At 44.1% G+C, this 60,948-nt stretch overlaps 1 protein-coding gene across 1 annotated transcript; it reads left to right on the plus strand.

Moving 5' to 3' along the window:
* Nucleotides 1-46,569: 46,569 nt before the first annotated feature.
* On the plus strand, nt 46,570-60,587 carry MPHOSPH6 (M-phase phosphoprotein 6). The gene is made up of 5 exons (XM_065416545.1): nt 46,570-46,823; nt 54,288-54,400; nt 55,902-55,992; nt 58,900-58,997; nt 59,645-60,587. The coding sequence occupies exons 1-5, from the start codon at nt 46,773-46,775 to the stop codon at nt 59,778-59,780; spliced, it is 489 nt and encodes a 162-aa protein (XP_065272617.1). The 5' UTR covers nt 46,570-46,772; the 3' UTR covers nt 59,781-60,587.
* The last annotated feature ends 361 nt before the right edge of the window (nt 60,588-60,948 follow it).

The raw sequence follows: 60,948 nt of genomic DNA on the forward strand, positions 1-60,948 counted from the left end.
AATTCAGCAAAGCACTTAACTGCATGCTTAAATTTAAGCATACAGCTAAGTCCCATTAAAGCTAATTGGACTTAATCACAGTTTAAAAGTTAAGGTGTTTCCGTACTTTCTTGAATAGGGATGCACTTAATTGTGCTTACGTGCTTTTGTCAATTGGGGCCCCAGAGCACAGGATGGGCACGCATACATTTTTGAAATCTGAATGAATGAATAAATATGATATCTCAAGGACTAGCAGATTCTTTCTAGACATTTCTTTCTTGTGTCCACATTGTCCTTCCCTCTATTTTAACAAGAGAAGGCGAATTATGTCTCATTTTCCCTCTGTCACACCCTTGATCTGGGTCACGCCCACTATCCATGTGCTGGGGAAAACACTCTTAGACCAAAATCTGCTTTGGGTTATACTAACATGTACTAGTGCAAGCAACTGACATGGTGACATTCAAAACCAGAGAGGATGCTGCTAAGAAGCTTTAGATTTTAAACACCAAATAGCAAGAAAACTGGTAGTATATCACATGTGCATGAAACCACAGTGAAAACACGTTCATGCAAGACAAGCATGCTTGAACTTAGACTGGACCAACCTTTCAGCATAATGGCAGATACCTTAATTAAAGCCGAAGCAGTAGCTTTAGGCTGATCCTCTTATTCAACCTAAAGATGTCACCAGCCGTTGACTATGCTGAAAGTGGTCATGGAAAGTAGCAGCCTTTTCACCTTTAATTAATACTGCCACTCTGAAAACTCTAAAGATCATTCATAGAATGGATGATAACTTTTAAAAACCTTGTAAGGTTTTTCCTACTGACTGCAGATTTTTCATATTAAAATAAATGTTCAAATACCTTTGAGATTGCGATAAACCAGTAAGAGTTGGTCAGTTCAGTGCTAAATCTGAAACTCCCTTTTTCTTGTCCCACTGTGCGCAAGCATTACATAGGGAATAACCTCATTCACAGATCTGAAATCCATAGTTCACCTAGTATACAAGCAGACAAGGAGAATATTAGCTTTAGCGCCAAATGCCCTTCTTTTTTGTGAATTTCTACCATAACCTCAAGGCTATTAGAGTCAAATTTTGTTATCAGAGTCAAATTCTGCTCTCAGAAACATCAATGAATGTTCATTGTATTGAACAAGTTTGGATTGCTTTTGCTGAGAATGAAATTTGGACTATTATGTTTAGTGCACTCACACAAAAAAAACCCCATATGGGCTTGTTTCAGTGTGTTTTATGGTGCCCATGACTGAGTGATGTGCAACCAACCATAGCAATATGAACCATCACTTCTATAGGGCCTAATATGGAATCAGACCTTGGCCCCATTGAAGTCAACAGCAAAACTCCCATTGACTTCAGTGGCCCATAGAAAAAAGCACAGAAGTAGGCTAAATAAATGCACACAAACACATTCAGAAACAATTTTGCGTAAGTTCTGTCAAACCCGTCCTTGAATCTATGACCAAGCTGTATTGTAAGAGGCTGCCGGGAGTGTAGCTACCCAAATCATTGCAGAAAGTCAAAAAACCATTTACAAGGTATGCTGGTAAGGAAGCTTCATATTGTGTCCTCCAACGTGCATAATGCCAGGTGCAGGCTAAGGGTGCCATGAAGAACGTAAGTACGGAGCAAACTGTTCTGAGCTGCTTACTACCTACAATCAAGCCAACATGTGTGAGATCACACACACACATCACCTTTTGTGCTTGTCCAGCCTCTGATATGTTGTTGTTATGAACCATCTATGTGCCCTGGCTACCAAGCACAACTTACTGCTGCCCAGGGTGGCCTTAACTTGCAACGTATTTCTTATAGAAAGTTACATAGCCCTTCAATGTTTTTATGTGAAGAAAACTGGGGTTTCCCTTCCTTACCCACATCCCCATCGCCTGCACATCCATTTCTACTATTCGCGGTTCTATCAGGGATGCTTTGTGTTGCATCTCTTTGGGGACTTTGATACGGTGCTGCATCAGCCATCTAGCCATTCTTTCGCAGAGCTTGGGTTTTCCAAGCAGCAGTAACTGATGTTGCTGTGCATTGATATATTGCATGCTAGTTGTGGTGCACTATGGTGGTATAAAGTCAAGTCAAGGAGCCTGACACACGTGCTAGCCACAAGATTTTATGACCCTTAGTACTTCTATGTGACCTCAAGTTATACTGAACTGTGTCTATGATGCTCACAGAACCTGAGCATTTGGGTAGCATTGGAGTTAAGTCTCCTCTGAATTGCTCCACTTTCTAAATCAATTCATCATGACTTGAGATTTGTAATTATTTTTATTACATGTAAACTGGCAGAGCAAAACCACACCGCTATATTCTTCTCACCCCCCACACACTCACAGGTACTCCATCACCAAGCACACAAAGGAAATCCTGATCAGCCTGAGCTCATGATGCAGCGATTCAACTCTGAACGTTACATTCCAGTTCTCCCCTCACTCCCACACTGGCAGCATTTTGCTTTTTTCTGGCAGCTCAGCCTGATGTGGGCTTGCTCTTTGTTGCAAACTATCACACGTGAGGGAGGAAACTCTGAGGGGTTCTGAAGGGCATCTAGGGAGATCTTGTTTGTCAGAGTTAGTCTGCTAGCAGATCTCAGAAGTACCAACTTCATTGTCAGACTGAATCAGTGTAATCTAACATCTTTTGTGTTAAGCCATCTTGCTCAGCTAAAATTGACTAAATATTGTTCTTAGACATCAAGAAATTGCAAAGATTTTCTGTTAGTCACATACTTGTTTATTGCTTAAAAGCTCCAGATTTTCCATTCAGTTCCAAAACAACCCTCTACTGTAAATATGCATCCATCATTATCACATGGCATTGATTTTGGTCCAAGCTTCTAGCTTGCCTTCCAATCCACCCATTACAAATGCTCTTTGTTGCTCAATGGTATTGGCACCATTTTCTACAGTTAAACTGACCAAAGCTTAACAGCCACATTGGCTGATACAGCCAATCTGCAAAAGTCAGTTCAAAATCAGTAAGACAATTTATTTCAGTGGACGCTAAACAGTTGTTTTGAAATTACCCCAGATTAGATCAACTGTACTTTCCACTCTATTAATATACAGTAATACTCTGGCACTTCTTTCTGTATGACTGAATTTCAGTCTGCCTATATGTTGTATATTAATGTGCACCTGTTCTTTTATTTTTATCAACAGCCTGTTTTGCAGGAGTTTTTAAAGATAAAAATACAAAAGCAGCACAAAGAGCAATATAAGAGAGTAATTCTTTGTGATCTGCTCGTATTCATTAATTAATCCAGGGATCGGCAACCTTCGGCACACGGCTCGCCAGGGTAAGCCCCCTGGTGGGCCAGGCCGGTTTGTTTACCTGCCCCGTCCGCAGGTTCAGCCGATCGTGGCTCCCACTGGCCGCGGTTCGCCGCTCCAGGCCACTGGGGGATGTGAGAAGCCGCAGCCAGCACATCCCTTGGCCCGCGCCGCTTCCCACCGCCCCCATTGGCCTGGAGCCGCATGCCAAAGGTTGTCGATCCCTGAATTAATCAAACAGCTTTGTTTGTAAAGACAATTCTGCAGGAAACTTCTGGACAGTGTGGATGAAATTTAATTGTGTGCAGAGGGCCAGCAAAAGGCCTATTAGACCACATAGGTCCCACATAAAGCTGAAGCTTTCAAGTGGGATGCAAGTGGCCCACCACCCACATTGTGCTGGCTCTCTGCACAGGGGTGAATTTCACGGAGTGAGATTGCTCAGATACTGTGGTGATGAGCACTAAGAGCCTGTATAGTACAGAATTATGATCACAAAAAAAATAATATTGCCTCACTGAGATAATGACTTAAAGTCCAGGACAGTCTAGTGAGGAAAAGATTCACAAGCTCTGAAAAGGGTAAATGCATGGACTTTGCTACTTTGGCCCCCTTCTAGTTGTGATCTTAGACAAAACACGTGCATGAAATAGAAATGCTAGTTGAAATCAGTGGAAGTTTTTTAATAGGAGCCATATCACACCCTAGTACATTTGCACCAGACTTGAAAAGCAAGGACCTCAAAGGAAAGATGAGAAAAGAATAGGATTGCCAACTTTCTAATCCCACAAAACCGAACACCCTAGCCCCGTCCCTTCCCCAAGGCCTTGCCCCCCTGCTCACTACATTCTCCCTCCCTCGGTGGCTCAATCTCCCCCACCCTGATTCACTTTCACTGGGCAGGGGCAGGGGGTTGGGGTGCAGGAGGGCTCTTACTGGGGGTGGGGGCTCTGGAGTGGGGCCATAAATGAGGGGTTCAGGGTGTGGGGTGGGATGGGATGGGGCTTCAGGCTGGGACAGGGGGTTGGTGAGGGCTCTGGGGGTGCAAGCTGTGGGGTGGGTCTGGAGATGAGGGGTTGGGGTGTGGGAGGGGGCTCTGGGCTGGGGCAGGGGTTGGGGTGTGGGACGGGTTGAAGGGTACAGAGAAGGGCTACTAGGATGATCCGAGGAATGGAAAACCTGTTTTATGAAAGGAGACTCAAAGAGCTTGGCTTGTTTAGCCTAACCAAAAGAAGGCTGAGGGGAGATATGATTGCTCTCTATACATATATCAGAGGGATAAATATCAGGGAGGGAGAGGAATTATTCAAGCTCAGTACCAATGTGGACACAAGAACAAATAGATATAAACTGGACATTAGGAAGTTTAGACTTGAAATTAGACGAAGGTTTCTAACCATCCAAGGAGTGAAGTTCTGGAACAGCCTTCCAAGGGGAGTAGTGGGGGCAAAAGACATATCTGGCTTCAAGACTAAGCTTGATAAGTTTATAGAGGGGATGGTATGATGGGATAGCCTGATTTTGGCAATTAATTGATCTTTGATTATTAGCAGGAAAATATGCCCAATGGTCTGTGATGGGATGTTAGATGGGGTGGGATTTGAGTTACTACAGAGAATTCTTTCCTGGGTGCTGCCTGGTGAGTCTTGCCCACATGCTCAGGGTTTAACTGATCGCCATATTTGGGGTCAGGAAGGAATTTTCCTCCAGGGCAGATTGGCAGAGGCCCTGAAGGTTTTTCGCCTTCCTCTGCAGCGTAGGGCACGGGTCACTTGCTGGAGGATTCTCTGCACCTTGAGGTCTTTAAACCAGTATTTGAAGACTTCAATAACTCAGGCATAGGTTAGGGATTTGTTACAGGAGTGGGTGGGTGAGATTCTGTGGCCTGCGTTGTGCAGGAGGTCAGACTAGATGATCATAATGGTCCCTTCTGACCTTAAAGTCTATGAGTCTATGAGACTCCATCTGTGGGTGCAGGCTCTGGGATGGAGCCAGCGTTGAGGAGTTTGGGGTGCAGGAGGGGGCTCTGGTTTTGGGGGTGCTCAGGGCTGGGGCAGGGGGTTGGGGCTCGAGGTTGGGGCACAGGCTTACCTCTGGCAGCTCCTTGTCAGAGGTGCAGCGAGGGGAGCTAAGGCAGGCTTCTTGCCTGTCATGGCACTGCGGACCGCGCTGTGCCCCAGAAGTGATCTGCAGGTCCTGCTCCTAGGCAGAGGCATGGCAGGTGGCTCTGCGCGCTGCTCTCGCCCGCAGGCACCGCCCGTACAGATCCCATTGGCTGGGAACCAGTGTGGAGCCGGTGCTCAGGGCAGGGGGCAGCACGCAGAGCCCCGCCCCCCCTCTGCCTAGGAGCCAGACCTGCTGGCCGCTTCCAGGGCACAGCATGGAGCCAGGATGGATAGAGATTAGCCTGCCTTAGCTCCACAGCACCTCCAGCCAGACTTTTAACGGCCTGGTCGGTGGTGCTGACCGGAGCCGCCAGGGTCCCTTTTCAACCGGATGTTCTGGTTGAAAACCAGACACCTGGTCACCCTAGAAGAGAAGCCCCCTCAGAGTGGTCAAGGCAGTGGTGGCTCATGCTGCTTCTGTTGCCAAGCACCAAAACATATGGGGTTGCAGACAGGGTTTTATTCCTTCAGATAAGAGCTAGTGCTGTATGTGGCGGGCCCCATGGCCTCTGTGTTAGTCTGCCACCTGCTTCTTGAGTTTGAATTTAGGGGGTGGGGATCATGTCTCATAGCACTCACACACAATAGCACACTAAAGGCAAATCACACAGGGAGATGTTAAGGCCAGAGTATCTGCTTGTGATGTGGTATACTGGGCCCACTGAGACCCTCAACTTAAGGTCCTATCACACCTCGCCCCAGAAAAGGAGCAGTGAAGGTGGGTCCTCCAGGCCTGCCTAGAAAGGCTGCAGGGAATCAGCAAATCAGAGCCCAGAAGGCTTGGTTAAAAGGAGCTGCAGGGCCTGAGCAGCTCAGTTCCTGGCTTGGACCAGAGGAGTAAGGAAGGGTGCTCCTTGCTGGAAGATGGGTTCTGGTGGCATTGGCATTTGCTGAGGAAAGAGAGGAGTTGAGAACTTCAGCCTGGAGATAAGGGTGAAGCAGAAGGGGCTATGTGTAGGGCCCTACCAGATTCACAGTCCATTTTGGTCAATTTCACAATCATAAGATTTTTAAAATAGTAAATTTCATGCTTTCAGATATTTAAATCTGAAATTTCATGGTGTTGTAACTGACGGGGTCCTGACCCAAAAGAGGATTGTAGGCTGGGGTCGCAGTATTACCACCCTAATTTCTGCACTGCCTTCAGAGCTGGGCCCTTGGCCAGCAGCCACCACTCTCCGGCCACCCAGCTCTGAAGGCAGTTCAGAAGTAAGGGTGGCATAGTATGGTATTGCCTCCCTTACTTCTGCACTGCTGCTGGTGGGGTGCTGCCTTCAGAGCTGGGCACCTAGCCAGAAGCCACCGCTCTCCAGCCTCCCAGCTCTCAAGGTAGTGTAGAAGTAAGGGTGGCAATACCGCGACCCCCCTTACAATAACCTTACGCCCCCCCTCCTCCCCAAAGCCCCGTTTTGGGTCGGGACCCCCAGTTTGAGAAACGCTGGTCTCCCCTGCGAAATCTGTATAGTATAGGGCAGGGGTCGGCAACGTTTGGCACGCGGCTTGCCAGGGGAAGCACCCTGGCGGGCCGGGCCAGTTTATTTACCTGCTGACGCGGCAGGTTCGGCTGATCGCGGCCCCCACTGGCCGCGGTTTGCCGTCCTGGGCCAATGGGGGCGGCGAGAAGCGGCGCGGGCGAGGGATGTGCTGGCCGCGGCTTCCCGCCGCCCCCATTGGCCCAGGACGGCGAACCGCGGCCAGTGGAGGCCGTGATCGGCCGAACCTGCCGCGTCAGCAGGTAAATAAACTGGCCTGGCCCACCAGGGTGCTTACCCTGGCGAGCCGCGTGCCAAACGTTGCCGACTCCTGGTATAGGGTAAAAGTATACAAAAGACCAGATTTCACGGGGGAGACCAGATTTCATGGTCCGTTGTTGAGCCTTTGTTATCCCGGAAGGGGTTCCTTCATGTGCTTGACTGTGTGTGACTTTGCCGGAGGTCTGAGCCACTGAAAACCCGCCTTAGGAGGGCAACAGCTGACAGGAGGTGCTCACGAGTGTTAAGCACGCCCCGTCACAAGGCTTTAGCAGTGAATGTCCTTGTGACTGAGAGTTTCTACTATAATCTTAACGTTATCAGAACTCTGGGTCAAACTCTGCTCTCAGGAACACCAGAGCAACCTCCTTGTCTTGACTAGGCTGGCACTGTTTTTGCAACAAAAGCCAGCTCATGTCCACAGCTGAATCCGCACCTCCCGTGTCTTCTAGACCCACTCTTTTCCAGTGGTGCCCTCTTGCCACACAGAGATCCAAAGATCTCAGAGTTTGCTAATAACATGAATGCATGATCTGTAGTGTAACTTAAAAAAGCTGGAGCATATAGATATGCATTTTGCCTACAGTAACTCTGCTATCTATTGACAGGTACGGCAGGCAGCGTTGCTCAGCCACTCTGCAAAGTTCAAATACAAGTTCTTGGCCATGATAATTCACAGAGATAAAGGGAAATCAAATAGAGCAGCTTTAGGAAATTATAACTGCATCTCCATTGTTTGACTTCCATAACCTCTATTTCCAGCCATCAAATTCTTAAATGAGGGAAGCTTCGTTTTGTTATTTTAACAGTCTGACTTTTAGATCATTGAGTATGGAGGGACTATTTGGTTCTTAGACCATAATGGCGAGATTATGATTGCCCATTTCTTGCAGACCCATATATTACATAATCAATTGGATATGCTCAAGCACCTTTTTAACCAGCACTTTGATCATAACTACGTGAGTTCTTTATGCTACATTTTCTTTTAAAAATTCAACTTGCTATGAGTAAATAGAAATGATAACATCATTTGCACAATAATTAATATACGGGTGGCATGAGTTGTTCATGAGTGATTAACAGAAAGTAATGTCTTTTCCTATGTGGTTAAATGGCTCGTGAAATGGCATGTGGATGAATTGAGAGTCGCAAACGTAGAGGGATGTGAGCAATTTCCTAAATGCAATATTGATTTTAAAGATTAACAATATTTTCAAAGCTTGTGTATGTCAAAGAGTTTTAGCCGGATGCCCAATTATCTAGCTATGTAACTAGAATAAAGACTTAAATAAAAATCTGAGTTGAAATAAATGTCCTGTTTGTTACTCTCTACTCCTATTTGAAGCTCTGGGAATCCTGCAATTCTCAGCACCTGTTGATAGTCAACGTGCAAATAAAACCCATGTTGGATTAGTGGATTTTATTCCTCCCTTAGGACCTGAACATTTTTTCTTTGCTTTAATGTTCAGACCAAAACGCTTACCGCATAATAACAGGAACTTGAGTAAGATACAAAGTGCATAATTGGGGAAAAAAATGCTAACTGCTTCCCAAGTAGCAGCTCGGACAAAAGAGAATCTGGCTAAAATTTAAGATTTATGGATTGTATCATATCTTGAACAGGCCCTGGGTGCATCTGAAATGTCAGAAAGTCAAAGAGCTTGTACATAATACTAAAAACACTACTGGGAAAATACTAAATGTCCAAGGAAAAAAATTGATTAGATAAATCAGTAATTGATTAGTAACTAGACTGTGAGAGTTTGTTTGAGCAAAGACTGTGCCTTCTTCTTTGTTTTGTATGGTGCTGAGCACGCTAACAATATTCAAATGCAACCCAATTCTTACTCCACGAGTCATCAGAGAAATCTGCTGGGGACTATTCATGTAGTAAGGTATTACTCAATATGAGTAGATTCATGGATTTCAAGGCCAGAAGGGACCATTGTGATCACCTAGTCTGACCTCCTGAGAAACACAGGCCATAGAACTTCCCCAAAATAATTCCTAGAGCAGATCATTTAGAATAATATCCAATAATTTCAAAATTGTCAGTGATATAGTGTCTACCACAACCCTTGGAAATTGTTCCAATGGTTAATTATTCTCACCATTAAAAAATGTACGTCTTATTTCAGTCTGAATTTGTCTAGCTTCAGCTTGCAACCATTGGATCGTGTTATACATTTCTCTGCTAAATTATTAAATATGTGTTCCCCATGTACATACGTATAGACTTCCAGTCATCTTTATAGTCATCCCTTAAACTTCTCTTTGTTTAGATAAATAGACTCAAGAGCTCAATCACCGTAAATGGACTCCTCTAATCATTCTAGTGTCTCTTCTCTGAGCCTTCTCCAGTTTAGCATCATCCTTCTTGAACTGCGGACACCAGAACTGGACATAGTATTCCAGCAGTGATTGCACTACTGCTAAGTATAGAAGTAAAATAACCTCTCTGCTGCTACTCAAAATTTTCCTGTTTATGTAGTCCAGAATCGCATTAGCTTTTTTGGCCACACCGTCACATTGGGAGCTCATGTTCAGGTGAGTATCCAACATGACCCCCAAATCTTTTTCAGAGTCACTGCTTCCCAGAATTGAGTCCCCCATCCTGTAAGTATTCCTTTTTTTCTAGATGTGTACATTTACATTTAGCCAAATTAAAATGCATACTGTTTGCTTGCACCCAGTTTACCAAGCAATCCAGATCGTGTTGAATCAGTGACCTGTCCTCATCATTATTTACCATTCCCCCAATTTTTGTGTCATCTGAAAACTTCATCAGGGATGATTTTATGATTTCTTCCAGGTCATTGATAAAAATGTTAAATAGCATAGGGCCAAGATCCAATTCCTGCAGCACCCCACTGGAACAAACCCACTCAGTGAAGATTCCCCATTTACAATTACATTTTGAGACCTATCAGTTAGCCAGCTTTTAATCCATTTAGTGTGTGCCATTTTAATTTTGTCAGTCTAGTTTTTTATTCAAAATGCTATGTAGTACCAAGTCAAATGCCTTACAGAAGTCTAACTGTATAAAGTTAATACTATTAACTTTATCAACCAAACTTGTAATCTCATCAAACAAAAATTAAGTTAATTTGACAAGATCTATTTTCCATACACCCATATTGATTTGCATTAATTACCTTACCCTCCTTTAATTCTATATTAATGGAGTCCTGCATCAGCTGCTGTATTATCTTGCCCGGGACAGATGTCAGGCTGACAGGCCTATGATTACCAGGGTCATCCTGTTTACCCTTTTTAAAAATTGGTGAGAAACGTTAGCTTCTTGCAGTCTTCTGGAACTTCGCCAGTGCTCCAAGACTTATTGAAAATCAGCATTAATGGTACAGCAAGCTCCTCAGCCAGCTCTTTTAAAACTCTTGGATGCAATTTATCTGGACCTGCTGATTTTAAAATATCTAACTTTAGTAGCTTCTGTTTAACATCCTCCAGGGATACTGTGGTAGAAAAAGTGGAAGAATCAAGCCCATGATTAATAACCAATCTATGTATAAGCATACATCTATTGCCATCTTCCCTATCTCCGTGAGATCAGTATTACCCTCACTCCCTCATATTAAACTGCTTCCAGAGTTGGATCAGTCTCAATGGCTATCTTACAACAGGAGTGTAATTGTGCTATTGTCTCATTGACTATGGAGCGACTATTTGGTTCTTATACTGGGGGAAAGCATGTGTGAAGAGATGGCTGTTGCATCGCACTCTGTAGATGGCTAGACTGGAGCTCATCCTGATGTCCAGTGGTGGGGAATTCCAAAACAGATGTTCCTTTATCCTCAGAGTAATGTATTATAGGAATGCATTGCAGGTTTATACAAAGTATACAATAGAGGCATACATGGAAAAGTGCATATTATTGCAAATAGACTCTTGGCTCTGCCGCATTGAGGAGCTAAGGAATAGATAGCTATGTGTTCTCAATCAAATGACTGAAAAGATTGGTCTCTTCACACTAGGGCCTCCTTTCTGTGGGTCTTGCTGCTGATTAAATGTCATTCAGACTTTTCCCCCTTTCATGATTTTTTTTCAGTGTGGGAGTGTTCACTGATTTTTCCACCTGATAGTTAAAAGCCAAAATCTACTATCCGTGCTCTCCTGGAGTGGCAGCTTACCCCACAAGTACTGAGAACACTGCGGTTGCTCGCAGAGAAAGACACCACTCACAACGAAGGAGGCAGATGGGGAACCTAAATAAATTATGGGCTCATTAAAATCAAAAGTAGAGTGAGCTATCTGTAAGTGTCTTCTGCCACCATATTGTGCCGCACGCCTGCTCCTCCCTCCATGAGCTACAGGGATCAGATGAGAAGGAAGTTTATCTTCTCCAGTTTTGTGTCTTCTAAGTGAGCACCTAGTTGGATTGTGAAGTTGTTTATAGTAGAAGGTTGTAAAAGTTGACCTCACCGGCTATCTATATTTAATCTTTCCCAAGAAAACCCCATTTGTGTGGGCAGCCTGCTGCCGCCTCCTCTCTTCTTTTTGTATAAATCAGCATCAGTGGTATCTCTTCATGCTAGAAAAGCTGTGAAGCAGCCTCTTTCCCAGTAGCTATTGTTGTATGGCTCAGTCAGTAGCAGCTATCACAACATACAGCCTGCAATGCTTCTCTCCTTTGGAGCTCATGTCACCACCTCTGAGATGTGCTCTTCTAATTTGTGTGGTGAACTCCAGTTGATGGCGCCGAGTCGATTCCTACCTCTAAGAATTCTAGACTTTCATGCAAGTGAGAATTCCGGCTGCTTCTGAGGCTGATTTTTAGGATGCACATATAAAATAACAGCACTTTGCATTTCTAAAGCTCCTTCCAACTTAGGATTTCAAAGGCCTTCTTGAACATTTATGAATTCAGCCTTGCTGGCCAGGGGGGAAGTGTTGTTATCCCCATTTTACAGATAAGGAAACCAAAGCACGAAGAGGTTACAGGACTTGTAGATGACATCGGAAGTCCGTAGCAGAGCTCAAACAAAACTCAGGTCCCCTGTGTCTCAGCCCTGTGACTTACTCAACCCAAAGGAAAATTGTTCCTCTAAACATGGCCCTTCCCTGGCCTTTCTCCCCAAAGCTGCAAGTTAAGTTTCTCTGATGACTTTCTTTCACTTCTCCACACAAGCACTGGATGTCTTCAAAGCTCTGCACAAACAACAGTTAATCCTTGCAGCACTTCACTAGTCGAGGTAAGTGACTTCTTCCAATTGTGCAAATGGAGAAACTAAGACAAGTGCCTAATTCTGCACACAGAGGAGATCCTCCCATGTGCATTTCTTCCCCCTTCCACTGAAAAGAGGGGCTGAGCTGTCTCTATGGCTTTACCTCCACCCAGGGCCTGAGAGGAAATCCCAGGCTCCAGACCATGCAGCAGTCTCTCCATGTGTTCCATGGTCTATGCTGAGGGGGAGGGGTGAAGACTTCCTAGGCTGGGGGGAGGCATGGAAAGGGCCTGGGGTGAAAACAAGGAGCATGCACATGATTGCCCAGCCCCATGCTCCATGGAACTCAGAAAAGATAATACCGTCCGAGAACGTATTATCTTTTCTATATAGCTCTCCTTTGGGAGCCCTGGTTCCCAGGGACCTGGTCGAGGAAGGGCTGCAGGAGCTTGAGCCATTACAGAGGAACATGGGCTGTGTGAGAATGAGCCTGACCTTCCTGTTCCCCCATGACCACAAGGATCTATCGAGCTTGGGGACGGCCCATGGTATTTTCTGCAGGGGTTACAGCCTCCTCCCTGAAGCGGGAACAATAGGAGAGATCTCCACATGACTATCTTTGTGGAGATTTCCTCTCAGAGCCCCCTCCTGTGGGTTTTCCCAGGGTGGGGGAGAGGGAGGATGAGATCTGGGGAGGGGACTGAATGACTTGCCCTAAGCCACACAGCTAATCAGTTAAAACAAACTGTGATGAGTGAGACAGTCTAAAGCCCCTGCAGTCATTAACTGAGCTCCGGTTTTGGACAAATACCATTACGTATCATAGAGAAGGGAGGGGAAGGTGAGAAAAAAAACTCATTTTCATAATGTGTCTGAAAGAGGTTTAGCCAAATGTTTGCATGTCTGGCTATAACAAATTTCACCCCCTCAAAGGCAGCAGCCAAATTCTGGGCCAGGGTGTCTATGACTCAATAGAATTTCCATTCTGACAGTAAAAATAAGCTGATATGCTCACCTGCCAGCACAGTTTGCCATTTCAAAAACCACTGATGACCTGCATATTTGCTGATCCCATCTTCATCGTAAAACCTGGGGCAGAAAATTGCTATTCATTGGAAAGCCAGTGTTTGTTTGATATGTCGTATAGTGCACCATGAAATATTACAGGATGTAATGTATCAGAGGGGTAGCTGTGTTAGTCTGGATCTGTAAAAAGCAACAGAGAGTCCTGTGGCACATGCGTCTGACGAAGTGGGTATTCACCCACGAAAGCTTATGCTCCAATACATCTGTTAGTCTTAAAGGTGCCACAGGACTCTCTGTTGCTTTTTACAGGATGTAATGTTTCATCTCAGGTCTGTTCTCGGTCTAGTCATAGAGAGGCTGCTGTATTTGCATCCACACAATTTTTGGTGGAATGGAAAAAGGCCAGTATGCAAGTTACTTGTAGCCCATAAATGGCAACTCTTAAAGGTGAGGGCATCTTTACAGCTATCTCATCATTTATCTAGAGGGGTGCTTCATCCCATGGGAGAGCAGGTCGTCATAGCAGTGGCCTGTAGTCCCTCAGGTTTTCTGCCAGTGGAGGGAAACTTTAATTCCATAAGAGGCAGGCTGGCAACCCTTGCTCTGATATGCCAAATCAGCACATTTCCAGCTGACTAGACCCCATACCACTCCCAGCAAGTGACACCCATATCTTGGCAAAGGCAAGTTTGCAACTGCTTTCTGCTGCCACCACCCGTCTCCTGGCCAATGTTCTGCTATCATGGAACTACTGAGTGTTTAGCCCAGGGGTCGGCAACGTTCGGCACGCGACTCGCCAGGGTAAGCACCCTAGCGGGCCGGGTCAGTTTATTTACCTGCTGACGTGGCAGGTTCGGCCGATCGTGGCCCCCACTCGCCGTGGTTCGCCGTCCCGGGCCAATGGGGGCGGCGGGAAGCGGCGCGGGCCGAGGGATGTGCTGGCCGCGGCTTCTCGCTGCCCCCATTGGCCCGGGACGGCGAACCGCGGCCAGTGGGGGCCACGATCGGCCGAACCTGCCGCGTCAGCAGGTAAATAAACTGGCCTCGCCCACTAGGGTGCTTACCCTGGCGAGCCGCGTGCCGAACGTTGCCGACCCCTGGTTTAGCCCTTCATGTTCATAAATACTATTGCATCTCTTTGATGCTAGTTCAAAGCAAAGAGCATTCAGGGATGCATTTATAAAATCAGCACAGCTGCATTCTTGGCCTGTTTTTAAAGAGCAGGAAATGTTGTACATCCCTACATTTTTGGAGTTCCACAGAGTTTAGCCATGTAGCTTCCCTTAAGGATAATTTGCACTTCTTCAGATTAAGGGTCTCAAAGCTTTCCCTGATTTAAGCCTCTCAGCCTTTAGTCTGAAATACTATAATCCCGCATTTTACATATGGGGAAACTAAAGCCCAGAGTTATTACAGAACTTGCCAAATGTCACACAGTGACTCAGCGGCAGGGCTTGGAATTAAATCCAGGAATCCTAACGTCCTATCCCTTGTTTTAACCACTAGGCCACAATGTTTCCTGATCAAGTCAATGGGAGTTCTAAGACAAATCCCTGTCATGCTCTTTGAAAATGAGAGGGATTAATTAAATCTAGCCAAACATTTCTGTCCTATGGACATACACAAAGTGAACACTACACTCTTTTAGTACTGGTGCCATATGAAGAGAAGTAGAAATATTTTTCTCACAGAAAAAGATGCATCTGATAGAAAGCCAGCAAAAGTTATGATAAAATGTATTGCTGGGGGAAAGAAGAACTTGAAGAGACTGGCTTTCAGTTGCAAGCGGTGGTTCATTCTCTGGGGTGGAGAGGAGACTCTAAAGTCTTTTGACGGCTGTGACGCTTCTCAGGGGTACCCAGTGTTGTGAGGCACTTCACCAACACCTGACCTTAGCAGGAAGAAGTCTTGTCTTCTACAGCATAGTGGTTCCTGTTGTGGATCAGCTCCCTGAAACCTCTGGCAACACGAGCTACCTTTCAGGCCTCTGCAGGCCTCACTCTCTGTACAGGTTAGTGATAGGCACACACCATCTCCCTAGTCCTCCAGTCGTTCCCTGTAGTATCCAGCCCTCATTCACTGAACACTCACAGAATTACCAGGCCAGCTGTTCCCAGAGGACCAGTACACCACAGTTTACTAATTACAGTTTAGAACACAGCTCTGCTGAACACACAGCATTTAGATATATTTATAGTGAAAACAAGAATGAGTTTATTATCAAAGAACAGAAATTTAAGTGATTGTGAATGAGAATATTGGAAACCAAAGGTTATGATTTTGTTTTATATGTAACATGCTTTCTAGAGACTAAATTTAACTAACAAGTTCTCCTCCTATCTAAAGAAGCTGATCTCACCCAGGGCCGGCTCCAGGTTTTTTGCCGCCCCAAGCAACAACAAAAAAAAAAAAAACCCGACTGCCGCCCCTTGAAAAGAGCCGCCCCCAAAGGGCCGGAATGCTGCCCCTTGAGAAGTGCCGCCCCAAGCACATGCTTGGAACGCTGGTGCCTAGAGCCGGCCCTGATCTCATTCGAAGTTCTCCCCAGAATTTTCAAGCAAGCCTGGCTGAGATCCCTTTTTCATGAAGCAGACTTGCTGTCCATTTACTTCCTGTGTGAAGGATGCCAGGGGTGTCTCTTTGCACCCTTACATATACCGGCACAGACCTTTGATTTGCACCTCAAGACACAGTTGTGCACCACCAGATTGGTTAGAAGAGTCAGCAGACCAGCTTCTCAGCCCAGCAGCAGCAGTTCAACAGCTCAACGCATTTGCTCACGGCTGCAATAGCTCCTATGCCAGCCTTGTTTCAGCCTTAGAGCCAGCCTCACTCCAGGTAACCCAGCTGTGACCCTTCAGCTCTAATTCCTGATGCCTAACTTTGGCTCTACCCCTTGGCTCTGGCATCTAGCCTCTAACTCTGGCTCAGACCCTGGGCTCCGTTTCTTGGCTACTGACTCCTGCTCCAACCACTGCCCATGTCCCAGTCACTGACATTACCTTAGCAACTGCCTGGTTAGCCTTCTTTGCTTTGCCCGTTTGTGTGCATTTTTGATTGTTTCATTGTCATGACCTACTTCCTCAAACTCTTTAATTAATTCATCCTTTCTTTTTAGCTTCTCTTGTATCTCAGGCTAGGTCTACACTGCAGCGGGGGTCCGACCTAAGATACGCAACTTCAGCTACGTGAATACCGTAGCTGAAGTTGCGTATTTTAGGTCGGCTTACCTGGCGGTGAGGACGCGGGAAAGTCGACCGCTGCCGCGCTGCCGCCTCTTGCCGAGGTGGATTTCCGGAGTCGACGGCAGAGCGATCAGGGATCGATTTTACCGCGTCTTCACTAGACGCGGTAAGTCGATCCCCGATAGACCGATTGCTACCCGCCGGATCGGCGGGTAGTGAAGACAAAGCCTCAGACTTCCACCTCCAGCTTGTGCTCTGACCCCCCCCCCCCCCCCCGCATCTTACCACTCGCTTTGCCACATGGTACCTTCACTGCCTTCATGAAACAGTGTTCTTCCTCCATTGACTTCATTGCCAAAGCACAAAAGTCGTCCTTTACTTTTTGGTAGAACTCTTCCTTACATAACTACCAATGCTATTTCCTCCTCAATTCCATCTTCTTTCCTGTTTTCTTAGTTTGTAGTCTAATTTTAGCTATTAATACCTTGTGTTGTTCTGTCATACATTCATTTGGTAGAATTTATGTCATTCACCGTTTTCATATCTTCTTATCAATATTATCCACCTGAGCGTTACTTTTTCTACTGTAGTTTGTCACTGTAGTCATCAGGAGAGAGAGGAATAGATAGGCATAGGGAATAAAGATATCAAGCTAGGATGAAACTGGCAGCTATATATAGACCATAGGCTACCCACTTCTCAAAATAAAGTCCTTAAGGTGGGTTTATTTTCATGAGACAGAAGAAATGACAACCAAAGCGGGTTAAAATTTTCCAAATGTCAAAGTTTTAGTTTTTCATCAAAACGTCACATTTTGATTTTTAAAAAATCTGGATGATTTCAGGTATAGAGCTGGTTGACATTTTTCAAGTTTTAATGAAGAATGTTGAAATTTAGCATTTCAATTAGAACAAAAAATGGGGGGGGGGGATCAATTTTTTTTCATGCAAATTTTCTACCAGCTCTAGTTGCAACTTACATAGAGGTTTATCGTGTGAAAGGAGGAGACGGGCAGGTAATTTGATTTGGTGACTAAAGATTGTGAATGAAATGGTGGTCCCATTGAAATCAATGGCAAAACTCCCATATAATGGGGTCAGAATTTCACCCTGTGTGAGCTGGAGTCAAATACTAGCACAAGGGCTACAAACTTCCACTGAGAGGATATACATTGAAGAGAAATTTCTTGAAATGGAGAATAGCTTGTGTATGGAACAAACTGACCTGTTCAGAAATAGAGAAAATCATTTAAAACAAATCATTTTTTAAAGGAATTTAGCAAATATTTGGAAGGAAAGTATATTGTAAGGTGAATCTGACTCCAGGAAGGAACCGAGTATGATTTTTTGGCATCTTTCCAAATTATGATGATGATATTATTTTGCATATCTATAAAGCCTTTCATTTGAGGATTTCATAACGCTTAATTATGACTCACAATACCACTTTGATGTTATTAAGTATAGTTTAATAAATATGTAAACTGAGATATAATGAGATTAAATGATCTAAGATCATAAAGTAAATCAGTAGTAGAGTCAAAATTAATCCCTGAGGCTCATCACTAAATCCCACTGCTTTCTTAACTCCTAAATTGTGGTACTTATCATTAATAGTGGTAGTAGCAGTAGTAGTAGAATAATAGCATTATGTAGCATGTAAAGACCCAAGATCACAACTCTACTGCGCTAGGCACTGTACAGATACAGAATCATAGAAATGTAGGGCTGGAAGGGACTTCAAGAAGTTATTAAGTCCAGCCCCCTGCATGGAGGCAGGACCAAGTAAACCTAGACCATCCCTGACAGGTGTCTGTCCAACCTGTTCTTAAAAACTTCCAATGATGGGTATTCCACAACCTCCTTCAGAAGCCTATTCCAGAGCTTAACCACCCTTATAGCTAGAAACTTTTTCCTAATATCTACCCTAAATCTCCCTTGCTGCAGACTAAGCCCATTACTTCTTGTCCTGCTTCAGTGAACATGGAAAACAATTAATCATAGTCCTCTTTATAACATCCCTTAACATATTTAAAAAGTGTTATCAGATCCCCCGCCAACCCCAGTCTTCTTTTCTCAAAACTAAATGTGCCCAGTTTTTTAACCTTTCCTCCTAGGTCAGGTTTTCTAAATCTTTTCTCACTTTTGTTGCTCCCCTCTGGATTCCCTTCAATTTGTCCACTTCTTTCCTGAAGTGCAGTGCCCAAAACTGGACACAGTACTCCAGCTCAGGCCTCACCAGTACCAAGTAGACGGGGACAATTGTGGTATGTGAAGCGGCCCAATATGTGGTAAGAGACAGTCCCTGCCCCATACAATCTAAATAGATAAGGCAGACAAAGGGCAGGAGAAAGCAAGTATTATCCCCATTTTACAGAAGAAGAACTGAGGCACTGAGAGAATTAAGAGGCTTGTCCACAGTTAGTTTGTGGCAGAGTGATGAATTGACCTCTGATTTCCTGAGTTACAGTTTAGTGCCTTAAGCACAAGGCCATCCTTCTTTCCTTATGCTGCTTTTAGTTTAAAGAGTACAGAACAGCGATTATCTTTTTCCCCCCCCAAAGGACGAGTCTGATACTACATTAAAATCAGATTTTGTATGGATGAGCTACAGCCTTGTGCAAAGTGATCCTCACAGCATACTTGTCACTCTTTAATTGTGCTTCTTTTTTCTAACTTGTTACAAGAGTGCATGAAAATAGATGTATGACAGTAAAAGTCTACTAAGTAAATGGACATTGTGCTAAATGAGTTATTTCTTTGCTGCTATTATCTCTAAGTCATCATAGATTATTCAGACTGTGGGCTTTTAGAATCATAAGTGGCTAAGATCATTTTTCAGCTCATCATCCCATTATCTGTAATGAGAAAATACTTCCAAATGTGAAGATTACTCTTCCAAAAGATCCCTAGTGAATGATCCCACAGACATTAACAATATTTTTTTAACTCCTGTCTTGCTGCACGAAAGGGACATAGAGAAACTAAACTTCCCAAAATTCTGAGTCCTAAAAAAGATTTTGAAACATTCAGTGGCTCTACATTTAATATCCTTCTCCTATGGCAGGAAACTACCTTCACTTCTGCACTTCAATCTCTAAAATCATTCTCTGTTTTGCCATCTCATTAGCTGCATTTCTGCAGTATGTAAACTCTGTTCCTAGTGCTGAACCCAGCTTCCTGAATGGAACACAATAAAGCAGGGGTCGGCAACGTTTGGCACGCGGCTCGCCAGGGTAAGCACCCTAGCGGGCCGGGCCAGTTTATTTACCTGCTGACGCGGCAGGTTCGGCCGATCGCAGCCCCCACTGGCCGCGGTTCACCGTCCCAGGCCAATGGGGGTGGCGGGAAGCCGCAGCCAGCACATCCCTCGGCCCGCGCCACTTCCCGCCGCCCTCATTGGCCCGGGACGGCGAAACGCGGAGAGTGGGGGCCGCGATCGGCCAAACCTGCCACGTCAGCAGGTAAATAAACTGGCCTGGCCCGCTAGGGTGCTTACCCTGGCGAGCTGCGTGCCGAACGTTGCCGACCCCTGCAATAAAGCCTTTTAAAACTCCATTTCGTTATTTTTAGTTGGCCCTGTTTTACCCTGATTTTCATTTCCATTTCATCAAGGCCCAGTTTTATTGTTTCTCCAGCAGCCAAGAATTTCTTCTTGCATGCTCCATACAATGACAGTACATAAAAAGTGTCACTGATTGTTATCATGTGTGTTTCCTCTTCCGTCCTTTCCTTTTTCACAGTGTCAGTGGCTGATTTCCTCATTGGATATTTCTATACTGCAGCTGGGAGCATGCTTCCCAGCACAGGTAAACAGACATGCTAGCGTAGCCTGCAGCAGCACGGGCAGCAGCTCAGGTTAGCCACCTAAGGACAAACCCATGGCTAGCCCAAGCCATTGATCACGCTACCCCTGGCTTCACTGTCATGCTAGCTCTAGCAGAACTAGCATGTTGTCTGTCTACCCACGCTGGGAAGCACAGTCTCATCTGTAATGTAGACACACACCCATCCTGTGGGTAGAATTATTTGATTTACTTATTGGGCTGCACATTTTGAACATGGAATCCATCTAATGTACAGTTTCACGGGGCATTTTTCACAGAATGCAAGCCTTAAAACTCCACTTCTTACAGGGGATTCCTGCCTTGCACTCCACTGAATGACATAGAGTTCCTGTAAAACATACAGTCCCTTCCTGCAGGGCAGGTGGAATTTTAAGACACCAGGCCCGGGGTCTAACCTCAACCTGAAGAATTTTTCTCTTCTTGCTGGGCTGGGTTTCATTTTGTTTCTAGAAAAGAAACATGGTTTTGTGATTCAAAAGAGGACAGGGAGTCAGGAAACCTCTGTTCTATTATTGGCTCTGCTTCAGACTTCCTGCATGACCTTGGGCGTCATTTAGCACCAGAATCTTCCACTCTCATTCACAATAAGTAGCACCTTTCTCCACTGATATCAGTGGGACTACTATGAAATTAGGTACTACTCAACTTGATCATGGGGGGGGGGCAAAATCTGGCCCTTAATACCTGTGTCTGGGGTTCTAGATCTTTAAACCGTGGACAATATTTTAAAACATAGTTGCCAACATGTCAAAAATGTTGTCTGTGGTAATTCTCCATCTCTGATGGTCTGTCAATGACTTTTTTTTTCTCCTAACTACCTTTATGAAAAGAAGATTTAGGCTCCTAAACCAGTTAGTCATTGCGACACTGAGCACAGCAACTCCTAAATATCTTAAAAAATCTGAATATGAAGTATGTCTTGCTCCACTGGGAGAGATGCTTGATTTTGTCCACTCACACTAACAAGTGTAAATATAAATTATTTTGCCGATGACAGACGTCCTTTCTAGTCCCTAGACCAGGGGTCGGCAACGTTTGGCACGCGGCTCTCCAGGGTAAGCACCCTAGCAGGCTGGGCCAGTTTATTTACCTGCTGACATGGCAGGTTCGGCCGATCGCGGCCCCCACTGGCCGCGGTTCGCCGTCCCGGGCCAATGGGGGCGGCGGGAAGCGGCATGGGGGCGGGTTGTGCTGGCCGCAGCTTCCCACGTCAGCAGGTAAATAAACTGGCCCGGCCCGCTAGGGTGCTTACCCTGGCGAGCCGCGTGCCAAACATTGCCGACCCCTGCCCTAGACTGATTTGGCACGAGAAACATTTTTTTAAGGATATGCTTGCTGCATAGAATGACATTGCAGATGCTGAGAAAGTTGATGCAATGGGACACATTCTCCACTGGTATCAAGCAGAGAGTATCTATTGAACTAAAAGTGTTGTTTAACCCGAGATGCTACTGTATCATTTCCAAGATGTTCCCAGAGGATGCTTAGACAATACAGCCTGCTCCATCTTTTTCTTCTCGAAGACACAGCACTTTAGGGTTGTCAGTCAAGTTTGTTATGAAATGCAAAACACTTTAGAAATTACTATGCTAATGTTTACCAAATCCAGCACAGAAAGCAACATATTCATATGAAAACACATTTACGTGGATTGAACATATATTATCTTTTCCCCATTTAAAACTAGTGGTTAGGAAGATTCGCATGTGCATTTGGTTCTAAGTTACCTTTGATCCTTTAAAACAAGTTCCAGGTAACATGCACATAAGTCATAAAACACACATAAAGAGAAGAATTACTGTCTCCAATTTCTGGTTGTCTTGGCTAGGAAAGACTCTAAGGGTTACGGTGCTTAGCAATGCATTTTTAGTTTTGGTGCACTCTCTAAATAAAAGATCATGTATGGAGCTAGGCAAACTATTTGGTGTGTGCAATATTATTTGGTGGATTTAAACTTTGTTTTCTCCATTTGGAATGTGTCTGCAAACAGCTCATAATTTTTGTGAATTCATTAGTTATTCAAAATGGTTTGAATAATTTTATGATCAAATGTCAATCTATGGATTGTTCACAGCCTGTTCTGAGCGGCTCTTCATTTAAGGCAGGGGTCGGCAACGTTTGGCACGCGGCTCGCCAGGGTAAGCACCCTAGCGGGCCAGGCCAGTTTATTTACCTGCTGACGCGGCAGGTTCGGCCGATCGTGGCCCCCCACTGGCCGCGGTTCGCCGTCCCGGGCCAATGGGGGCGGCGGGAAGCCACTGCCAGCACATCCCTTGGCCCGCGCCGCTTCACTCCTAGCACTGGTATATAGGCAATTCACTAATTTCTTCTCTTCATGTCCTTTGGTGCCTTGATTAATTGTGTTCTCAACATCTCAGTTTGTGTTGAGTGCTCATATCTTCCCTCTTTTTACACTCCCCTTTTGATACTTGTTTAACGCCAGCCTGTCCTGAGGACCCTGTCTACTGAGGTGGAGATTATTAGAGCACAGCTTAAACCATACATTGCTCTTTGTTTTGGCAGATCTTGTATGTACCAACCTGGCTATAATAAGCAGGGTTCCTTATATGGGCATCCTCCACACATGATCAGAGTTCAACGCATGCTCCTGATAATATTTTGGCTACTGCTGTTATTATTCTATCCTATGAATGCAGAAAGCTCTATATTGACTATGCATTTGGGGAGGCTTAGGTACAGTGTCTGTTCCATTCAGCACATGAAATAGCTAGTGATCATGAAACATGCCCCAGCCACAATGGTTTTAAGCAGAACTCTGAAAGCCCCTGGTGGGTGGGACTAAGGGCATGTCTACACTACCCGCCGAATCGGCGGGTAGTGATCGATCTATCGGGGATCGATTTATCGGTTCTAGTGTAGACACGACAAAATCGATCCCTGATCGCTCTGCCGTCGACTCCGGAACTCCCACCAAGGCGAGAGGTGGAAGCGGAGTCGATAGGGGAGCGGCAGCGGTCGACTTGCCACCGTCCTCACGGCCAGGTAAATCGACCTAAGATACGCCGACTTCGGCTACGCTATTCACGTAGCTGAAGTTGCGTATCTTAGGTCGATCCCCCCCGCTAGTGTAGACCTAGCCTAAGACCTCACACTTCCACTCAAACAGCTCTCCTTTTCAAAACCCTTGAATACTGTCCATGTGCCTTTCAGAGCTCATTATAACCCCAGCACCATTGTTGTTTTGTAGCAGAGGCCACTACCAGCCTCTCAAATGCGTGTGATGTTCTTCTTTTTGATATAACTTACAGTCAGACACAAGACTCAGACTGAGCCCCTACAGACTAATGGCCAAATCCTGCCCTTTAGATATAGACTTGGGCAACTCCAATTTGGGTCAGCTCCTTTGCTGATGGGAGTTCTATGAATGCATCATTGAAAGCCCATTGAAATCAATGGGAGTCTTCATGGACTTCAGTGGCCTTTGAATCAGGCCCTAAATGAATTTTTCCACTATATAAAAATGATTTCGTTCATAATTTTATAATAAAGTGTACAACATAGAAAAAATAGATCCTGGATTTTTCTTCTTGAATAAAATACATCTTACTGAATAGTAAGATTCTATGTATTATTTCATCAAATTTTACAGACATATAATAGATGACAGACATAAGTGAAAACACAAATCACTGGGTGCTACTAACTAGAATATAGTCCTGTCATGTCCTATCAAAGAATCCTTTCAAACTATTTAATGTAGTCTTGGGTTGTTGTTTTTTTTTCTTCCAACACACATTAGATGCTTAGAGTGATTTCAAAATGTAAAATAAATTAATTAATTAACAACCTTGGGTAGCATTTGAGACATTTCCATTTTGCTTTTATTGTGCCATGAAGGTTACACAAATAAAGTGAATTATTAACTAAAAAAAGAGAGAGACTGGCACAACTATCTGGTTTTTTTTTTCTAAAGAAATTTAATAACTTTAGAAAGCTGCAAACCTGGCAGGCATTGTCTTATGAACATTATCCAATAATGTAACATAAAATGTTCCAGGAAGAATATCTCCATCATAAGGATGATTTTAAATTGATTTCCCCCATTTCATTGTTTAAGATTCAGCAAAAGAAAGGCAAAGATTGTTTGCTCAGTACAGCTACAATCCCAACATGTACTGCCAAAATCTGTAATTGTCAGTCTTCCAGTGGGAATAGCGGTTTTAGAAATGTTTATATATTATCAAAATTAGGTTTCAAAATGAGCTATGGTATCTATAAAAAAGAGACAATATTATTTCAGAGAAACTAATTGGAAACTTGTTTTTTACTCAAGTAGTTATTATTTCCATTATGGTGAGCTGGAAGTACATGAAATTCACCTTTATCTTTCTCAGACTGGTGTCTTACATTATTTATTCAAACTGAAATTAAAACCTGACAAAATTCCAGTGAGGCATTTCATACCAGTTAAAGATTATTCTTCTGGAAAAGAACTTTTGCTCAAAAATTTCATTATGCTGTTACAATTGTATTTATTATAAAAATGTAATATTTAAATCAAAGCTATCTGGTCTTTATTATATTTTTTAAAAAACCTGAGATGATATTCCCCCCACACAAAAAAAAGATTGTAGAAGGAGGTAAACTAAATTATCAGCATACCTCAACATAATCTAGAATAAAGTGCGGTAATGCAAGTAAAACTCTCACTGCTTCCAGTAGCAGTGAGTGCCTCAGTTTCTCCCATGTGAGTTATTCTCATATAGCAGAGTGGAACCTCTGAGTTTTAATTTGCAATCTCTCCCCTCTGGAAAGGGTTTGTTTCCTTGGCAGAAGAGAGCCATAGTTCCACCTCTAAACCTGTAGACCTCCACCAATCTACCGCTGGGAAGGAACTTCCATCTGAGATCTCTTTTCTCTGTATTATTGCCCCTCACTTCATGCTTCTGTCCATGGACAGTGCTTAACCCCAGGAGCCATTCCTACCACAAGGAGTGTTCTTCCATGTGGAAGGGGATGCTGTACAACTGGAGACTTGTCTGTATTAACTTCTGAGGCTCTACCCCACAGGCTTATGTGAAGAATCTTCTAGAACCCAGCTTCCTCCTCCCTTGCAGTGTCAAGCTGTGGACTTTGAAATCTCATCAGTCACCTGCAGAAGGATTATTTGAAGAAGCACAATCTACTTTATACAGTAACTTAACTTCCACATGGTAGTGAAACTGCTAGTTATTACTATTGTGGAAGAATATACAGTCTTCACTCTTAGGTTGGTTGCAACATGTCAGAGGCAGTTTATTCTCAAGCAATATTGCAAGGGGGAGAGTGCACAACGGCAGGTCTCCCAAAAGATAAACAATTAAGGCAAGCATTTATACCTTTTGTTACATACAGTAATGATCAACAACTGCATTTTGTTTATACATATTCCTTCCTGCTATCTTACTTTTCTCAGCAGTTCTTGCAATAGTCTGCGTTCCATTCTTATCTAACACAAGGTCAAAACACCCTCTCTTACAGTTCTTTTCCATGCGCCCAGGCCCTGCCTGGAAGTCTCACGTTATTAGCTGTTAGAGTTAGCCTGACTCTTGCTCTTCCTAGAAGACTAAGATGTCTGTGCTTTTTTCCCACTTCCACACCCTGCTTTGCCCCTTCACCCTTCGCCCCCTGCCCCGCTGCTCCTCCATATTCCCCCCCCCTCCCCCGGCAGGGCCCATCCCGCTCCCAGAGCTGTGCGGTGAAGCAGCCCCTGGTCAGAGCACTTAGCTCACCAACAGCCTGGCTGGCAGGCTCCTTCCTTCCCCCACTGCCTCTGGCTGGGCCGGTACCCTGGGAAAGCCCAAGACCCTCTGGCCCAGGGCGCTGGCCAGGAGGAGCCAAGCCCTGCATGTGCCAAAGCCCCACACAGCGCTGGCACAGGGCAGCCTCTCCACCCCTCAGCTAAGCTCTGGAGTGGCGGGGGGTGGGGGGGAAGCAATTTCCAGCCTGTTCATTCCCTGACCCTGCAGGTGCCACAGCAGCCTCCCCGGCAGGGGCTTAGCACCCTCTTCATCTGCCCCCCCACCCTGGGTCGTGCCCCCAGGGAACCTGGGGTTGCTCCATTCCCTAGGCACCCTCCCCTGCTGAGCCACTTCTCTAGCCAGGTTTGCTCAAGCCCCTGCAGTCAGGTTCTGGTGCCCTGGTGCACAATGCGTCCTTAGGGCTTAACCCCTTCCTGCCGCACTGTAGCCTGGGGACAGGAAGCGGCTGGGTTATGTCGGTGGCCAGCAGCTGCCTGGAGGTATTAGCTGCCTTTCGACACTGTGCGGGCAGGAAGGGACAAAGTGCTGCCAGCCACAGGAGGGGACTGCAAAGACAGAGGCCAGGTCATCCCTTCTCCTTTTTTGCCCCCTGTGGCTGGAAGCAGCTCTGGTCCCTTCCCTCCCACACAGTGCTGAAAGGCTGCTGCTGGCCACATTCTGGTATGAACCCTGGCAGAAATCTGGGGGGGGGGGATGTGACCCTGTGTGCCCCCCTACGTGTTGCCATGGGAAGAGGCGGCGCTAGGTACCAGAAGAGGCGATCCATCCTGGGGGCCCAGCCAGGCATGAAGGGCAGAGAGCACCAGGCAGGGAGGGTCAGGTCGGTCGGTCACCCCCACTGTGTGAGAGAGGTGTACAGGAGTGTATGTGTGTCACCTCTTCCTGCGTGAACCCTAAAGCCTTGAAGATAAGTAGGTAAATAAAAAGAATCCAACTACACAATATTTATTTTTAACAGCGGCTCAGTCAACTTGATGTTAATTTGAACGTTAGAACTGCATAGTTCTGATTGATTGCCATTGAACTCGCTTGAATATGAGTAATTTTACCAGGTGTCCCGTATTCAGCATAGGAAAATATGGTCACCCTAGATATAAGTGTCTCCCAGAATGGGATTTTCCAGGTTGGGGACAGTCCCCCAAGGTTCCTGGCTGCTGCAGCTTTTTCTATCCCTCCCTGTGCCATGACCCTGCTGGACCTGCAGTGTGGTTCATGTGAGGAGAACGTAATCAAGGACTGCACATTCAGCCCAACAGGGACTTTTGGCTACCTCAGTCTCCTCCATAGGTTTGCATAGGAAAGGAACATAGCAGGTTCTGAGTTTGTATATTTAATGGTTAAAAACAGCATTGAGTTTAGTAAATTAGTGGCTGGTTGTAATTACCTGCAAGCTATGTGCATTTATTATGTGAATTTAGAGCTGTCCAGTTCTGTGGTCACATCAGAGCTGACCTTTGGGGCCTACAAGCCAAGGAAACCAACCCCAGCATAAGGCTCTAATCGTTGGTGGTGGAAGTCAGGTGGAAGGAAAAGGGATGAAAAATTGTTTCCTGTTGCAATAGCTAAAGATATTAAAAGGGGTAAGTTCATGGATCAGTCTGAGATTCCCCCTGCCTTTCAGAGGTGTTAGCTAGTTTTCACATTTGGGAGATTGTTTTGCCTAAGTGTAAAATGATAACAGAGGTGTAGAGAGCGCCCTCCGTACCCTCCGACCGGAGGGGGCCCCGCAAGGAAGGGGGCCCCTAAAAGTGGCAAAATAAATACCGCATTCCAGTTTCTGCATTGTAAGGGGCCCCGCCCGGACATATATTCGGAGGGGGCCACCGTTCGGAGGGGGCCACATTCTTTGTTGCTACGGCCCTGAATGATAATTACATGGGCAGAGGGTTGTCAATGATTTCCCCCTCTTCTCCCCTTAATTTGAGAGCACAAAAGTTAATTGCAGTCTGAGATAAATTCTAGAATTCTGCTAATCCCCAGTTTTAGTTGCAGGGCATTGAATACTAATGTGATACTCTCACAAAAGGATAAATCCTGAATCCACTGATATCAGTGAGAGTTTTGCCATGGACTTCAGTGGGAGCAGGATTCAGTTTAGATTCTCTTAACTATTTACATGTGAATGAGTGAACTGGTTTAGATAAATGAAGACCCATCGTGAACCTTCTCTCAGAACAGAAGCAAAACTTTCTTGGACGTTCTGAAAAGTTGGGAAAACTTTCCCCTCCTCCTCCCAAACCACTCTGCACTTCCTGATTCAGGACACTGCAAGAGAGGCTGTTCTTTTTGTGGAATTCCCAGTCCAGCTCCACTGCCTAAGTAATTTTAACAAACAAAACCAAAAGAAATATATTTAAAAAACAAGAGAGGCATTACAAAAATAGTGCCATCCCTAGAGCAGTGTCTTCTCACTTTCAGTTGTTTCTCTGCCTTCCCTAACTTCCATCCCTTCACCAAACTCTGGTGTCAACCCACGTTGCATTAAATGTCTAATTTAGAACCAAATCTATGACTGCCTTATTCCTCTGAGTAGGCCCAGTGAGGTCACACCGGGAGACAGAGAGATATAATGGACTAGAAACAGGGATCCTGAAGTTTTGCCATTGACTTCAGTGTGTGCAAGATCTAGCATCAGGATGGGGACAGGGCTTTGATTTGTACCTCTTATATTGACTTACTGTGTGATCTTGGGCAAATTGTTTAACCTCTCTGCTTCAGTGTCCCTCTCTGTGAAATAGAGGGAAAGCTACCCTCTTTGTAAAGTAATTGGGGATCAATAGATGCAAAGTACTATGTAATTGGTAAGTGTTGTTATTTGTCTGAGTTGGGTAAGCAGAATTTAACCCTTAAATTGTAATGTCCATGTGGTGGGCATCTTGCCTTCATGTATTCATAATATATAAACAAACTCATGCATACATACAGTCAAAGATAATTACTAATATTTCTAGCTCAACCAGAAGCAGAAATTACCTGAAATCTCACAAGAAAACCTACTTAGGCTTTCCACAACTTTGCAAATTTGGATAAGGATACAAGCAGTGAAATTTATCTGATGTGAATGAAACCTCCAAACCTTTTGAAGTTCAGTCATTACTGACATTTAAACAGTGGTTTGGCAATTTCTACTATTTAATACAGAAAGGAGAACCAGATCAGTTGCAAATTCTGTAGACTGTTTTCAAATAGTGCCCCCTATAGTAATTATTTAGAATGCAATAAAAATGCTGTTCGAATTAAATAGATTAATTTACAACTCATGGCATGAGAAAATAGGAATACAAACCCAGATTTATCTCTCTGGATTGGTTCCCTCAGTCATGGTTCATAGTTCTTTGGCTTTAGCCAATTCTCCTTAGACCTTCAAAAATGTGGAAGCAGAGATGCTCTGAGATTCCAAATGAAAGAATTTTAATGTCACAAGAAATGTCATTAAAACCACTCATTCTTTTAATAAGATTCTTCTTGGGAGAATGGGTTTCCAGCCTTCTTGCAGCAATGTTCCATAGAATAACTACAGTTAAGATTTGTGCCAGTGTCTGTATTACAAAATCTGTTTCTCAAGAGTTTATAATTATAACATGCTGGGGGAAAAAATTACTCCTGACTGAAAATGAGTATACAGTGCCTCAGATTGGGAGGAAATCAATTTTAAGTTTAAAGAATCCAAAAATAATAAGGTCTGTGATTTTTATATGCTTTGCTCTGTGGTTCTGTAACTCAGTAAAAAAAAAATCACTTTGTAGAATAAAATGTCGCATATTTGTTCAAAAAACAGATTAGAGAGAAAAATAACTAAGATACTGATTTTTAAGTGGCTACTGAATATTGTAAGAAAATAATTTAAAGATGAAATTTCCCTATAGAACCTTAATATACCAATCTTGCTTTAAACAGATATCATGGTATATACCTTAAGGACACAGTGGTGATGTGGTTCACAAGCGTGTAAGACTACTCCAAGCAACCGTGGAAATGGAGGATGATATGTCCTATGTGAAACGTCTTACATTTCAGCTGCTTAGATGAGGGGTAAAGAAAGTAGAGATTCTTCTATTGCTTCCCAGCAGCGAAGAAGTGAGGAAGGAAGAAGCAATGATGAATGAAGATGCAGAAAGCCACAGAACTATGACACCATAACATTGCATTGCAGTATATCTGCTTTGTGACACTGCCTAGTCCCAATACAAAATTGTATAGTGTTACAACAACACTACGATACAACCGTTGCAACATAATGTGCCAAGATGTTGTGGCTCTCTCCATTTTATATTGACTGAAGAGAGAACAGAATCTGCCCATGTGTTTCTAATAAAGACATCAATAACTGCACTTCAAACTACTAAAAGCTCCAGTTTATGCAAATATCATGTGATACCCTACAGTATTTAGCCTTTAGGTTTTAATTTATATCAATAAGAACAATGCTGCTGCTGCTAAACTGCAGTATTGATGAAACAGACAAAGCCCAGCAAAAATACAAGAAGAGACAATGGAAAAAAGGAACTGTGTAAATTGCAGTGCAATATTTTTAATTTTATTTTTAATTTAAATCAAGTCAGTTTAATCCAATTAAGCATTATTCATTCTGCAGGTGTCAGCTCTTCCCCATTAGACAAAATGTTCTACTTTTCAATACAATATCCTACTTTTGTCTCACATTGACAGAGTCATTTTTCACACTGCACAGTGGGATTTAGGAGCTGATATTATACCATTGTACAAAGAACAACTAAAATCATGCTTTAAAAAAAGATACTCACTTTCTTTTGTTGCTGTTAATCATAAGAGATTTTGATGTATTTGCCAGTTATTTCAGAAGGTTTCTGTACATCTTAAATTCTTCCAGGAACACAGAAGACCAACTCTATTTCCCAGCTTTGGAAATCATGCTTGGAGCTGTGATTCTTAAACCACTGACCTTCCCATAAGCCTGATCCAAAACCCATTGAAGTTTATCGGAGACTTTGTCTTCCATGGGCTTTGGAACAGGGCATATATTTGCAGTTGGTTCCTCGCCAGAGTGAGTTGATTAATAACTGATGGTATGGAGTCCCCACGATTAAAAAAATTGTTTCAGCTCTCCATATTCTCTAAACATCTAGGTTTGTATAAGGTCACCCATCACCATGGTATCTGGGACCTTCATCAAGGAAATTATCTGTTCAACCTTTTTGGAGGTTCATAAGATTGACTTTATTTCTGTCCATGCATTGTATTTAATTAGTTTCTGTGTTTGTAATTTACCTTTCATGCTTACTATTTAATGTGGCATCTTATATCAAAAAACTATTGACAATCTGAATAATGTTTTGCATGTATTCTATTTTATTCAGGTTCTTATTCTGTGCCTGCCACCATGGTATCTAAGAGCCTTCCAGAAGTGCATTAAGTGACATGAGTACCAGTTGTCATGTGTGGGTCTCTTTCCCCCACCCCCACTTCTATTTCTGGTAGGGGTGTGTATATTTTAATTAATTAATTTTTATGTTCATGTCTATATAGTACATGTATGACTTTTCAGTTAAAGCATGTGCTCTACAGTATAAAGTCAGTTCTGTCTTCAGTGGTTTGTGTTACATTACACAGTGATAATATCCACTTTTTCATTTCCATTAAATGAGTAAACAAATTATTTAAAAAGAAACCTCATCAAAGTGTGACACATGGCTAGAAAGGATTAAACTGCAAAATAAAGGGTATTCCTGCAAAATAAATAACCCTCAAAAGACATGTGGGGAGATAATGTCTGTGTTGTCATTTATTTACGTATGTATGAGTAGGGTCAACTGATGTAATCAACAGTCCCTGTCTTTGCTGTATTCTGATAATTCGGAGATCAAAAGAACATCCTAGCATTTAAATGAATTGTAAACGGGATATCTCTGTATTCATCTCTCTTTGAGATGTATAGCAAATAATCTGTGAATGGTGGAGGGACAAGCAAATTGCCTTATGTTAATTCTATAGCTAAGTATTGGTGACGGACCTCCTTCAAAGTCATGCTAATTATCTTTTGAACTACAATTTGTCAAAAAGGACATGAAATTGGATAAAAGATCCCTGAGTCCTGATTCTGTTATCTCAGATCTGCTTAGGCTTTATCAGGGGAAGTCTGAGTCACAAGACTGAGGTCCCAGTTATGCTGGTATGCCCTGAATATGATATTTGGATACTGGTCTATAACCTATTAACTGAACTCTAAAGGAACTCTTTGCAACTACAAAGCTCACCATCTCTGCTATGAATCTGAACCTCAGTGAACTGAACTCATGTATGTATGTATGTATATTGATCTTTTAACCATTCTCTCTCTCTCTCTTTTGTTTTTTAATACATTTTAGTTTAGTTAATAAGAATTGGCTGTAGCGTGTATTTGGGTAAGATCTGGAATATTCAATAACCTGGGAGGTAATGTGTCTGTTCCTTTGGGATTGGTAGAACCTTTTCTTTTATATGATGAAATAAGATTTTCAGCAGTCTTCATCACATTTGACTTAGGTACCTGGATGGAGGCCTGAGGCTGAATCACTTTAAGGGAACTGTGTTGTTTGGACTTCTGAGTAACCAGTAAGGTAATAAAGAAGCTGTTTTATGCTGGCTTGGTAAATCTAAGTATTGGAATATCCACCAGCTTTATGGGGATTGTCTGCCCCCTTCTTTGCAGTTCACCCTATTTGGGTGACCATAGCTGGCCCCCACTGGGACCCCGGTCACACAAGGAAACAATTATAAATGTATTTTACTCCTCCTTGAACTTTGAATGTTAGTATTGCCAATTTAGGTCCCATTTGGAATGAAAATATATACCGTATGTGCGTGGGCATAAGGGAGAATATGCACATTTTCCATGCACAGCAGAAATCCAGGTTTATTCCTAAATCCAAAAGAAACTCAGCACACAAGCCATTCTTATGCACGGTGTGGGAGGATCATTGCTGTATGTGTGTAGGTGGGCTCTAATGAACAGCATTACGGTACAACACCAGGCAGAATGACGGAAGAGCATACTAGAATGGTGAATGATTGCATTGGTGTTTTATACTGATTTGCTTGTTGCTTGGGAGCTTTTAAAAAATGGTTGCTATGACAGGCATGAAGCTCAGAAAGGAGCTGCTGGGTTATGCAGGTGTTTCAGGAACAATATATCGGACACATTCTCAACATTATTTTTTCAGACTTAGAGCTGGACTTGTTACCCAGCTTTGCAATTCAGTGCTATCAGGGTTACAACAAAAAAGTTGCATGTGCGCGGATGTCTCTGTGTTTATGGAGGGACTAACGTTCACCTGCTAACTTATTCAACTATGACCTCATAAATCCACCTTTCAGGCCAAATTCAGCCCTGCTGTAAGGTTGCAAAACTCCAGTGAAACCAAAGGCTTTACACCAAGGCTAAATTTAATCCTTTCATAGTTCAGTAAGGAAACCTTCATTTATGAAGCAACACTGATAGATCATGCCATGTTTGTCAGTGGTGATGGAAAGTTCAAGTTCCAAAGAACAGAAAGTTGATCACTTAGGATATTCTCACTATCCTCCAACCACGTTATGTCTGTTGGCAAGCAGCAGAAAAACTTTTCCTTTATTTGGAGCCATTTGCCATTTTTTGAGGCATTTTATTTCGTTCTTAATCTGGGATCAAACCAAATGGCAAGAGCCTAGAGAGTTACTGTGATCTGCACCACCATGAGAGAGACCCAGGAACCAACCTCAGTTGCACAGGATTAGAGATGCAGAATGAGATTCTCATCCCTTGGTATAGTTCCAACACAGCCTTTGGTATAGACACAACATGTTTTACAATGAAGGAACCTAATTGACTGCTGTTTATCTCTTCTCTTGTAGCTTGACCTGTTCTCTTTAAATGTCATAGAAGATTGATTAATCCTGTTTGCCTACAGAGCATAGCAAAGCCTGCTTTTCCCTCCATAACAGGAAAAACCCTTCATCATCATTGTTGTGCCTCCTAGCTTGGCAGTTGTTAGAACAAACCATATATGCAGACATGCCAAGATAAAGTGGGTGGGCTATCACATGACAAGTACATGTTGTGATCAGAAGAACAAAGTTGAAACAGAAGAATTTGGAAAAACTAACTTTTCATAAGGTTTGTTCATCAGTCACGCATCACTCATTGGCCAGAACCAACTTCCACCCTATACTGAAGGTGTCTGGGCTCCAGCTCTATAGCTCAGGGGTTACCACATTGGTCTTATAAACTAGGAATCACAAGTTCAAATCTCACTGAGGCCTGGGTAGCAGTTTCTGGCCTGTAGTCTTGTCACTCATTCAACAGACACTGTTCCTGAACTGAAGAAGTATTTGTTCCTGCTTCTCTCGTCTTTCCTAGTGCAGATCTGGATCATCTCAGCCAGCCCTTCTTCATATCCTTTCTCACATTATTCCATTGCTTTCATTCCCTCTTCAGATGCTGAGTTCTGTTAGCTGGTACTGCTGAGGGTCACTGAGGTTCTTCTTTTCTCCTATGCAGTGCAAGTCTGAGCCAGTAAAAAAAGGGACCTTTCCTTTTCCTTTCTCATAGTTTTGTAATGAAAAAATAAATTGGGCCTCAAAAGTTTAGCTACCTTCAGATGTGTTTCACCTAAATGTCTGAACTTTTTTAGGGCTTATCTAAATAGAATGGAGCTTTGAGCATTTGTCCAGCAGCAGATAGGGCTTGTAAAACTGTGTGATAAATGTAAGCCTCCCTCTCTCCAAGACAGCTGTGGGGAAAAGTTAAGTTAACAATGATTTATCAGTCCCTAGAAAGACAGACAGAAAAGATTATTTAGGTTAATGCTCTTATATGTGTAAAAATTGTTATTTGGGCTTATTAACATTCATGTATTGCTTATTAGCTTCCGTGAAAAAGATGAGTTGTACCTCCAGACACCTTCATTTGAAATTTACAAGATGCTAAACACAACTCGTAGCCAAAATGTTCAGAATTGTTGCTCTTTTTCATACCCCTAAATCCAGACTGAAGTCAATGGAAATTGGGGGTAGGTGATCAGTACTTCTGAAGAGCAGGCCACTTAAGTGCTTTGTTGTGGATTTGGGGACCTGGATTTTCAAACCTGTCTGCCTAAAGTTAGGCACCTAACTCTGTATTTAGACATCTAAATAAGTGGGCTGATTTTTTCCAAAAGTGTGTTGAGCACCTATAACTGTGATTACCTGAAACAAGAGCTTTGGCTGCTCAAAATATTTGAAAATCAAATACTGAGTAATGTGTCTTAGTATGGATTTCAGGGCCTAACTTCAAGTGCTTGAGTGTTCAAATTTTGGCCCATCTTTTTCATTTACAGAGTTAAATGAAACTCGTATTTTCAGAGAAATCAAGCTTTTCTGGACCGTCCTTTTAAAAATCCAGCTGAGTTTTCAATGATATATTCATATGCAGAGGCTCCGTCGCAGTGGGTTTGCATTTGTCACGGCACCTCAATTTTTCTAATGAGCTGCTAATGAGAGGTCAATTACTTATGCAAATTAGGAAAACAGTCATTGAGGGGTTGCTGTTTTAAGAGGCGAAGTATACTACCTCATAATGTTATGATATAAATCATTCTAGTTTTAATGAATGTTTTACCCTTTTTTGTCACAGCTTATTTCCTACTACTGACAAGGGCTTACAGATTATTCTGAAGACATGAAAATGACTACCCTTGACTACATATTACTTTCTGTTATGAAATATTTACTAATAAATACAGTAAAATACCGTACTATCCACTGCTGTCATTAAAAGTTTGTTCATATACCAGTATCCCATTGTGATGTCTTTCACTGATTAGCAGCACAGGTGTTAGAAACACAGGATTTGCCACATTGGATCAGAGCAGTGATCCATCTCTAGCCCAGTATCCTGCCTCCAGGAGTTCCCACTGTTGATACTTCAGTGGAAAGTTTACACACCCATAATGCACCTGGCTAGCTGTGCAGTGTTCTAAATTGGTGATTGGAGAGTTTCTTCCTGGCCCATGAATGGATCCACTTATCCATACTTGTAACAGCTAGCAGCTAACAGCAGAGTTTCAGTTGGAGGGGGAGATTGTAGGGGGGATTCTTTTCCCCCTTTCCCCCCCCCCCTTGCAGTAGGGACTAGGAAGAGAAGACAATGGTGGCTACCGAGGCAGCATTAGAAGTGAGCTAAGGAGTAGAGGAGACAAAGAAGTAGATTAGATGCGAAAGTTGTGAGATGTATGTAATCCTTGAATGGATATCTGATGGAAGGTACAGATGCATGAAATGTCACATGGCAGAGAGGATCCGAGGATTAGAGATGGAGCTGGGAACGATGATGGAACGCATATGGGGAAATGAAGGTATAATGCAGGAGAGGATGAGAGACAACTCAAGACTTGTGAACACCTGACAAACAAAAGGACCTGGAGGGTGGGTTGCCAGGAGGGGAGAGTGATCCATGGAAAAATGTGACCATGAGGATAAGGCAGAGGAAGAGACTGGCTAGTGGAAGTGAAATAGAATTGAGTAACAGGTTTGCTGCACTGGGGAACAAGGAGGAGAAATAGGCAGAAGACAGGGTGGCAAAGGAAAAGGGAAGCCAGTCCCTGCAGAAGGGAATAAGGGACCATGGAGATAGTCAGGGACCGGAGCCCAAGGAAATGAGGATGATGTTCACAGGACTGTGACAGAGAACATAAGACAAATTCTCCTCAACACCAGGAAGAGAGATGTCTGTGATCGGGGGCTACGTACTAAGAAGAATCGACAGGCCTGTCACTGGACAAGATCAAGAGAACAGAAGAGTGTGCTATCTGCCGGGAGCAAGGATACAAGATGTGGACAGGAGGCTGAAAAGGATCCTAATGGGAGTGGGGAAGAATTCACTGTTTATGCTGAATGTCAGGATGAAAGACACTGCTAGATTCCCACTGGTATGGATCAAGGCAAGAAGTGAAAGGTCTGGTGATCTTCAGCAGAATACTTCCAGACCCTGGAGAGAGAGGATAAAGGTGTGCCAAGATAATGAAGATCATCAGATGACTCAAGGATTGGTGCTATGAGGAAGTTTTGGGGATGATCGACAGTTGGAAGGCATTCACATAAAGAAAACTCTTCTCGACTCATGGATTCCACTTGAGTACCTTGACTACCAGCTGTAAAAAAGGCAAATGTGATCCTAGGATGTATCAGGTGAAGCATTTCCAGTAGAGATAGAGAAGTATTAATGCCATTGTTCAATGCAGTGGTAAGGTTTCATCTGGAATACTGTGTACAATTCTGGTCAACCATGTTCAAGAAAGATGAATTCAAACTGGAACGGGTGCAGAGAAGAATTACTGATCAAGGGAATGGAGGGCTCATTTTATGAGAAGAGACTGGAAGAGCTTGGCTTGTTTAGCCTAGCAAAAAGAAGGCTGAGAGGGGATAGATTGCTCTCTATAAATACATCAGGAAAATAAACAGCAGGGAGGGTAATGAGATATTTAAGCTATTAAAGGACAATGTTGGTACAAGAACAAATGGGTATAAACGGACTATGACCAAATTCAGGCTGGAAATTAGAACGTTTCCAATCATCAGAGGAGTGAGGTTCTGGAACAGTCTCCCAATGGGAATTGTGGGGGAAAACAACTTAATTAGCTTTAAAAGAGAGCTGTAAAAATTTATGAGTGGAATTGTATGATGGGGTTGCTTTTGAGGGTAGGGAGCAGGGCTCTGCATTCCTGGGGATCTCTTCTGGTATGTGTCTCATGTTCCTACAGCTCATGCTTCAGAGCTTCAAATAGTAACCTGCAGGGGTCAGAAAGGGACTTCCCCCACCCTGCCCAGTGTATTCTGGGGTTTATTTGGTTTTCTTCCTCTGAAGTTTTAGGGATGGCCACAGCTGGAGATGGGACACTGGCCACAGCTGGAGATGGGCCAGTTTTCTGAGATGGCACCAAGCATTCTCTCTCTCCCATGCTTAGCTGGCTGGTTCTTGCCCACATGCTCAGGGTCTAACTGATCACCAGATGTGGGGTCAGGAAGGAATTTTCCCCCAGGTCACATTGGCAGTGAACTTGGGGGTGGGGAGGATTGCCTTGCTCTGCAGCATGAGATGCCAGTCACTTGGCTGGATTATCTGGGTATATCTCACAATCAATTACTTGCCATTGCAGGTCCTTGGGCTGGTGCACCTCAGTCCCTCTTATTGTCTGCCCATGGCACATAATAGTTTAGTTCCTGTGAGCTGTAATACTTTTGGTCTAATTTTGATGGTTGGGTTTAATATGCAGGTGCTGGGTGGGGTTGGTGGCTGGTGATATACAGGAGGTCAAACTAGATGTTCCGGTGGTCCCTTCTGGCCTTAAACTCTGTGACTCTACGGGCTGGTCTACACTAGGGGGCGGGGATCAATCTAAGATACGCAACTTCAGCTACGAGAATAGCGTAGCTGAAGTCGACGTATCTTAAATCGATTTACCTTGCGTCCTCACGGTGTGGATCGACGGCCGCGGCTCCCCCATCGACTCCGCTTCCGCCTCTCGCTCTGGTGGAGTTCCGGAGTCGACGGGGAGCACGTTCGGGGATCGATTTATCATGTCTAGATGAGACACGATAAATCGATCCCCGATAGATCGATTACTACCCACTGATCCGGTGGGTAGTGAAGACGTACCCTTTGTTGCAGTGATCAATGGTCATAAAACAATCTACCTGCAGCATATCAGTCTATGACCTCCAATCTCAGTGAATTCCACTGTAACCATTTTAGCAAAAGACCTGCCAGGACCTAAGGCATATAAAAAGTTTGAAGTTTAATGTCACCATTGGCTTGATAAAAGTAGTGGTTTAATGATAAAAATGCTTTCTCTGGACTTATGTAGCATGCTTCATCCAAAGATTTGTAAAAGTAGGCAAGTATCTCATTTGACATGGTGAAACTGAGGCAAAAACAGTTTAATGGAATAACTAAGATTACGTTGCAAGTTAGTGACTGACTCGGGTTTACAGCTCAGAGGTCTAATTTACCACTGTGTTATTCTAACATAAGCAATTACATCAGATAAACCTGGAGTAACATAGATATGAATAAGGCCTAGGTCTCCAGACTGCCACTCCCTGCTCTAATCAGTATCTCCCCTACATACATTGTTCTGCTGCCACTGGTCTTACATTAAAGACAAGCATGTTTGTTGTTTGATTTGCAGACTATGTGATTGTGGAATGCTGATTTAAATCAGGTCAGGGAGAAATATACTGTGCAGGGGCTTGGAAGCAAACAGCTAGTCATATGGAGAACATGGGTGACCGTTCATGAGAGTAAAAAACATCTGCATCACGTGGACATGAGTTTCTTTGCATCAAAAATGATGAGCCGTTTACCTGGACTTGGATAGCTGGTTCAGGACTGGGCTAGGGTGACCAGCTGTCCCGATAAAATCGGGACTATCCCGATATTTCGGTGTCTGTCCCGCGTCCCGACCAATCTTTGGTCGGGACGCAATTTGTCCCGATATCCGCCGGCAGCACTGGGGGGGGGGGTTGTTGGTTTTTTTGCTCAGCCGGCAGGACTCGGCTTTTTGTTGTTGTTGTTTGCTCAGCCGGCAGGACTCAGCGTTGTTTTTGTTTGTTTTTCTCAGCCGGCAGGACTCCCCCCCCCCCCCCCATGTGTCCCGATATTTTCTTCCCCTCATCTGGTCACCCTAGACTGGGCACACTCTGGGAGGTGCTCAATAACCTCAAGTCTGGCTGAAGTCAAAGGAATTTGGGGGTGTTCAGAAGCTCTTTGGATCACATGGCTCGTCATTTTGGTGCAGGGAAATACATGCCCATGTGGTGAAATAGACCTCTGCCACTGATTTATAGCATGATCTTGGGTAAATCCCTTAAACACTTTGTCTCTGTTTTTCCATGTAAAATATGATACTTGCCTGCTTTTATAAATTGCTTTGTAATGTTTGGCTGAAGCTTGCTACGTAGAGGAAGGATTGTTCAATGATTAGGATGCTAGCTTTGGACTCAGGAGACAGGAGTTTGATTCTCAACTTTGCACAAACTTCTGGTGTGACCTTGGGCAAGGAGTTTGGCACAAGTCTCTCTGGCTCAGATCCTTAAAAGGATTTAGGTTACGTCTTCACTACGGGGGGGTCGATTTAAGATACGCAAATTCAGCTACGCGAATAGCGTAGCTGAATTCGACGTATCGCAGCCGACTTACCCCGCTGTAAGGACGGTGGCAAAATCGACCTCCGCGGCTTCCCGTCGACGGCGCTTACTCCCACCTCCGCTGGTGGAGTAAGAGCGTCGATTCGGGGATCAATTGTCGCATCCCGACGAGACGCGATAATTCGATCCCCGAGAGGTCGATTTCTACCCGTCGATTCAGGCGGGTAGTGTAGACCTAGCCCCAAGCACCTAGCTTCCATTAAATTGGGTCTAGGGGCCTCAGTTCCCTACCTGTAAAATTGGGATAATAGTACTTCCCTATCCTATTGGAGGATGAATCCATTTAAGATGGTAAGGTGCTCAGATACTATGTGGAGGCCATATAAGTACCATATATAGACCAGGCCTATGATATGTTAAAGAAGGAGTAGGTTTGAATCTGGTGTACTTTCCGTTTGTGTCATAATCTCTACATTATTTTCCAATGCTTTTTTGAGGTAGTGGTGAAAGGCTGAGTACACACAGCAAATTAAAGCTCCTTTTTCTACTTAAAAATTATCAGCTAGTTTGCTGTATCAAAAAGCTGTCTCTTTACACAAATCACACTGTTAAAAATGCCAAGTTATAATTCAGCAACTAACTCAAACAATGACAATTTAATCAATCAGGACCAACCCTCCTGAGGAAAAAAATACAAAAGCCTCCAACTTTTCATGCAATGATGCAACGTGAGTGGCTGAAACTATAAAAAGGTTCAATTGTTCTGGAACAAGCTTCCAGCATCAATGTTAAAGTCATGGGAGCCATTTATTGACCTTGGAAATTGCAAACCGTCACCATTTCTTTTGGATTGCATTTTTATACACCTCTACCCCAATATAACGCGATCCGATATAACATAAATTCGGCTATAACGCGGTAAAGCAGTGCTCCGGAGGGGCGGGGCTGCGTACTCCAGCAGATCAAAGCAGGTTCGATATAACGCGGTTTCACCTAGAACACAGTAAGATTTTTTGGCTCCCAAGCACAGCGTTATATTGGGGTAGAGGTGTACTTAACAAATGGATTGCAATGTTTTCCTTTTTCTTTTTTAATTGTGATTATGGCAAAGCCAGAAAGTTTAAGCTCTCTAGCTATTTTTCAAGGAAAGCAAAAAGACTGACATTATGTAAAGGCTTTTGGCTCTAGGCGCCAGCATCAGGAGACAGGCAAGTCATTGCAACATGGGACCAAACTTCCAGGCTTGTCTACATACCAAGGGAATAACAGACATCTAGAGCACTTCCAGTGTAGGAGGGGGGTTGAAATTAGGGAGCCGAACTGCTATTATGAGGCTGTTGCTATCCGTAAGCAGAAAGGAATTACTGTACTTGTTATACATAAAAAGCCTCCCTGCCGTTTGGGCTGCCAAACACTTTAGAAAAACTGTCGTTTCCCAGATTGAGAACAGATGTTTCCTCAGATTAAAAACATCTCTTTGTCATTTTGAAACACTTCCCCTTATTTTGTTCCAAGGTGTATTCTAAATTCATGACTCTTCACTCTATATTTTGGAGGCGCAAGGTTATGAAAATCCATTCAGAGGGAAACACAGATTCGACATAAGCAACAGGAACATGAAACTGCACATATGAGTCTATTGCCACAAAAATGTTTCAGTTTAACTCCTATATAGGACTTAGTCCTGCATTCTGTGTGCACCCCAAACTCCCATTGCCATCACAGGAGCTCGGTGTAAGATAATCAGATGTACATGTATGAAAACTGCCATCTCAGTCAACACCAGGATTTGAACTGGGGACTTCACAAACTAAAAGCATGAGTTACTGTAGTTCAAGCTAACCATTCAAACAAAGAGCTGTAACAGACCTACATACTCTGTTGATTCAGAACAAAGCAGATTGCATACTGACCAGTGGATTACACGTGCATGCATCAAAGGCTAATATTTTAACAACTCTCTGGCCACCTAGGACCTTCAGAGGTGTTAGAATGCTATACCTGCTGTTTGCTCAGAATTTCATGTCAGTATCTGAGAGAGAGAGAGATCAGTTCTTCCCCTTTCAAAACACAGGACTCTACCCCTAAAGCTAAAAGAAAACTCATTTAGCTGCTATTTCTGTATAGGGCTTAGGATACACAACTAAGTAGTTGTATTGCATTCAGTGGAGGGCAGTAGTATGCAACCTACAGGCCATTACAACATCTTTTACAGTTTTCAAACTCACCACCAACACCTACCTCTGTCTCATTTGCTTGTTCTTAGACCCATTGTGATGGGGTGTCCTAGGCCTACTCCTTGCTGGAGGCATCACCAGCCCAAAGGAAAAGTATCACTGAGAAAGAGGGGCAGTGAGTTTAGATCTCTGAGCACTGCCTAAAAACGCCCCTCAGGCTCTGAAACCAGCAGAACTAACAAGATTTAGACATCCAGTGGCTAGAAAGGCCAAGAGAAGGCAGCAGCCAATCAGGATCCAGTAGGTGAAATTAAAAAAAAAACGTGCTTACATCTTCTTAAGGGGAGTGCTAGGTGAAGTTGGGACAGTAGTGGAGTGTCCTTGTTCTGAATCTACACCTGGGCTTAATAAACTGACTGCATCTTACCATAGGACAAACTATTTATTTGTTGTGGAGTTTAAAAGCCCAGGTGGTCATTTCAATTAACTATTGAATTTCAATTAAGTATTATATGGCTAGCCAAGGGCTTGCTGCACAAGGATCTTAGCACCTGGTGAGTCCTGGCACATATGTATTATCCCTAATTACAATATAGTTGAGGATTTTGGCACAAATTAATGACCTAGCTGCTATACTTTAAGTGGCTTGTTTTTACAGAAATAATCAGTTTAAAATATTCTGAGGCATTTAAAAGGCAACTCAGAATCCAAAGGTAGTTCAAAGGGAATCCTAGTAAATTCAAAGGCCAATACAATGCTTGAAATAGGTATAGTGTGCTAGAATTACAATCATTCTGGAAGTATAAATGCACTTTTTAAAGGGGAGAAATAATATTAGCAGGTAGGTAACCTCTGCATTATCTAAAACTCGAGCCCACTTGGCATGAAATCAGTTCACAAAGATCATTTAAGAACTATTTCACATTGTTTAAAGAGAAACTACTCTTTAAATAATGTTAATTAAAACTTTGATTTAACTTTGATATTCACTGAAGAAAAGGACCCTCTGTCTCCTAGGAAATAACATCTTTGATCTGTCCGTTTAATGTAGAATCTTTGATGATTTAGGTTTATTCTCCCCTGTGCTGTTTCAGTGAGCTATTCTCTTTTGGAAAAAATAAATGCATTTGTAGGTTGAAAGCAGAGTTGCAATTTTAGCTGCCAGAATTGGGGTGGGGGGCATTCAGAATGACTCTCCTACCTCCCATCACTAGAGCCACTTCTTTTAATTCTTTCATTTAGACTAACCTCATATCATCAGAGGTTGAAGCGCTAGGGCCAGATTCTGCTCTCCTTGGCACAAGTGTAAATTGTGAAGAGCTCCACTGAAATCAATAGAATGTGTAATCAGTGTAATACACAGCATGATCTTGCCCAAAATATGTCTGATTGCTGTCTAGCCTCCTCACCATCCAATTGAGGGGTATAGATGCTCAGAGATGCAATCTAAAAAATGTTCTTTGATGCTTTTTTATGGCCCAAGTACATCATATGTTGAGGCACCCTTTTTACAATCTCTGCCTCTCTAAATAAACATAACATCTACCATACTGTACTGACTACAAAACACAGTGCTTCAGACTTGAACATACTGGGCCAGATCTTCATTTGGTGTAAATCATTATACAACTACTTTACCACAGTTAGGTAAAACCAGTGGATGGTGGTGTGGAGGGGCACCAACACAGTGGGAGCTCTGGAATGGCACAACTGTCCTGGAGCTCCCCATTGGGCTGGGGTCATGGCCCTGAAACCTCCCTGCCCCACAAGGGGTGCAAGCAAGGAACAATCCCTGAGCTTAGGAGACTGCAAAGCCTGACGTTCTGGCTGGCCATGTATGGGAATGGGGCCAGATTTAAGGTGGGAAAGTTGCCCATCTTCCCCATCATTCCCATCCCTTAGCACACCTGCAGTTGATAACAGATTTAAAGGACAGTCCAATGGTGTAAATCAGGGGTCGGCAACGTTTGGCACGCGGCTCGCCAGGGTAAGCACCCTAGCGGGCCGGGACAGTTTATTTACCTGCTGACGTGGCAAGTTCGGCCGATCGCGGCCCCCACTCGCCGCGGTTCACCATCCCGGGCCAATGGGGGCGGCGGGAAGCGGTGCGGGCGAGAGATGTGCTGGCCGCGGCTTCCCGCAGCCCCCATTGGCCCGGGACCGCGAACCGCGGCCAGTGGGGGCCGCGATCGGCCGAACCTGCCACGTCAGCAGGTAAATAAACTGGGCCGGCCCGCTAGGGTGCTTACCCTGGCGAGCCGCGTGCCAAACGTTGCCGACCCCTGGTGTAAATTATAGTACAATTGGCACCACCATGGTCCCCGAAGTCAGAGGCATCAGCAAAGTGACATGTGCATCAGCTGCATACCGAAAGGATGCTACCAAAGGAGCAGGGTTCATTGATCAGTGGGCGTGGGCACAGGAATTCTAGCAAAGCAATAGCTCTACTATCGATAAGGTTAAGACCAGCTTTCTGTTTAAAGCTTGACTGTTCTAAGTGCTCTAAAATCTGTATGGTTAATCAAATTGCCTTGAAATTTGGTGTGCCTCGTGGGGCTGCGAGGTAAGGCCAGTAATCCAAATTTGGGGCCATTTGATCAAGGGGTCCCAGGATACAGCCACCAGGAAAAAAAACAGCTTGCATTCTGACAAAGTTTTGTTGCTCACAGATAGAGATCAAATCAGGGGTCAGATCATTGCACCAGGGTCTCAAACGCCCAACAGTGCAAGGTACCTATGACAGCTAGAGCAATTTCCTGCAATATCTTTGTTGATCTTACTATATTAAATGTATGTATCATTGTGGGTCAGGGGTTGTATGTAATTTCTCCCATAGAATTAAGAACTGAGGGTGGGGGAAAGGGGAGTAGTTAGGCAAATTCACTCAGGTTGTAACATCCCCAGAGAAGTACCACTACCTGGAAAGGCTCAGGTATACCAGTTCAAACTGGATTCCCCAAAGACTTACAGACAAAGAAAGAAGTTTGGATAAATAGCCTGCGTTTAAACTGATACATGACCTTCTTTCTGATCCAGCAAATGGACAGGACCTTCTGTCCACAGGGGGCCTCAATCATTCCTGGGAGGTATTGGAAGGACTTTGGCCTACTGAGACCCCATAAGACTGATGGGTGGCCTCTGGTAAGGTTTTGCATGCATGTAGGAACTCATATTGTTTTTAATATGTTTTCTCTGTAATGCTTTCACCTTAAGAATAAATATACTTGCTTCTAAAAAGCTGTACGGTAACTTATAACTGCTGGCAATTACATTGTTTGTAGCCTTCAAAGAAAAAGTGAAGCACAGATGACGGCCTGGTTAAGCAGTTTGGCTTGCTGGGAATAACACAGTGTAGGCAGGGAACCGTGCAGCCCAGAAAAAAAGCCCAGTCAGGAGGGAGAGAGATGTGGGTCTCTACCCGAGAGAGATGTGGGTCTCTACCCAAGAGAGATGATGGCTGAGGAGCCAGCAGCCTGGAGTGGGTGCCTTTAAGGGACCATGGAGGTGGGAGGAGAGGAGGATAAATTAAAATGTTCTTTGAAAAAGAGTTTGCTTCTTCAGCAAGGCTCGCAGGTCCATTTGTAATCCTAATGGAGTACACTGAGCATATGCAGAGAGACAGGCTAACTATCTGGGAAATTATCACCATTAGAACTTGGGTGGCTCTGAGGGGACTCTAACAATTATTAAAACAACTAAATAGCATCCCAGGTCCTGTGAGGTTTGAATCCAGCTCCGGGCAGAAACCTCAAGTTTTAAAAAAAACCAGGAATATTGCTCCAATCTGCCTCTGTCAAATGGGGATTCTTGTTTTGGGAAATGTAATCTGAGTACAGCAGAATATTGAGAAGGTGCTAAAACTGTGTTTTGAAAAGAAAATAAACTACATAAGCCAATGCTCGCTGGGAGGGGAGGGTCTGAGCCCCACTCCCTGTCCCTGTGGATACGCCAGGCTCTGGGGGGCCCTGCCCCTCTATGGATGTGACATCTCCCAGCCGCGTTTCGCGAACCTCTTCCGCTTTGAAACACCCCTGTCCCGGGTGAAGCGGCTCCAGGCTGGCTGGGTTGAGCCGGTCGGATCGCAGTTGGGCGGCTGCTTCGCCACCCGCTCCAGTCCGGCCGCAGAGGCCCCTGGTCGGAAATCTGGCCCTGCCCACCCCGCCAGCTCCCGGCCTGTGTGCGTGGCTGCCGGCCCGGCTTCTGCAGCAGGCGAGGGCGGGGATCGATCGGGGCCTGCCTGCGGCCCAGGCCCGGCACCGCAATGGCCGGGGAGGTGAAGACCAAGCTGTCCAAGAACCTGCTGCGCATGAAGGTGAGAGGCGGCGGCGCGGCGCGGCTCGGCTCGGCTGCCGGCGGGGGAGGCCGCTAGCGCGGGGCGCTGGGGAGCAGCAGGCCGCGGGGTGGGCCGCCGCTGGGAGCCCGGGCAGGCCGGGCGGGTTGTGGGGCCGATCCGAGTGAGGGATGTCAGGTGGCGTGTGGGGACGGATCGGGGGGGAGGGGAGAGCTGGGGGCTCTGGGGCTGAGAGTGGGGGGTGTATGGGGCAAGCTGCTCCTTGTGTATGGAGTGGGGAGAGGGTGGGGGTTATGGGGAGAGCTGGGGGCTCTGGGGCAGAGAGTGGGGGGTGTATGGGGCGAGCTGCCCCTTGTGTATGGAGTGGGGAGGGGAGGGGTGGGGGTTATGGGGAGAGCTGGGGGCTCTGGGGCAGAGAGTGGGGGGTGTATGGGGCGAGCTGCTCCTTGTGTATGGAGTGGGGAGGGGTGGGGGTTATGGGGAGAGCTGGGGGCTCTGGGGCAGAGAGTGGGGGGTGTATGGGGCGAGCTGCTCCTTGTGTATGGAGGGGGTGGGGGTTATGGGGAGATCTGGGGGCTCTGGGGCAGAGAGTGGGGGGTGTATGGGGCAAGCTGCCCCTTGTGTATGGGGTGGGGAGGGGGTGGGGTTATAGAGAGAGCTGGGGGCTCTGGGGCAGAGAGTGGGGGGTGTATGGGGCGAGCTGCCCCTTGTGTAGGGATGGGGGAGTGGCCCGGGTGGGGAAGGGGGTTATGGGGAGAGCTGGATGCTCTGGGGCAGAGAGTGAGGGGGGTTGGGGTCAGGTGATGGGGGTGTATGGAGCAAGATGTCCCCTGGGGAGGGTTTGGCGGCAGTGGGGAATGGGGAGAGTTGGGGGCGCTGGGGGAGGGAGTGAGGGAGGTCAGGTGGGGGGGGCTAAGGGGTAAGCTGCCCCCCTAGGGAGGGATGGGGGGGTTCCCAGGTGCAGAGGTGATTGGGGGAGCCTACCCTGGTGGCAGAGCTGGGGCTGTAGTCTTAGGGAGCAAGGTTTGGGGTTGGTGCCCCCTGGGTGGTTTGTGGGGCTGTAAGGCAAAGGCCTGGCATGTAGGGATGGAGTAGGGGATGGTATTTAGGAGGCTTGGAGGGAAAGAAGGGCAAGTTGCTCTGGGGTTTGGGGCTCATGGGAAGAGATCTGGGAGGATTCTGCACATGGCATGAGACCTGTGGGGGAGACAAAGCGAAAGATTGCCCTCCAGTGTTTGCTGGGGAGGGTGGTCACAAGGGTTCGCAGACCCAGAAAAATATTTTGTTTTAAATTGAGGGATCCACATTAAGGGATCCACATTAAGCTCTGTTTCACAAAAAATACTGCTCCCGCATTATGATAACCAACCCCCCCCCCCCCCCACACACACACACACACTCCCCACTGTGAAAGGATTGGGGAGTCACAGAAAGGAGACCATTCCCAGGGGTGGTGCAGATGGGGAAGAATGCCTCTTCAGGGTAGCAGGGGATGATGACCTTGGCCGTGGGGAAGCTGAAGTAGTTAGGGCTCTCCAGAGATGAGAGGATAGGGAGTAGGGCATTGGGATTGGGGGGCTGGCATGAAGGCTGAGGGTGAGGAGGTGAGGATTTGTGTGTCTGCCTAGGCATTTGTACGTTGCTGCTTGCTGTTGTACTTGGAAGTATGGGGGGAGGGGATAAAAGATAAATGGGGCTATGCGATATGGGGTGATGGGAAGCTGAGGGCATCTGGGGGCTTGGAAGGACATGGAGAAGAGCATGTTTGAAGGGTATGGAGGTGGGAGACTAAACATGCAGAGCTAGATCACAAGGTGGCTTTTGCAGTGTAAACAGGGAAGAGACATGGCATTATAACCAGCACCCCCTTCTCTGCTACAGGCTCTTCCACACCCAGGCCAGCCTGTTCTGACACAGGGCTTGAATCAAGGTGCTGTGTGCTGTTTCTTGAATCAGGGCCCTTGTCCTGAGCCAGTGCAAAGGGACACATGTCATCAGGCTTGTAGACGGCATAGACATCAGTGGTGTATATAAACTAAACCAATGTATAAAATAAGCCACTGGGTGCTACGCTCCTAGATAAAAATGTGTAAATACAATAGAAACCAAAAACCTATTGTAAGAATTCTATAGTAAATATGTAGTCTAGGAAAAGCCTTCTTGAAAACAGTGGTCAAATAACATAATGAGGGATGAGGATTAAATGTTCCTTGAGATTTTGAGTGGATGGAAGGGGAGGTGGACTCACAGTGTCTGCTACTGTTACATGATTCAGGACCCAAACCTGGAGTCCTGATCTAGGTGGAAATTTGCCTGATTCGGGATTGGGTCCTGTATAGTAAATGGGGCCCTGGCTCAGCAAATTAATGGATGAGCCATAAGTCATGGGTAGAAAATACCTGGCAAGGGACGTGCATGTAGAAACCTAGGGTTAACCACAACGATCGAATATGGGTTTAAACACAACTGTTCTTGTCTGCACTAAGGGCAAAATTGTATTTTAATTTTATTAGTTAACACGTTTTCTACCACAGTACATTTTCCCAGGATAAACAAGGCCACACTTTTAAATTTGCCTTGTCTTGATGTCATTTCAAATTATGTTCCTGTTCACCTCACTAACTGACTTAAATATTTCTTATATGCATGTGGCCATGTTGGTCCCAGGATATTAGACAGACAAGGTCGGGGTGAGGTAATATCTTTTATTGGATCAACTTCTGTTGGTGAGAGAGATGAGCTTTCAAGCTACACCTGAAGGAAAGCTTTCTGTAGCTTGAAAGCTTATCTTTCTCACCAATAGAAGTTGGTCCAATAAAAGATATTACCTCACCCAGATTGTCTCTTGACATTTTTCTTATTTGTTTTGGTTTATAAGGTCAGTTATGTAGTGAATGCCCCTCTTGTCCTTGTTAGGAATTTTTAAAGATATATATATATATATATATATAATTAACCCTTTAAGGAAAAATTAGCATCAGGTAATTCTAGCTTCGCTTGCTCTCTTCATCAGTTCTCCAGCTTTCTCAGATGTTCATTGTTAGCGCTCTAGAAATATACTAAACAACATGGCACTGGCAATGATGGCATTGGAAGGTTTGGCTAAAGAAAATCCATAGTTCTTCTGTGGTAACTATTAAACTGATGATATGAAGTTCCACTTTGTAGCTGTACTACAAATACTAGAAAAAATGGCTGTGCTAACCCCTGGTGAAATGGCATTTATAACACTGTCTTGAGTACCACGGTATCTTCACTTGTAGCCAAACATCTAACTCCTTAGACTCCCATAAGAAGTCTCCAGTGGTTTTATGAACTACAGGGTTCCTGTTGTTTTGATCCAGGAACATACTGTGAACTACCTTCTTTATTTCAGCAAAATCTTGCATTAGCAGAACTGGGATTTCTTTGCTGAAAACCATCTGGAAATTCCTTTCTTCCCATGAGCTATCTGTGCTGGCCTCTTTATCATGAACATAAATGTTCAAACTCTTTTTCTTTATATCTTTAATTTAAAATATTCCCTTTGCTTGTCACATTTGGTTGAGCTGCCTTGACTCGAAATATTTCCTAGCCTTGGATTTTGTTGTGCACTGATTTTTCTGGACAGTTCTCCTTTGACTGCTAGAAGAATATCCTATAACGGGGTGAACTTAGACCATTGTCCCTCCCTCTTTCCTTCCCCCCCCCACTCTTTTCCCAACTCATAAATGTAGTAGCATGAGAGAGGGATATTAATAAAGTACCGACCTAGCCATCGCCCTTGGAATTGTGAATCTAGCATCAAGTCCAGAGTGAAATTAGTCTCAGCTCAGTGGCTAATGGACTCTGGTTCATGTCGTGTAATGCAACACATAATTCAGTAGAGTACACACTGGCATGATTGATGCTCTCTCTGTTTCTGCAGAACAACACAGAAGCGGAATCGCCATTAATTTTTTAAAAATATAAATATTCATTAAATATTTATAACTTAATATAGCAGCACCTTCATGGCTTGTTTGCTTCGTTTTAGTTGTGCCGTTCCTTTTTTAGCTTGTTATTTGGGGCCATAGACCTTCAAAGTACTAAGTGAAATGAGTTTTGCAATCTCAGTTCAATCCTCAGTTGTAGCAGAGTTCACTTTCCATAAAGGTAGCAGAATAATTAGCACAATTGCAAGTCGCTGCTCACCAAAGGCTTAAATCTGTGTTTCTATGGAGACTAAACTTTGACCCAAAGAAACACTCAGCATGTTTTATGTGCTTTGCAATTATTGCAATCTGTATTTTTTTTTAATCATTTTAAATGTAAGTGACCAGATATTTTTATCCAAGGGATCTCCCAGGTCATTTGTTTTTAGGAACATAATCAATAAAAATGAACATTAATTGGATGCTTATAATAAAATTTCTCCCATTGAGATTCCAGTTTCCTTGATTAACATGTTTTTCCACATAGACTCCCGCATTTTACTCACTTCTGAGAAAATCCAGATACTGTAATTTTAAATGGAAGGCTATGACATGTTTTTGATTTCTTTCAGAAAACAAAACTCCATTTTCTTTACTTAAGAAACTCACACAGAGTTGGGTACATATAGCAGTAAAAATGGAAAATGAGAAATTAAGATGGCTTATCACTTTTCAGACTATGCTATAGAATTAATATATAAATAAACAAAATTAAAATAATACACTTACTGTTTTGCATAGCCTGAAAAGTGATAAACCAACTTTTAATTTCTGATTGTCCATTTATATATATATTTGTATGGGGGTGGGGAAGTAGTGGCACATTGCAATTTCCATCCACAAGCCAAGCTCTGTCTACTTGGGACACCAAAATGATTTGTCACAGTAGATTGTGCAGATGTTTGAAATAGGGTCATGCATGCTCTGCCGTGCTTTGCTAGCATCTTCTCTGGTAAGGTTTGGATGTTCTCATGGCTAATGCCAGATAAAGATGTAAGTGTGATAGGGATGTGCCTAAGGGCTTGTCTAAATACAGGTTGTACTGCTTTACCAGTGCACTTAGAGGTACACCTGTCTCCCCTTCCCCTCCTCCTACCCCTCCCTCCCCCCGCCTACTATGAATGCAATTATACTTCGGGCTCTACCAAATTCATGGCCGTGAAAAATCTCCCCTGTGATATCTGGCTATTGTAGGGGAGGGGCAGGGCTAGGGGTGCCCCACTCGGGGGCTCCTACCATGCGCCAGGCTCCGGCTGCTAGTCCCCTCTGGGCTGGGGAGGGACGGGACTTTCTCTTTCCCTGCAGCGGCCCCCGCCCCTCCCCTACTGCGGCATGGGGAGGTTCCCGGAGGTGAGTCTAATCCAGCCCTGGGAGTATCTCTTCCCCTGGCCCTCTCGGGACTAGCAGCAGGAGCCCAGCACATGGTAGGAGCTCCCGGTTGGGGCGCCCCCAGCCCTGCCGCTCCCCGGCTCCAAACCCCAGAGCTTGAGGTTTAAAGGGGCCATGGGCTGGCGGGGGGGGGGGGGGGGAGAGAGGGGACCACAGCACCCCCCCAACCATGGGCCCCGGCCAGCCCTGTCCCCCCGCAAAAGTGATGACCTCCCACATGTCCTGTGTTCTTCCTCTCCCCCGACACACACAGTAGCTTTGTGACCCCCCACGACACTTTTTTGAGTTGGGACCCACATGGTTACAAGACATGAAATTTCAGATGTAAACATCTGAAACCGTGAAATTGACGATTTTTAAAATCCTATGACTGGGAAATTGACCAAAAAGGACTGTGAATTTGGTAGGGCCCTAATTATACTGGTATAAATGTGCTTATACTAGTATAACTTATTCCCCTTCGGGAAGAGGAATACGCTATAACAATATAACTGCATCTACACTAGGGGTTGTATCGGTATTACTGTGGGTAAAAAAATCACATCCCCTAACAGACATATTTATACTGATACAAAAGCTGTCTGTAGACCAGGCCTGAGGCCCCAACTCCATTCATGGTGATGTCAAACCCTAAGCATTAATTTTAAAAGAAATGTTTATAGCCTTTCTCGTTGTAGAGAAAGTGAACCTTCAACGTTCGGTCATGGTTTGGTCACTGAAATAGTTAACATTGACTTTTAATTGTACTCAGTGGGCACTTGAGTTAACACTTCATGGAGATGAAATGGGCAGCTCACACTTCTTCAAGCTATTGTTCCAATCTCTCTGTGAACTCCTCAAACATCATTGCATTATGCCATATCTACACTACGGTCATAGTGTAGACACTTCCTTCCGTTTTCCCATTGCTGTAGTTAATCCACCTCCCTGAGTGGCATCTACACTGGGGGGTAGGTCAGCTTAACCATAGCACTCAGCAGTGTGAATTTTTCTCACCCCTTAACAATGTAGCTAGGTCTACACTAAAAAAGTTAGGTTGACCCATTTATGTCTCTCATGGGTGTGAAAAATCTACACCTGTGAACAATGTAGATAAACCAACCTAATCCCTGGCGCAGAGAACACTAAATCGATGGAAAAATTCTTCCATCTTCTAGATACTGCTTCTCAGGAGGTAGATTAACTACAGCGACAGGAAAACCCCTACTGTTGCTGTAGCGCAGAGGTCAGCAACGTTTGGCACGCAGCTCACCAGGGTAAGCGCCCTGGCGGGCCAGGCCAGTTTATTTACCTGCTGACGCGGCAGGTTCGCCCGATCGCGGCCCCCACTCGCAGCGGTTCGCCGTCCCAGGCCAATGGGGGCGGCAGGAAGCAGCGCGGGCGAGGGATGTGTTGGCCGCGTCAGCAGGTAAATAAACTGGCCCGGCCCGCCAGGGTGCTTACCCTGGCGAGCCGCGTGCCAAACGTTGCCGACCCCTGCTGTAGCGAGTGGCTATGCTGAAGCACTCTAGTGGTGCAGATGCAGCTGTGCTCCTGTAGTGGTTTAAGTATAGACATAGCCTAATTTTTAAGTGAAGACCAGGCCTAACATTCACTTAACATAAAGGCTCTCTTTGCAGCCTCGTGGGCTAGAGGCTAATTTTTTTTTTTTTTTTTTTTAATGAAATCTGAGAATCTGGAGGACAAAGGGACTCCCTCAAAAGAATACAGTAAAAAAACAAATGCTAACCTGGCCTAAGCCAGGTCCAGTTTGTCCCCTGACCTCTTTATGTGGTGGAGTATAACCATTTGGCATCTGGTATGCAGCAACAGCTTTGAAATCGTTACATTTTCCTCAGTCCTTTGCCAAACCTCCAGGAATTGCAGGATGGAAATATGCCAAGGAAGTCAAAACTATCTCCGGTATTACTAAAGTGCTGGTCACCTGGGTATATAAGTGGTGTTGCAACTGAATGTTAATATTGCCGTTGTTTCTGTCTGTACGTTGGCAATTGCCCTAACGTTGAGTCAGGCAAAACTTCTTAACGTTTTTCATGAAATACTGCATGAACAATAAATGTCAGGCAACCTATTAAATAGTTGTAAATTACATTTGGGAAAAAGAAACTATATGCAGAAAAATCTTTGTGTGTGTTTCTTTCAGTTCATGCAAAGGGGATTGGATTCAGAAACCAAAAAACAACTAGAAGAGGAGGAAAAGAAGATAATCAGTGAAGAGCACTGGTATCTGGATTTACCAGAACTCAAGGAAAAGGAGTAAGTTTGTCATATTTTTTCATTACGTATATCTAGACCAGGGGTCGGCAACGTTTGGCACGCGGCTCGCCAGGGTAAGCACCCTGGCGGGCCGGGCCAGTTTATTTACCTGCTGACGTGGCAGGTTCGGCCGATCGCGGCCCCCACTGGCCGCGGTTCGCCGTCCCAGGCCATTGGGGGCGGCGGGAAGCTGCGGCCAGCACATCCCTCGACCGCGCCGCTTCTCGCCGCCCCCATTGGCCCGGGATGGCAAACCGCAGCGAGTGGGAGCCGTGATCGGCCGAACCTGCCGCGTCAGCAGGTAAATAAACTGGCCCGGCCCGCCAGGTGCTTACCCTGACGAGCCGCGTGCCAAACGTTGCCAACCCCTGATCTAGACTATCTGGGAGGCAAAGCAAAGTGTTGTGTATTAATCCTTTTCTGTCCCAGAAACACCTCAAGAATAATAGTAACTCTTAGTGACCAGTAGACATTAGTAAAATAGATTGGTAGGTGTAGCGTACTTATGCGGCATTTTATTCTTAGGAACCACTCTCAAGGTTTATAAGTCCAGAGTTTGACCTACTTCCCCTTTTTTCATCTGTATGTTTTCCTAGTATCAATGTAATTTTCTTTTTAGTGACCAGGTGATTTAATGCTGCTTTTGCTTTTTTTTTTTTTTTTTAAATGGCTGAAACCTTGTTAATTAGGCCCCAGTCTTGCAATCAAGTCCACGAGAGAGAATCTGGCTCCTGCATGGAGCTCCACTGATTTCATTAAGGTTTCATGCAGGCACAGAGGTCAATCCAAGAATATCCAGTTGCAGAATCCCTAATGGAGATGCAACAATAAGGAAAACATCTTCTAGTAAGGGCACAAACTTCCATTCCTGCCTTCTGAAGAGGTGCTATGAACAATAAGAAAACTATTTTAAAAATGTTTATTTTGTCCTTTAAAAGTGGGAAATTTTTTAACAAGAGGGAGTCTCTTCTTAACATCTGGAGTTCAGAGAATTAATTACATGTGATTAAAGTGAATAAGGTTACTGATATTTAGTATTTTACGTGTGCAGGGTGGGGATGAGGAGGTGGAACACTTCTGCAGTACACGTATGTGATCATTCCTGAGGGCGGATTTCTTTTTGTTTCTTGTTTTGTTCATTAAAAGAGAAAAGAAAACAATCTTTGAAGAGAGAACCACACGGTTTTATTTCCTACCAGTCTCTACTAAGGCCAGCTCTACACTAGAAATTTGCTGGTATAAAAATGTCACCCGGGATGTGAGGTTTTGTGTGTTTGTGTTTTCTGAGGGGTTTTGTTTGTGTTTTTTTGGTTGGATGGGTTTTTCAGGTCTGGCTGGGCAGGGGGCGGCGGCAACATTTTGTATACCAGCAAACTTTTTCAAACATAGATCTGGCGTAAGACACTTAATTTTTTTGGTTTTGCTTTTTATTGCCTTTGGTTATTGTGACTATGTTAAGACACGCTGTTCAGACAAATACTTGGTTTTGTTTGTTGTGCAGGAGTTTTATAATAGAAGAGAGAAGCTTTATGCCATGTGAAGACCTACTTTATGGCAGAATGTCCTTTAAAGGGTTCAATCCAGAAATTGAGGTACTGTCAAATGTTCTACTTCTGTTAGGGTCAAGGAGTGTATGTACCCCACACTGGACCAGCAACCAAAGGGTTAATACAGGCACTGCCAGCCACTGCTGTTTGGAAGCCTCACAGCAGCTGGGAGGGTTAAAAGGGCTGGGAAGCAGATGGGTGGAGTGGCTACCAGAGGCGTGAGCAGGCTGGAGAAAGGAGTTCACGCCAGCAAGCTACTAAGGAGCTGCCCAGAGGCAATAGCCCAGGAGGGGATGAACGGACCAATAGGCTGGAGAGCCTGCAGAGACCCAGGGGAAGGTGGGAAGAAGCTCAGGGCACTGTCAGAGTTGAAGAACCCTGATCCTGCTTACCTAACTTGAGGCTCCTGAGCTGGAACCTGGTGGAGTGGGTGGGGAGTGAAGAAAGAGTTTGCAGTCCCCTGGGCACCAGGAATAGACTGACAGCCCCACTGGGGGCTGCACTACGCTTGGCCAGAGGGGGTGGCACCAATGCACCGCCCCAGTTAGTAACTAAGAAAAACTATAAATTGGAATTAGGTCTCAGCGTGACTTCCACTGAAATCAAGAAGTGTCTTTCTGTTGACTTCAGTGAGAGTTAACTGAGCTTTATAGACTTTGTAGCACAAAGTGGATTATTGCCTAATGTGTCCAATCTTCGTGCTTCTAATTTGAGCTCCACTAGGTAGGATGAAAATGGTAATTTCCACCTCAACTCCCCGTCTTCCTCCTATTCAACATTCCCATTGCTGTTCAGCAAAATCAGCTGCTCTTCTAACTGGATTGTTGATACTCGGTCATTAATTCATGTGTTGATACGCTCTCTCTCTGTGCGCACACATGTTGTTTTCAACTTTTAGAAGTAGAGCTGTTTGATTGCAGGAATTTGAAAATAAATTAAAATGCAGGCAAAGCGTATTGAAGGATTTTATGAAATGTTTGCAATTCTGTGCTGAAAATACGACGTTATGGGGAGTATTTACTCTTGATCACACTGCCTCAGTAAGAGCCTAGGTACTGGATTGGTACTTAAGAGACTTGTTCCTGCTTCTGCCTTTCATTTGCTCTGTGACTTGGTCCGAGTCTCTCTACTTCTCTGTGCCTGATTTATCCAGCTGTGAAATGAGGTCCCTAATAATTAAAAAAAAAAAAACTTTGTGGATGAAAAGTGGTATATTCACTTGTGTTGTGTTTGTTTGATCCATTTGAACAAATGGAGCCTTTCCCCTCTGAGGTACTTTTACTCAAGTCAAGAGGGATGAAATCTGTCTGGCACTATGAAATGAGTCTTTCCAGTCCCAGATTGACACATGTCCATGTCACACATTAGCGTCCATTGGCACCCATGTCGTTTATCTCAGCTGAATGAGTGTGGAGGCTGAATTCCCATCCTCCACTGAGAGGTGGCTCCAGATTAGCATTAAGACATACAAGCAGGTGATATGGAGGAGTTCATTTTGTTTGCTGGTCCTCTGTCAATGCAGTGCTTTCTGCAGGCGCTGTCTTAAATAAAATGTATTTCCACATTGTGATTCAATGTGATTGTGATTCAAGCCAAGATTTTGGAAATAAATAAAATGCTATTTCTGGTAAATATCTGGCATTTCCCCCCCATATGTCAACAGCTCAATAGTTCCTATACATGATACGTGATTCCTATACATTTTCCTCCCCTCAAAGAACAAAGCCTCCATGCTCCATGCACTGCTCAGCAAAACAACTGCCCAATCTCACTGCTCTCCCACTTTTCTTCCAGTCTGGATCTTCAGTCATCATATTGCTGCTTAATTTAGGGCCCAAACTTGCAAACTCTCAGCCCTGTTGACTGGAAACTACTCATGTGAATAAGGTCTTGCAGAATCATGCCTTTAAAATAAAAACTCTTTCGAGCAGAGGTGTCTTTAACTTCTCTTCAACGTCACACACGTCTACGGTGCTATAATAGTAACAACAACACTGCCATTAATCTGTGTCTCGCAGCTAAATAACTGCCTAAGATGAAAAGTTACTGATGCTGAATTCAGATCTAATGTGATTTAGGGGGAATTATGATTACTGTCTCACCAGGGTTGGCATTTTCACTGGCTTTTTTTTAATGCAAGTAGTATTTTATTGTAAAGCTTTTCAGACAGATTCTCCCTGCTGAATAAACATTTTCAAGTTGCTTAGTTCCTAAATTTGACCCTCCCTTAAGATCTGGGAATTATATACACTAGATTATACTTGACAATGAAAAAACAGATCTGCTACATAACTTTTTTAAAAGATTTATCCACAGTTTTTGTAGAACCTACGATCGATAGTGCATTGTCACTTAAGTGCCAACAATTGTAAAGAGTGCTAAGAAAACCTAGTCCCAGATGCCAGGCATGCATGCTGGTGTGCAAACAAGGAAGGAACAAAAAATAGGTTATGTTTGTATTAGAACAATTTTAAGATGCAGGAAAATTATAACAAAACTCATTATTTTAAGTTTTGTAAGGGCTGAGTCATGAGCTGTTTTCAGGGCCATGCTGGGTTGTATGGGGACCTAAGACACTCCCCTACGCAAGCTATCTGAATCACTGTGCAGTGGGGTAACAGAGGAGGAACTAAGCTCCACCAGGTATTGCACTGGTGCAAATCACCATCACTACCAGCCCGTGGAGCAAGGGGGAAGCAGCCAGTCACAGTTCATTCCCTTGTCTTCTCGCAGCAAAGCACGGCTGCGTGCTCCCTTTTATTCACGGTTCATGGTAAATCCATGATCTAGCCCTAAGTTTATACTACAAACAAAGGAAAGCAGCTTCCGTTAAAACTGGGGGAAAGAGTCCCGCTTGTCCGTTTTAAAAATGAGTTTCTTATCAGTAATATCTATATAATTGAAATTCTGTGAAAGAGTTAACTGTAAACTGATTTCCCATTTCATTTTCAGAAGTTAATGATCCAAATGAACTCTAGGTACAAGAAAGAAGAAATTGAAGCAGATGATACGGCCGAGGCTGACGTATCGGATGAAGAAATGGCCAGAAGGTAATTTATGTTTTATGGCATAGTTAAAATTACCAAGATGATGTGTTGCTGCACTCTCATCAGAGTGTTTATAAAAGAGCAAACTTTTGTGTTGTGCACAAGATTTTTTAAATAAGAATTTTGAAGAATGTGTTCAGTGGAATAGCTTCATTACGTCCTAGGGAAATAACTTGGGGCCATTTTCTACCCTCTGCTACACCTTTGTACTCTCTACTCTGTCACTTTGTACCACACTGTGTGACAGAAGGCAAAATTGGCCCCTTAATACTCTGATATCTTGATACAGGCAGTAGCTGTGTCTCTTAACAGAGTGCTGTAAGAGGAGTGGCATTGGCAGTCCTCTGTTGCACCACAGATTCGTATTGCTGATAGGATTTATGACTTGCTTTGATTTTATGAATAATAGTGATTTGTGTCAAAGAGTCCTGTGGCACCTTATAGACTAACAGACGTATTGGAGCATGAGCTTTCGTGGGTGAATGCATGCATCTGACACAGTGGGTATTCACCCACGAAAGCTCATGCTCCAATACGTCTGTTAGTTTATAAGGTGCCACAGGACTCTTTGCTGCTTTTACAGATCCAGACTAACATGGCTACCCCTATACTTGACAGTGATTTGTGTATTAATTTAAATATCTTAACAGATATGAAACCTTAGTGGGAACTATCGGGAAGAAATTCTTGAAAAAGAGAGACCAGCGTGTGCTACAGGATGAAGATGAGAACAGTAACATGACACCTAGCAAAGCTAAGAAAATGTTCTTAAAACCCCAGGATTGATGTGAACTGCACAATTGAAGCTAATAGAAATGTTATCTACAGGGTAGAGTAACGTGAACTGGGCAGTGTTTATTTTCCACCAAATAATGTAAGATATGTTTGTAAATCTAAGTCTATTCTGATTGAAATTTCTGCTGTCCACATGACAAACCTACTTTCAAAGTGGATGCGTATGTAATGGATGTCATACATCCTTTCCCGTCTGAGCAAGTTGTACTGACCACGGGGCTCTAAGCCAATTAGCTGTGTAAATGTTGTGCATAAGTAAGATGGCTATCCCGTGTGTTTGAGAGCAACAATCTTTACATTTTATGATGGTAATTGAATGCAAGTATTTCAACTAAAGATGAGTTATGGCCAATCTTATAAAGCAATTCTGCTTTCAGTGCTTTTTTTACTGTATAAATTGAAACCCCTTACACTTTTTAAATTGAAAGAAATAGTCTGCAGAAACTTACACGTTTCTTTAACGATTCTAAAATTAAGTTGAAAAAGGAACAGAAAGATTAAATCCGTTTAGTTGAATTTTATTTTTTTATAAAATCTATTTAAAGAAAGGTTTTTGTAATAGAAGCCATTTTTTTTCTAGAATAAGCTAAATATTTATATTGGGTGATGTTTTCACTTTGACACTTATGAATCATGATCTGCTCAATCTCTCACCTCCAAAAAAATTTTTTGATGTTCCTTTGGTTGTGGTTTTCTTTTCTGGCAAAAAATTTCCAATCTTATAAACAAGATCTGTGATAGCAGGATAGTGACCGCTTCAGAAACACATCTTAAAGCTGAATAAAAACTTTTAAAAGACTTTTGTGTCTGATTATTGTGGTTTAGGTAATATAATATAAACACTGAAACTTAACATAGCCTGTGAGATGTTTAGTGCATTGTTTGATAGTGTTTAGATTCAGGCCCAGATTTTTAAATGTATTTAGACATTAATGCTCTCAGCATTGCAATACCAACTGATTTAGGAGCCTAAATCTAATTTTCAAAAGGGCTTTAGAGATTGACAGTCAATGGGATTTAGGCTCCTAAATGCCTACATCCCTTTTGAGAATGAAATTTAGGATCCTAAATCAATTAAGCATTGCAACTCTGAGCACAGCAACACCTCAATACCTTTAAAAAACTGGGCCTTAAGGACATGCCCCAAAATATTAGTTGA

The sequence above is a fragment of the Emys orbicularis genome, chromosome 14 (genome assembly GCF_028017835.1).
Source record: "Emys orbicularis isolate rEmyOrb1 chromosome 14, rEmyOrb1.hap1, whole genome shotgun sequence".
NCBI classification, from domain to species: Eukaryota; Metazoa; Chordata; order Testudines; family Emydidae; genus Emys; species Emys orbicularis.

Coding starts and splice junctions, on each gene's coding strand:
- MPHOSPH6 (XM_065416545.1), top strand. CDS start 46,773: ATGGCCGGGGAGGTGAAGACCAAGCTGTCCAAGAACCTGCTGCGCATG. Junction 54,401..55,901: donor CCAGAACTCAAGGAAAAGGA/GTAAGTTTGTCA, acceptor TTTGTTGTGCAG/GAGTTTTATAATAGAAGAGA. Junction 58,998..59,644: donor GATGAAGAAATGGCCAGAAG/GTAATTTATGTT, acceptor ATATCTTAACAG/ATATGAAACCTTAGTGGGAA.